This window comes from Panicum virgatum, chromosome 2K (assembly GCF_016808335.1).
Source record: "Panicum virgatum strain AP13 chromosome 2K, P.virgatum_v5, whole genome shotgun sequence".
In the NCBI taxonomy this organism is placed as follows: domain Eukaryota; kingdom Viridiplantae; phylum Streptophyta; class Magnoliopsida; order Poales; family Poaceae; genus Panicum; species Panicum virgatum.
The window spans coordinates 13,267,218-13,329,623 of record NC_053137.1 but is presented as its reverse complement, the minus strand read 5'-3'; the positions used below and the strand labels follow the sequence as shown (position 1 = coordinate 13,329,623).

At 47.7% G+C, this 62,406-nt stretch overlaps 5 protein-coding genes and 2 non-coding genes across 8 annotated transcripts in view; 5 read left to right on the top strand and 2 right to left on the bottom strand.

Moving 5' to 3' along the window:
- The first annotated feature begins 6,632 nt into the window (after positions 1-6,632).
- Positions 6,633-8,743, top strand: LOC120667558 (chloroplast stem-loop binding protein of 41 kDa a, chloroplastic-like). Its single transcript, XM_039947614.1, has 6 exons — positions 6,633-7,196; positions 7,269-7,390; positions 7,485-7,587; positions 7,670-7,811; positions 7,903-8,183; positions 8,259-8,743. The coding sequence occupies exons 1-6, from the start codon at positions 6,711-6,713 to the stop codon at positions 8,457-8,459; spliced, it is 1,335 nt and encodes a 444-aa protein (XP_039803548.1). The 5' UTR covers positions 6,633-6,710; the 3' UTR covers positions 8,460-8,743.
- On the top strand, positions 8,486-8,574 carry TRNAM-CAU. Its single transcript is given in 2 exon segments — positions 8,486-8,523; positions 8,539-8,574. It is a non-coding gene; the product is annotated as a tRNA-Met (tRNA).
- Positions 8,577-8,665, top strand: LOC120696373. The gene has a single exon (XR_005684148.1). It is a non-coding gene; the product is annotated as a small nucleolar RNA snoR114 (small nucleolar RNA).
- Positions 8,744-9,253: 510 nt separating the features above from the next.
- Positions 9,254-13,757, bottom strand: LOC120667568 (nudix hydrolase 16, mitochondrial-like). 2 transcript variants are annotated; one of them, XR_005672201.1, is made up of 5 exons: positions 13,441-13,757; positions 12,069-12,171; positions 11,599-11,682; positions 9,882-10,198; positions 9,254-9,513 (listed from the first exon to the last, which is right to left on the bottom strand). XR_005672201.1 is itself a non-coding variant. In XM_039947624.1 (4 exons), exons 1-4 carry the CDS (start codon positions 13,509-13,511, stop codon positions 9,941-9,943), a joined length of 516 nt encoding a protein of 171 aa, XP_039803558.1. In that variant the 5' UTR covers positions 13,512-13,757; the 3' UTR covers positions 9,799-9,940. The 2 variants fall into 2 exon arrangements, 1 of the variants encoding a protein (XP_039803558.1); XM_039947624.1 differs by lacking the exon at positions 9,254-9,513 and having other exon boundaries at positions 9,799-10,198.
- A 9,736-nt stretch (positions 13,758-23,493) lies between these two features.
- Positions 23,494-25,687, top strand: LOC120667549 (putative F-box/LRR-repeat protein At5g02700). Its single transcript, XM_039947606.1, has 3 exons — positions 23,494-24,612; positions 24,733-24,867; positions 24,988-25,687. Exons 1-3 carry the CDS (start codon positions 23,536-23,538, stop codon positions 25,348-25,350), a joined length of 1,575 nt encoding a protein of 524 aa, XP_039803540.1. The 5' UTR covers positions 23,494-23,535; the 3' UTR covers positions 25,351-25,687.
- Positions 25,688-57,100: 31,413 nt separating this feature from the next.
- On the bottom strand, positions 57,101-60,080 carry LOC120667540 (zinc finger MYM-type protein 1-like). The gene is made up of 2 exons (XM_039947599.1): positions 59,902-60,080; positions 57,101-59,789 (listed from the first exon to the last, which is right to left on the bottom strand). The coding sequence occupies exon 2, from the start codon at positions 59,787-59,789 to the stop codon at positions 57,270-57,272; it is 2,520 nt and encodes an 839-aa protein (XP_039803533.1). The 5' UTR covers positions 59,902-60,080; the 3' UTR covers positions 57,101-57,269.
- Positions 60,081-61,973: 1,893 nt separating this feature from the next.
- Positions 61,974-62,406, top strand: part of LOC120667523 (putative F-box/LRR-repeat protein At5g02700) — a 3,948-nt gene continuing 3,515 nt past the window's right edge. The window contains exon 1 of the mRNA XM_039947592.1: positions 61,974-62,216. Within this exon, the coding sequence (XP_039803526.1) occupies positions 62,036-62,216 (181 nt within the window). The 5' untranslated portion in view covers positions 61,974-62,035. The remainder of the gene's footprint in view (positions 62,217-62,406) is intronic.

Below are 62,406 nucleotides of genomic sequence, written 5' to 3'. Positions count from 1 at the left end.
TCGTGCTCATATCTGGTCTGGTGGTTATCCAAGGAAATGGCAAAATAACTACTAATTCTGTTTTAATGTATACCTATCAACAAACAAGAGTACTCCATCTAGTACAACAGGCTTTCAAAAATGAACTTTTGTTGACGTCATTTATTTGCAGAATAGGAATAGAAGATAGGTACCTTCATATAAAGGATATGCTACGCTTAACTTAAACTTGCTGTACGTATGGGAGCTTGTAATTTATGGAGTGCAGTGGCAGCATATTTGTGATTATCAGATGGTACTGTAAATCGAGTTAGAATTGGTTGGGCATTTTGTCGAACACTTAGCAGGCAGTGGAGGCAGGGTCGGATACAGCCACTGTAACCTTGGAGGGGGATCGCGCAGGAACAGGAGGCCGTGGCTGGAGCTGCTGTCTGTGCCACTGACATTGCGGCGCCCATCCATTGCTAAGTCCACTCCGCCTCGTCGTCCCGGATCCACCAAGGTAGCAACCGGTTGTTGGTCAGGAGTATGGCGGCGGCGATAGTGTCCCAGGACGGCGGCGCCGAGGTGTGGGGCAGCGGGGATGACGGCAGCTCACTCTTCGAGGGCATGGTCCTCTCTGCGGCAGAGCCCGTATTGCCGTTCCGCCCCTGTCCCCGTCCCAGCTCCCAGTCCCCGATCCCGATCCCGCGTCACGACCCGACTCTGACGCTGGCGCAGCCTCCTCCTCCTCGGCGCTACCGTCGCTTGACGAGGGTCACTTCTGTGATCTCACCATCCACGCTCCGCAGGAGCCACGCAGGGCGAGGATCGGGGCCACGCGGCGGGCTCGCCTCGGCATCGGCACCGTCGCAGTCGCTTGCCTCCGCTGCTACCGCGGTCATCCTCGCCGCCGGAACCCCTCGCCTGGAACTCCCGCCCACATCCGCTGCCCCTTCGCCAGTCGCCGAGCCTCTGCCTCCGCCGTGCAGGTCCGCCTCTGGCGCCGCCGCGCAGGGCCAGGTCCGCTGCCGCGCCGTCGAGGCCGCCGGATGGAGCTGCAGCTCGCCGCCCCGCCGCCCGCCGCTAGACAGAGAGGGAGGGAGGGAGAGAGAGAGGGGACCGAGCCGCCGCGTCTGCCACGCGCCGGCCGCAGCGCACCGGCCGCCCGATGGGCGGCTGCTCGCCCGCGGCGCGCTCGGCGGCCCTCGCTCGTCGCGCGAGGGCCTCTGCCGCCGCGCCATCGTGGCCCCGCCGTCGCCGAGCTCGAGGCCGCACAGGCCGGCTCGAGGCCATGCCGCCGCCCGCGCAAGGCCCCGCGCCGTCGTCAGCCCTTGCTCCGCCCGCCTCACCTCAGCCGTGAGCTGGCCGCAGCGACGGCCGTCCGCGCCGCACTGCTCCACGGCTCCGGGGAGAGAGGAGGGGAGGGGCGTCGTGGCCGGGGCGGCGCGGCATGGGGGGGGGGGGAGCGGAGGGGTGGCACGGCCGGGGAGGGAGGAGGGCGAGTGGTAGCGCGGCGGCGTCACCTTCCTGCTTTGGCTAGGGCCTGTGCTGCTTACGTGTCCGCTTGGCGAAAACGGTCCGATCAAAATCCGATGGCCATGAAAACTAGATGACGCGGCCCAATGAGGGCTCGAAAATCTCACCAACTTTAGATCTATAGAGATTGTGCACCCTTGGGCCTGAGCTCGTACGTACGTGGTCGTGGCCCGTGGGCCTAGTGCTGTCTTGTCTGCACACTGATTGTACACACGTTTCGGAGAAATTTTGCAGGGGATCGGAACTACTCATGCAAAGTTAGAACATTTCTCGTAGATTACTTATAACTTATCTTTTATATATTTTTTCTGGTCATCACCATTAATACTTTGCTTTTTATATTTTTTATAATATTTTATAGCAAATGTTGTAGCAGATTACTCAAAGAATAGGATGGAGGGAGGAACCTCTACATTTGAGCAAGAGGGATGTATGTTTTGGCGACTATAAAATTTTTTTTTGATACTGGCGATAGGATTGGTAGTCTATTAGAGCACCTCCCATTACCAAAAATACAAGTTTTGGGTATTGGAAAGAGAGAGATAATATGCCGGAGATGCTTTAAGGGACGAGACTCCTTACTCCTCTAAGCTATTGTGTGTAAGAAAAATGGTTGGTAAGCTATTATTTGTGAGTTTGATGATTGAATAACAACATAATGATTGTGACTACTGTTTTGTCCAGATATATTATGAAGGTGTTTGTTAGTTCCAAGGATATAATGGAAGCTATGATCAAGTATGAAAAGATAGAAAAAAAAACAAAGCAAAACAAGCACGAAACATTTACCGAAGCAATCGAGCAAGTTTGACCGATTGATTCGGTCAGGCTCATAAGGAGCACCGAATCAGTTCAGTGTTGCTGTGAGGTAAGAAGAACGAGATTGACCGATCCATTCGGTCAAATCCATGAGAGCAGAGAGCAAGATTAAATCGGTCGCCCATGCTTGTGGGCTCGGGATTCAGCCGCCACCTTACACAGTAGGACCAATTCATTCGGTCAGTATATAGTGAGGTGACCGAATCGGAGATTTTCCGCCCGTTGGAGCAACAGCTAGATCCTTAGGTTGGGGCTAGGGATGCAAAAAGGTTCACTTAACACTATCTCCAACGGCCCATCTATCATGAGACCCAAACCCATATATAAATCATGCACAGTGAATTTAGGGGAAAAATAGGCCTCCAACTGATGACCCAAACTAAAGACTTATTTTGGGTCCGATGGTGTTCGCAACCTAAAAATAGCTCTCTCCTCGACCTATCTTCTGTGCCAACCGCTTCACGGAGAGGAGAAAAAAGGGACCGCCGCTGCCGCTGCTCGGCCGCCGCTCGGCCGCCGCCGCCGTCGCTCGTCCACGCCCCGACGAGAAGCTTTGCCGGCGGTGAGATCTGGATCGAAAGCTTTGCTAGGTATGGATTCACTGATTTTAGTCTGTCAATCGACCGAAAGCTTTGCTGCTTGTCTGTTAGCTTTTTAATTATCATTCACCTCTTGCTTGTCCGTGAAGACAAATGGATTTGCCTGATCCGTAGCCTTGTGCTGAATACTTTCTAGCAAACAATCATATGACGTCCGGGCCGCACAAAGCATGCATGGATGTAGTCTGTTGAACAGTTTTGACATCACATTAGTATTTGTGTGTGTCAAGAGGATAAATTATCTAATGGATCCATTATTTCTGATATAGATAGTCTCTAATGGATCAGGAAGATACAAGCACCCTAGTATCAGTTTGTTGAACAGTTCGGATTAACCTGCACATCTGTTCCAACAGATACCTGCTCATCCCTTTTTAATTACGATCCTACTACTTGCAAGAGTCATTCATCGTTGATAATCTTCACAGAGGTTTGCAATGTATTTGCTCTTGTGCTTCAGTAGTGGAACATATGAAACAAACTGACGACACTAATGATCACTAGCTAGGAGGCAAGGCATAAGTTGCCGGTCACAAGATCAAAACGAATGTGCTAATGATGAATGAGTGAAAAATAATTCTGCTACAGCTTCAGTTGTAGGACATCCAAATTGTTATTCAGAATTCGATTCATGTCACGCGTATGATTGTTTGCCATGCTTAATTGATTCTTTGTTGTATTTAGGACGATGGATACCAATTTCAATGGCTCGAGTGGTCTCCCTGTTCAATCTGAAGAATTATTTGGGGAAGATCAGTGGGCTTTTGGTTATTCTGCTGCTATGGGATCTTTGGATGTTCCTCCAAACACCCAGGTTTATTGCAACCATGCATCTGATTGTTTGTTTTATGTACATATCAATACATCGATGATTAATAATTCTTTTCGTCACTAGTTCAATATGGTTGGCTCCTCCCAGATGTCGTGCCCACCACATATGAATGGGCAACCTAGTCAGGGATTGTCCATTGACAACAACCAATGCAATCAGGACTCTACATCATTGAAATCAAATAGGGCTGCAAAGAAGAGAAATGTGGCCAGAAGAGGATCTTCATTCACCAAAGAGGAGGACTTGGTGGTGTGTTCGGCATTTCTGAATATTAGCAAAGATCCAATAACTGGTAATAGTTGGCAACATCTTTTAAGAAATCTTTGACCCTTTGATGCCCAAATAACATGGTGGCATAACATGCTGTAGCGAAAATGGCCTCTCATGCCATATTTCAATATAATGTTTTGGTGATTGATATAGACAACACAACACTTGGACTAATGTGAGTGTTAAGATGATCATTCTCAGGCTTTTAGGTTCAAGTGATGACAAAGAGAAGATAGACATAGCTAGGCCCGAAGGGCCGCCCCTACGGGGGTCGGTTAGCGGACGGGGGTCGAGGGGGAGCCGCCCCTCGCGGGTCTCAGGGCAGCGCCCTGAAACCTCTTCGATCCAAAGGACAAGAATCGAAGAGACTGTGAAGAAATTCAATACACCGGTTGAACCGATGTTAAGGAAAAGACACACGCCGGTGTAATTGTCCAGAAGCTGGAAACTGAAGATACACTCACCGGATTAACCGACGTTGAAGAAAATGCATACGTCGGTGCATTGCCAAACGAAGACCGATGAAAATACATACACCGGTTGAACCGACGATGCATCGGTCAATTGCATCGGTTCAGTTGTCCAGAGAGGTGGTTTTTGGAGGAACGTGAAGAAGTTACAATCACCGGTTAAACCGATGCTAATTTTACATACACCGGTTGATTGCATCGGTTAAACCGGCGATACACCGGTTATTTGCTAACGGCTAGTTTTTTAAGTAGCAGTTTACATACACCGGTTGAACCGATGATGGCTTTTGGGGTACGTCGGATTAACCGGCGTTAAGCACATTTCTGGCAGCTTTTCTCCAACGGCTATATTTGCTTATGCTGCCTATATATACCCCCAAGGCCGGGTCATTTGGTAGTGCTGGAGTTCAAGGAAGTATACAAGAGCTAAAGATCATCTCCAACCACCATAGAGCTTCATTGTACATCATATAGGCTTAAGCACACTTGTTAGAGTGCTTAGTGCTTGTTTAGGCTTAGTTCTTGAGAGAACTAGCTTGAGAGAAAGCCTTGCTGCGGCAAGCACCTTGTGTACTCGTCGTGTGACCCTCCGACTTGGTGTGGAGTGGCAACGACACTTTGTGCGGGGAAGGAGGCCCCTACTTGGTGTTAAAGCTCCAAGATAGTGAAGACGGTGCCGTGGTGACGCTTCGAGATAGACGGTGGCGGTGACCTCGTCTTTGTGACTTGGCGTCACTTAGCCTTTGCTTGTCGGGAGCCTTGGAGGCGTGGCAAGACGGTGATCAAGCGAAGAGACTCGGCATCACACTTGTTCGTGTTGGACAAGTGGTCGTGGACGTAGGGAGGGACTTTGGTGTCCTAACCGAACCACGTTAAATCGTGTGTCTTGGTGTCTTCACGGGAGTTTGCATATCCTCTCCCTTACCGCTTTACTTACCGCATTACGTTTCCGCATTTACTCTTTCTTGCTTACCTTTACTTTCCTAGTTAGTTTGATTAGGATTGGCTATAGGTTGCAAGTCTTTTGAGGTAAGTAGAGGGTAGCATAGATAAATCTTAGTCATAACTAGCATGTGTAGGACGTGTTAGGTTTATCTTATGCAATTAGATTGAGCCCTAGGTTAAAAAGCGATTAGCGACCCTATTCACCCCCTCCCCCTCTAGGGTCAGACACCCCGGTGATCCTTACACATGCAGTTGTGAATCAACCTTTAGGTGGTTATTACAAGAGGATGCATGATTATTTCAATGAGCATAAGCCTGAAGGGTCCAACCGGAGCCAGATTGCAGTTCAGCATAGGTGGGCATTGATTCAGAAAGCGATGAACAAGTTCTGTTCGCATAAAGCAGCTGTTGATAGGATGAATGAGAGTGGAAAAAATGAGCAAGATCGGGTATACTTTCACTCATGCTGTTTAGGTGCGTGACCTATATTTTTCACCGTGACCCAAACCTCATATATGTCTCATATTATAGGTTCTATTGTTGGAGATAGTCTAAGGGTATCCACCGCTACTCTTTAATTCAAAAGTTTGTACTAGTTTCTCAAAGTGGGGGCTCGTTGTGAGAAACTAGTACAAATTTTTGAATTAAAGAGAGGCGGTGGATATCTAAGGAGCATCCATTTGCACCTCTAGTTGGGGCTATAAATACCTAGGAGTTTGCATTCTCTACCCTCTTTACATTCCGCATTACTCCATGCATTTACATTCCGCGTTTATATTTTCTAGAATTGCAGAACTTTTGTACGGTACAGATAGAAACATAGATAGAAACATATAGAAAATCTAGTGTATATTTAGATAGAAGTTGGAATAGATTTTTATATGTGCTTACAGTCTTAGTCTTTTAAACACCTAATTCTCTCTTAAGACGTTGCGGACCCGACCTAGCTGTTGAGAGTAGTAGTATGTCAGAGAAATCTTATCACAAAATTAGACGTACAGTATAAAATTTGAAAAGAGTATATAATTGAAGGTATTTGAAAACTTATATGCTATAAAGTTTACCTAAAGTTTATAACTCTCACGTCAGGCTAGCTATAGTAGGGACTCAACCTCCCATCATGTGCAACGAGGCATTGCAAGTGATGATGAGTGTTCTCTGCTTCCGGGACAGAGGTTGAAGATGACAGGCTATGTTGTTGCAGTGTCTAACCACTACAGTATTGCGTCAACAGTCAACAGATGTTGTTGTGCCACTACACTACAATGGCTCGCTGCCATGGCAACCAAGCTAGGCTCCTCCTTTCTTCTTTCTAGCCTCACAGCACCTCCCAAATCCCCTCGATCCCGTGTCCACCACTCATCGCCTCACCCGCCCTCATCTCTGATCTTCTCCTCCCGGCCACCGATGGCTTTCGCCGCCGCCGCGGCCTCCACGGCCACCGCGCTCGCGTCCGGCCGCCTCTCGGCCTCGTCCGCGCAGCAGCGACGGCCCTCCTCGCGGGCGTCGTTCTCCCCGGGAGCGTCACCGCGCGCGGTGGCCGCGAGGCGGCGCGCGGCGCCGGCTGCCCGGGCGGCCGTCTCGGTGCGCGCGGAGGCCGGGAAGAAGCGCGTGCTGGTCGTCAACACCAACAGCGGCGGGCACGCCGTCATCGGGTTCTACTTCGCCAAGGAGCTGCTCGCCGCCGGGCACGCCGTCACCGTGCTCACCGTCGGGGACGAGGCCTCCGACAAGATGAAGAAGCCGCCCTTCTCCCGCTTCTCGGTATAGACTCCTGCTGCATTGGGCGCCGGTGATTTGGGCGCTGAATTTTGATGGATATCCTTATTGGGGCAGGAGCTGACGAGCGCCGGCGGGAAGACGGTGTGGGGCGACCCGGCGGACGTCGGCGCGGCCGTCGGCGGCGCGTCGTTCGACGTCGTGCTCGACAACAACGGCAAGGACCTCGACGCCGTCAAGTGAGCACGCACGACTAGACCCTCTGCTCCTCCGCTGCGCTGTTGACGACCCGCACATGGCACACTGACACGCCTCCACGGTGACCGTCCGCAGGCCGGTGGTGGACTGGGCCAAGTCGTCCGGCGTGGGGCAGTTCCTGTTCATCAGCAGCGCCGGCATCTACAGGCCGACCGAGGAGCCGCCGCACGTCGAGGGGGTGGGTAATTAATACTGAGCCTCGATCGATCAGTCCATGGACATTGTGAGTGACTGATGATAACAATGGCGGCGGCGCGCAGGACGCGGTGAAGGAGAGCGCGGGGCACGTGGGCGTGGAGAAGTACCTCGCGGAGCAGTTCGCCGGCGGTTGGGCGTCGTTCCGGCCGCAGTACATGATCGGCTCCGGCAACAACAAGGACTGCGAGGAGTGGTTCTTCGACAGTAAGCGCAGCAATCGATCCCCTCCACTAGCTGTCTATATCTTCTCCGGCGACCGCCGGCGACCTCACAGCCACTCTGATCTCCGCCGCAGGGATCGTGCGGGGGCGGCCGGTGCCGATCCCGGGCAACGGGATGCAGCTGACCAACATCACGCACGTCCGGGACCTCGCCAGCATGCTGGCGCTCGCCGTGGGGAGCCCCGGCGCGGCGGCGGGGCGGGTCTTCAACTGCGTCTCCGACCGCGCCGTCACGCTGGACGGCATGGCGAGGCTGTGCGCGGCGGCGGCCGGCGCCGCTGCCGTGGAGATCGTCCACTACGACCCCGCCGCCGCCGGCGTCGACGCCAAGAAGGCCTTCCCCTTCCGCAACATGGTAAGGCCAACTGCCAGGTGTGGACAGTGGCGGCCGCGGCCGGCGGTGCTGACGTGGCCGTCTGAATGATCGCAGCATTTCTACGCGGAGCCCCGGGCGGCGAAGGAGGCGCTGGGGTGGGCGAGCACGACGAACCTGCCGGAGGACCTCAAGGAGCGCTACGCCGAGTACGCCGCCAGCGGCCGCGGCGGCAAGGCCATGGCCTTCGACATCGACGACAAGATCCTCGCCGCCGTCGGGAAGGCGCCGCCGTGTAGGGATCGGACTTCTAAATAGGGGACGATGCGATCGAGGGCAGCAACGGGGTGGTGGCGCAGTTGGCTAGCGCGTAGGTCTCATAGCTGAATTGCGAGTGATCCTGAGGTCGAGAGTTCGAGCCTCTCTCACCCCACGGAGCGATGACAGGATATGTGTGCGCCCGTGATTGGTTGGGGTCCATCACAGCCGTCTGATTCCAGACGACGAGACGCACATCTGAGCTCTCCTTTTCTTTTTTTGGTTTTGTTCTGTTCAAAATTTTTGCTTGCTAAATAAATCCGCTGTGTTCTGAAGAGCTCTTACACCTCTTTTCTTTTCCTCTTTTTAAGAAAAAAATCAAATTTACCAGAAAATGTAGAAGCATATTTTTTTAATCGAAATTTAATAGTGACTTCTGAAGATACACGCCCTCTCCGTTGGTGCAATTTTACAGCTCAAGTCAATCCCACATAAAACGTCCAGCAAAATACATCCGCACTCCAGGAGCGCACAGAACAGCAATTCCTTTCTCATTCACTTTGTTCTGCTAGCTTGTTAGCCAACCAACCAACAGTACTTTTCTCTTGCACCGAATCAGCACCAACCATCAGCCAATCAGCAGTATTTTTTATTTTTTTCTCACAGCAATTCAGCACCAGCTACCAGCCACAGCCAGCCGAACAGAGTGAATTGTAAACCATCCCCATCTCATATTGAACCTTTGAACATGGTAATATTCCTACAATTTTCACATTTCTCATACTTGTGTATTTGCGCATGACACGCTCCCAAGAATACAACCACCTTTCTGAGGGTAAGCAGGGAAAGAGCAATTGACCAACAAGGCAATCCATAACTTTTACTATTGTCGTTACAAACGCACTTCCATAACAAGTTGCAACACAGTATTTGCTGTTAAAATGTTAAGTCAGGAGTAAAATAGCTGGTGACCGCGAGAATCAGCAACTTACAATTCTGACAATTCTCGGGTCGGTTGATGACACAGAATAGAATGTGTCCTGAAATGATGGGTGAACAAACAAACTACTGAGCATCAGAGAGCCCTCAGGTATGTCAGGTTCTGGAAGTTTAGGCCGTATTTAGTTCGGTAGGGTGTAAACGCAAAAAAAATTTGCGTTTCGAATCTTCCTAATTTGAAGCACTAAATGAAGTCTATTTACAAAACTTTTTGCACAGATGGGTTGTAAATCGCGAGACGAATCTAATGATGCTAATTAATCCATGATTAATCAATAATTAGCGGATGAGTATTGTAGCATTACTGTTGCAAATCATGGATTAAGTAGGCTTATTAGATTCGTCTCACGATTTACAGCCCATCTATGCAAAAAGTTTTATAAATAGACTTCATTTAGTACTTTAAATTAGCAAGATTCCTTTTCACTTTAATGCGTTTACGGCTTTTTTGCGTTTACGGGGTGGAACTAAACACACCCTTAGTCCAAGCAAGGTGAAAGGGGGAGAGAAAAAGCAGATGCCCCCTGATGCTTTAGGTGTCGTCATCTTTCGCTTCGATTCACACAGCCACCACCATCGCTCCAGTTCTCAAGCCAGGCAGAGAAGCCTGTAACAAGGGCTTCTTGCATCCACGGATGACGACTCCGCTCTGCTGCCTCAGGAACTGTGAGCCAACTCCTCTGCCGGGTGCTCTGTTCAGGCCAGGAGGCCAGCTCTTCCTTCACATGCAGCGCAAAGACAGCAGCTCTGCACATACCTTCAGGTTGCTTGGTCTTGAAATCATAGAAGCCCAACAGTTTCTTATGCACATAACAAGTAGCATGATCAGTAAGATGTGTTGGCAGGATATACTGAAGCAAATAAGAACTGTTTAGCAAGAGCATAGAAATATGACAGAGAGTCAAAAGCCAAGCAGAACAAATGAACAGGGTCCATTTATATATCTGCAGTGAATATCTAATAACTTGATGCAGACACAAAGTTTGCCTAGACTTACTAGGATGCATACATGTAAAATGAACATGGATGAATTGAAAATTTCAACTCTTTAACCTAGCTTGCATTTCTACACAAAAGTTCGTAAGTGCTAAATAAATCCATCCGTGACATACTTTTATTTTATATTACTCATGTTTTATTGGTTGCAGTGTGTTTGTGTACAAATACTTGCATTCTTTTATACACCAAACTATCAATAGCACCAACATATGGAACTAACATAACCAGATCCAAATTACGAGCAAAATAAATGTGATATAGTAGTAGACGATAGGATGTGATAGGAAGCATGGCTTAGGTCTAGATTATGTTAACTGCAAAAGAATCCTACCTTAACCCACCAGTTAACTCCCATAATTGATGGTTACAGAAGTGCAATAACACTACTACCTCTAGCCAAATCAGATTTCATTGTACAATCTTACAGCAAAACTTTAAAACGTTTATCACTGCTATACGTCAGAGTATTCAGATTTCACATTAGAATGATGTTAATATAATTACTCAAAGCTACATATATATCACAATAACTTCATTTATTTTAGTGTCCTAGGCAACAAAAGATCAGATAAGTGTACATACAGTAATAAGCAAAACTATGGATGATGAGGGTAAACTATCCTTTTAGACAAATGGCACAGTTCTTAAGGTCAAATGATCCTAGTTCTAGAAAGTGTCAAGTTACCAACTAACGAACAAGTGGATGCTAGCACCGTCAAATGGGAGACCAAAATGGACACATAGTTCCAGCTACCCATTGAAAATTCATAGAGAATCCCTAAGACTTGATAGAGATTGATGCTTACAATTAGCATGTTAGTGCTCTAGTGTCAATAAAATTTTGTACTATGAAGAAAATTCCAACAAATTAATAGTGTCAGAGCTGCAAGTTAAGACATCTGACTAATTTCAAAGTTCCAGACTAAGTCCAAATTTCTAGATTCCAGACTAAGTTCATGGACCAAATAAGGGTAAGGCATAGAGTACATGAATGTCTACAAATCTGGTGCTCCAAAAAGCGTCTTGAGCATGCATTGCGATAAAACAGGAATATGTCATATATCATAAAAAACACATTTTGCCATTTATGCCTTAGAAGGGACGGGAATTTTTCCAGGATACAATTATTTCATGTTTAACACAAAAGCTATGATAAAAGTGAGCTTTTTTTTGTGTGAGTGTGTGTGTTTTGAAATCTCACCACTAAATCTCCTCGAACTCCAGCTTCTTCGATAGCTTCTCGTGCAGCTGCCTCTTCAACAGTTTCATCATTCTCCCATCCTCCCTGAAGCAAATGTATCAACCAAAAAGGCCTTATGAATTTATGATGATAATGCGTCAGAGAACTCTTTGCTATATATGTGACAAATAAGTAAATCTAGGTGACCGCTGCTTGGCCCCTGTTTTCTTAGTGTCTAGTTAATCACATTAATACCTATCTTATACAAGCCATAGCACACAATGCACTTAGCAGAAGTTAATATATCAATGTAGAAATCACACCAGAAAAAGAAATCAACAGATGTGGCAAAAAAAAAACTCTATGGCCTAACTAATTTCCTATAAGCTATTTTCATAAATCAATCACACAAAAAATGCACTCATATTTCTATACACCATACTATGACAGTTATGTGAATCTCTGAAATAGTTGTTTATATGTCACATTACCTTTGGAAATAGAAGACCTGGTCCACTTTGGGAGTTGATCATGAGAACTTCAACAAGTTTCTTTTGTTCATCTTTAATGTCTCTATATCTAAATGGTATGCACCTACATATACAAGGAAGAAGTATGAGCCAAATAAAATACATTGCAACATCCACACTCTTAAAAGAAATTGGGCCTACAACCACAAGACTCGAGATTACAGATTTATGCAAATTATAGTAAACTTTAAATGTAAGCACAGGCATATGCTTTCTATATACTGTAGAGATGCTGCCATTGATTACTGCATATTTTTGTATCAAGGAGTAAAATGAGAAGAAATTTCAGTACAAGCAGAATCAATTAATTGATGTTTTTCAAGTTGGCTTCGTGGCATCAAACTAATGCTGCAAGCGATTTACACTTTAAATGTAACCACTTGAAAGACATAAAGTATGAAACGATGAACATCCATATCATCAGCAGGGAGCACTTATGTAGTAAACAACAATGACATTTTGAGCACACCAGACACCACTGATGGCCAGAAAGCAGTGAAGCAACAAGAAGAAAGATCAGCTAGCTACTATTTCTTCATTGGAGAATATGAAAAAGCATGAACTTCCTTCACAAAATTTACAGCAGAAGAGAGCGATTCTGCAAGGATCTCTAATAAAGCCCCACCAAGCAGGACTCTCAACATACAAGACTGAGCTTTATACCATAGCTTAAAGCTGAACTGACTGAACCTGGAACAAGCATCCCCAAGTGGAAGCAGATGCCTATGCTAGCCAATGAACCCTTCCATCCTCTTCTCCACTTCCCATAATTGGCCCACAACCTTTGTTGCTCTAGTACCAAACCAAAATTCATGGTGGGATTCCGTCCCGACAGGCGCAATTTTGGGCCAAACAGAGATATGCCAACCCGCTTCCCCTGTCAACTAAGCTCACACTACCTTGTGATGTAGGCAGAAGAACAAAAGGGTACACGAGCGATAAATGGGTGGACAACGCCAGGTGCCATGAAAGCAATGCAACGACACGCACAAGACCTATTGCTCATTGATTAAGGCAAACCTAGCATGATTAATCGGCCAGAGAGACCGACCCTACTCCCAGCAATAATTGCAGGTTGCAGCCGAACAAGACCACACATGTATCCAATCTACTCCAACTAAGAACCATCCAAGCCTAGCTAACCTCACAGCTGCCTAACCAAGCAACTGCAGCTTCCGGACTAACCCAATCGGATCGGATCGAAGGCCGAGAAACGATTCGCTCCTTTGGTGGTGGGGATGCGAGAAGGCAGAAGAGGGGGGTAGAGTGGTGGTGGGGGAGGGAGGGAGGGGGGGGGGGGGGGGGGGGGGGGGGCTCCCCCCTACGGACGCACCCGGCCACAAGGCGACGGCCGTCCTCGTAGCGCTGCAGGTGCCGGCCCGTGCGGGCCACCAGATCGCACATGCCCGCGCGCCCGGCCGCCTCCGCCTCTTCCTCCCTCCTCCGATCCCGCGGCGAGGCGCAGGCTGCCCCGAGCCAGGGCCCCCGCTGCTCTGAGGCCTCTTCCCTCTCGCGTCGGGACGGCGGATGCCGGCCCAGCGGCGCGGGGCAATGCGGCGGGGGCGGGGCCGTCCGGCCGTGGGTGGCGGAGGCCGAGATGCTAGCCTGCGCCTCCGCCTCGCTGCGCCGTGGGGCTTGCTCGTTCAGTCGTTCCCCCTCCCACCCTCTCTCCCCTCCTTTGCTTTCTTTTTTATATATTATTATCTAATTTATTTCCTTGTGAGGAATTTTTTTAATTTGCCTTCTTTGTCTTCAAAATTTAAATTTTATTTTAAATAAATTCTTTTGAGTTGCATCTAGCAAATCCATTCTACTGATTGTTTTTTTTTAAAGAAAAACTAGGATGTAGGTAAGAGAATTAGAGTTTGGAGGTAGGATTTGTATGTTTGATTATGGGGTACAAGAAGATTGGGCACGAGAACGAATAACTTGATAAAAGCGGTGGATGATCATGCCTGCTGTATTTACCTTGTTTACCTTTACCATGATTATCAACGGTAATGGAAGGTGACACGGTGTCGCTACCTTTGTAGCTGATGGCGACTGCGGCAGAGGCAAATGGATCGGATAAACTTTGAAAATTTTGGTAGGAGTCTCGGAGAGGAAGGAATGTTGCTGTTGTTTGGGTGGGGTTCCAGGCGTGGCGCTGCTTTTGTGGACGTAAAAAAAATTAAAATGAATCATTTTTTCATAGGAAAAAATATTGAATGGTCCTGAATTTTCTAACCCGACGGAGTTACTTACGGATCTAGACATCAATTTACGAAAAAAATGTTGCGTTTTTAGTTGAACTTACCTGCAAAATTCAGTTTCTCTTGACATCGGGGATGGAGCCACGTTTAGTGATGTATGAGCTCAATTATGAAAAATATACATGAGCCCAGAACCAGTTCACAATTTTCACACTATAGCGTACTTTGTATAAATATCCGATCCAGATACCAGTCCATAGAGTGGATCTAAACTTTGATATGATCCGGTTCTACGCCTAATGGTCAGTGTCCAAGGACGACTTTAGCGCACCAGGGTTGTCCGCATCTATATATGGAAGTAGTTGCTCCATCTAGCGTATAGTGAAAAATGTGAAAGCGGACTGGTCAGTTTCTATCTACGTAGTATGCAAAATCTTCTACACAAACTGGACAACTTCTCCACTCGTATGGTGGACATGTCAGTGGAGGCTGCATCAACCCGTAAGCTAGCATATAGTAGACACTCCATTTGCTTTCCCCCAATATTCCATTCAGTCAAAAACTTTGGTCTAATTTCTTCTGCAATTGCTAATATCTCTGCCCAAGTAGGAGACTGCAATGTGTGCTCCGGACTTCCGCTTTTATTTATAGGGGTGGTTCACTTCTCAGGCTAGTAGATCCGATCCCTCAGCATCAGGTAACTGAGGTCATGTGACATCTGATTAGCGTGCTGCTCATGCCATTTTTCTGTTGCGCCGTTTGTGGTGTTCATGCTTGTTTAGCATCCTTGATGAGCTATCTCAGCTCCATCATATTAATGTACACCACAATCACCAAACGCACACGCACCTGAGCCCAAACAGATTTTACTTGCTCTCGGCCCATATTCCACCCGTGCACTTCTCTGGCCCAGTGTGGGTGAAATCTATTGTGCGGTGGTCTCAAAGCCCGAAGTTGGTCATTCCTATTGCCTGACTTGATTGTGTACCAATTCAATATTAAATTAATCCGTTTTCCTCAAAAAGAAAAATCACCCGAAGCTAAGCTCTATTAGCCTTTTATCTCCCATTCTTCAACTCAGATCAGGGGTAGAGAGATTCTTGGTTTTGTGTTTTAATTTTGAATGTTTGTACACATGCACACAGGTAGGTACCAGCTTGTTTTCCAAAGCCGCCACAGAAGATCATATTTGGTACTTTTAAAATGCGAGTTTAGCAACACACAAAGTCCTCCACGTCCTCCATGGATGAGAGCAGTCCCTCCATCTAGTGGCCAGCACACATAGAAGTGGTAAGTGCATGGGCCAGTTAAGCAAAACCTTTTGCACAAATGAGGTGGCTACTAAGAGCATATGCAGAGAGGTACGACAGCGGAGAATATGCAGAGGTACGGCATATAATTGGCATGGGCGGCAAGGTTCTTTGTGTGGAGTGGAGCAAGGAGTAGTGCTGCCAAACGGCGTTTCAGTGGCGTCCGCGCCTCAATTCCCGTGGTAGCATATGTTGCAGGCTCCATTTGTTTTTCCCCCAACGTCCCATTTGGACAAACTTTGGTTTCTTCGAATAGTAATGCTTATCTTGCTTATCTTTTCGGATCAAACACCAAGCTTAAAGTGTGCTTAGGCGATTCACTTCTCGGCTATAGATCCCTTAGCATTAGCAGACATCAAAGTGTGATCTGACTATTGTGCCGTTCATGCCATTTGAGTGTTGCGCCGTGTTGTGCTGTCCATGCCTGTAGCATGCTACCAAAGCTCCTCTAGTCTAGTTGGTTAGAGGAGCTGAGGTATGGTCCCCACGAGGTCGCGAGTTCAAATCCCAGGTGGGACGAATTTTTTGCCCGTGGGTAAAAAAAAATCCCCTCGCTGTGCTCGCCGCAAGGCTTGGCTCTCTCGGGCATGCGCCAGGGTTCGGGGGTTTTTCCGCAGCCGGGAGAAGCCGTGTTGCTTCCTCTTAATGAAAAACGGTGGGGTCCGTTCACCCCACCCCCTCGGGGCCGCGTTTTTTATGCCTGTAGCATGCTGGGATGAACCATTTTGTTTTCACCATGTTATTTTTTAGGAAACGTTTTCATCATATTAATTAATGTGAATATATCACCAAATGCATAACGTTGATGCAGAAGCACCAGGGTCCAAACAGATTTTATTTTATATACCCAACCACCATGGGCTGGTTGTTGATGATCAAAATTGGCACGGCTGTGCAGACCAAGATTGGTCTAGGTGACTTTTTAAAAATGCAGATTTGACTTCACCATTGCTTAGCTCTCGTCGAGACGATCAAAATGCATATATAGAACATCCGATTTAGACTTCGGATGAGAGAGTTATGATTTCAGGAAGACTCGACCCATACCTGGATCGGTCAGACCGGTTGGCTGGGGCAGTCAGATCAGTCCAGACAGCCCAGTTCGAGTAAGGATTATATTTTGACACGAAATTAATTATAGTTTTAACTCCTAATGGGGCAAGACCTCCCATCCCTATAAATATAAAGGGCAACGGCCGATTAAAATTATCCAATCGATCAAAATATATCAATCTATTACTTTTCATTATTTTGCATTACTTTTTGTCTTCTCCAAACCTTAGCTCTTGCAACCGCCGTATCTGTTTGTATAGATTGAAGTATGTAGTATGCAAAACCTTCTATCCAAACTGGACAACTTCTCCCGTCGTATGGTGGACATGTCAGTGGAGGGTGCCTCAATCCGTAAGCTAGCATATAGCAGACGCTCCATTTGTTTCCCCCAATATCCCATTCAGGTGAACTTTGGTCTAATTTCTTCTGCAATTGATAATATCTCTGCCCAAGCAGGAGACTACAATGTGTGCTCCGGACTTCTCCGCTTTTATTTATAGGGGCGGTTCACTTCTCAGGCTAGCAGATCCCTGATCAGCATCAGCAAATTGAGTTCACGTGTCATCTGATTAGCGTGTCACTTCTCACGCTTTTATTTATAGTTCATTTTTCTGTTGCGGCGTTTGTGGTGTTCATGCTTGTTTAGCATCCTGGATGAACCATGCATGTGCGCACACAATCTGGAAAATGAAACAATAGAACATCTATTCTTTTAATGCCCCATGGCCAGATTTACCCGGGGGATCGTTGGCTACTGCTTTGGGGCTAACAATGTACCCAAAAACCTACAGCAGTACAAAATCTGGATAGCCAAGTGGTTGCCTGGGGAAACCAAATGTATACCAGTGGGTGTGCATCGATATGTTGGGCGATTTGGAAATGCAGAAACAAAGCTTGCTTTGATAAGAAAGACCTGAGCAACCCAATCAAAATCATAATTTGTGCTAGCTCTTTCCTCACTTATTGGGCAGGTCTGTATGATGAAGCGACGCAGGTGAGGATCCCGGACGGTGTGCAACAACTGCTGGCGTGCGCACACAAGGTGTTGGCGACTCATCCTGGGAACTCATCGACCGTGCGACTGCTTCCCCCACCCTCTGATGAGGCACAAGATGATGACGGCTCCAACTGATGAAGAGTGGATTGGATCACGAAGCCCGGTCCCCTTTTGTCTTAGACTTTATATCTCCCCCTGTTTGAACTTCTTAAAACTGTAAACTCTGTAATAACTGCGGATGGTAACCTGGGAAGCCTGGGTTAATACTGCCGAGCTCTAGTCTGAAGCAGGCTAGTGGCTCGACCCCCCTCGACCCCTCTCCTCTTCTCCCCCCTCTTACTCCTCTCTCCTGGTTTCTGCGAATCTTAAACTCTGTATTTCCGTTACTGTAATGGAAATGGGTGGTGCCCGCATAAAAAAATGTGCGCACACAATCACCAAAAAGCACACGCACTTGCTCTCAGCTCACATATTATTCCACCCTTGCTCGGTGCACTCACCCTGGGGCACAGCGTGTGAACCCATGATAATGATATGGTCTCAAAACCAGAACTTGACGAGAGAGAGAGCCAGACAGACACACAGAGACGTGGATAAAGAAAAAAAAAGTTGCAGTTGATCTGGCTGGTTGCATGCTGATGTTTAGCATCCTGGACGAATTACGTACACAGTTTTATACAGTGTATGAGTGAAAAGAAAGCCAGCAAGTGTCCCAATGTCCCACTAACCCACTACCAAAGTCCGGCCAGTGACGGCAGTGAATTAAGAGGCTGATTTTCTTCTTCCTTCCTCTTTCTTTCTTCTTCCTCCCATTCCCCCTCCTCTTTTCTCCTCAAAAATGAAGGGGGCTCAATGGAGGGGGCTCCATTGTTTGTGGGAGTCTAGGGGGCTGGAACCCTCTAGACCCACTGCTGGATCCGCCCCTTGCCCGACCAACCGCATGCATCAATGTGTTATGGTAGTTAGGACGTGAAATGGTGGGAGGTCCAGAAGTAAGTACACGCCGTGTGACATTTATCCAATTATCCTTTCCCCTCTTAATGTCACTTCATTCTTTACTGGTCATCAACCCCTACATTTGTATGGGCCGGGCTAGGCACAAAATTTTTAGTTCATATCTAATAATATTTCGTGGGAAACGGTGACCCATGAGAGACGGAGCAGCACTGGCGCGACGGTTCTTAAAAATCGACAAAATCACCACATATGTCTCTTTCTCTTTTATGAAAACTCACGCACTTCTAGAAAATTAACATTGTTAATAACTCTTGGATGAAATCCATAAAAAAATATGAGCCTCCGATCCTTACCTAGTCAATAACTCAAAACCGGGTGGGTAATAATTTTCAAGCAGAAGATATATATCTTATCAACTGACATAAGTCTGTTTATATATGGCTAACAATTGTATGAATAACAATACGGTGGTTCATTTCAATTGAAGCCACAAAATATTTAACATGGAGAATTACGCAACACCGTGTGCTTCATCAAAATCCATAGACTAATACCAAGTTTAGCACAATGGATGCACGATGAAATATAACACACGTTCCTTGTATTGATCTAATGAAGTTTGGGAATGTTTTGGAACCCTGTTGTGACACCAAACAAATAGGCTTGCTCGGCTTGCTCACATAGGATGGCTCTTCTTAGAGGGTGATGTGGTTTAAGGCTTGGCAGCAGCACCGAAAGCGACAGTTATGGATTTTCGTTGTGATGCATGACCATCTTATAGTGCTGACGAGAAGCTTGGTGGCCTCACCAAACAGTGCATTCAGCATTGATCTTGGCACACAAGAACCACAATCTTATTTGACCTTGTAGAGTGGGTCGGTCAGTTCCTCCAATGTAAACTCAAACCTCCTGCACAAAGAAGCTGATTTGGATTTCTTCTCCTATTGCTTCTTTTTTGCTGCTCAAACAGGGAGCTATACTGTGCTCAGAACTTCCACTTATATTTATAGGTTGTACACTTCTCAGTTATTTCTAGATTCCGCATCATTAGCTAACGCCATGTGTCATCTGATTAGTGTGTGCCTTTCATGCCATTTGACTGTTGCGCTTCTGTGTTGTTCATGCTTGTTTAGCCTGCTGGATGAGTCGTTTCACTTTTCATCTTATTAATGTGCATATATGAGTATATCAGATTATTCAAAAGCACAAAATTAAAGCACCTGGACCGGTATTAAGTTTTTAGGGCCCGGGGCGAAACAAAAGGTTGGGGCCCTATATAGGCTATATATGATGACACCAGCAAACACGGCTGCGGACCGTGGAGCAAGGGCAACATGAACCAGCCATCCAGGGAGCCTCCTTTGTTGAAGAGATGAGGGGTAAGAATGTCCTTTCTTATGGCTGTGTAGGGAAAATAAAATTAGAATGGACTGAGAAAAGCAAAAAGGTATAGAAAACAAGATTGCGATGTTATTGATGGTAAATCGGCGAAGTAATTGTTGGGTGGTAAATCGGCGAGGCCATATGTTTGAAGTTGTAAATTGGCAAAAAGCTCCTTAAAAACGGATGCTCCAAGCCTTCACCAGTTCAACTGTGTGGGTTGCTGCGAGGGTTCCTATCTTCTGAAAGATAGATAAGCCATTTATCTTTAAAGTTTATTTTGGTCTAATTATTTACTGTAAACATGTTCAACATTTAGATATGATTAACTCAATATTTTGTTAAAAATGTTCAATATTTAGCTTCCAAAATGTTGACACTCTAAAAATGTTGAAATTAGAAACATAAAATATTGAAAATACTAAAATAGAAATGTTAAACAGTGTTTCTTCTCCGACGAGAAGGGCGCTTCTTCTCTGAAGGCGGCATGCGTGGGCGCGACGGTGCGCGGCGCGAAGCTGTGGGGCGCAGCGGCGCGCAGCAGAAGCTGCGGGGCGCGGTTGGCAGGCTAGGCCCTGTGCGGGGCGGCGACACAGCGGGTAGAGCTCGGCTCAAGGGGCAGCTGCGGCACACGGTAAGAAAGAGGCAGGAGGAGGTAGAAGGTTAAAGTTGACAAGATTCAACGTATGTGCGGGGCGGCGACACAGCGGGTAGAGCTCGGCTCAAGGGGCAGCTGCGGCGCACGGTAAGAAAGAGGCAGGAGGAGGTAGAAGGTTAAAGTTGACAAGATTCAACGTATGGGATGATGATTTGTAGGGATCTCAAACACTTAAACGCTTAAACATGGAGAAGAAAATTTGCTACTGGGACTTGGGCTGGTCTGGGACGGCATACTATTGGGCAGCCCGACCATCTCTCACACGGATGCTCCACCCAGGCTAGGGTTGCGGCGGCGCCGCCACCCGCCGCCCACCCGCACCCCATGGACCCAAGCCGCCGAGCGCCGGCCGTGAAGATGGAGCCGCCGGGTCCCATTTCTAAAAGGAGGCAGACGGATTCAGGGGAGCTAGAGGTCGGCGCCGGAGCTGGGTGGAGGTACCGAATCCCCAGCCTCCAGCGCCGCCATCTCCACCAAGCGATGAAGGCGGCGGCGTCGACGGCGTCGACAAGGGCCCAACAGCCTCCTATGCCTACTTTTGGTTATTATTATTTGTCAATTGCGAACCTGGATGGAACTTGTATGTGGCTCATTTTGGTTACTATAATGTGTGGAACTTTATGCGTGCTGGTGGTGGCTAGGCTAACTGCCTGGTGACATTTGACAAGTGAATGTTTGAACTTGGTAGTTCTAGTGTTTGGTAATGTATTTCACTTTGTGTATGAACTAATGCCAATGTCAAGTACTTCTGTCTTTGTGTCCTACCTATCAGTTGTTGTTTCTGTTATTTGCGTCATTATATATATGAGTAAATTCCCTGTATGCCATTGGAAAATGTAACCCATCCCTTCTATGCCATTGAAAATTACCTCATCCCTTCAATGCCATTGTTTTTAATTTTCCATTCCCTCTATGCCATTGGTGTCAAAAATACTAACGGAGCAGTTAAACTGAAAGACAAAAAGACAATAATACCCCTGGCTCCTATTCCTTGCCCTCTCTCTACTACCACTGACGTGTGGGACCCACACATCAGATTAATCTTCAACCTTGAACCCATCGGATCCACGATGGCGACGGAGGGCCCGGCGCGCGCGGCGGAGGCCCGTGCTGCCCCTCCGACGCGGCCGCCGTCGCGCGAGCCGCCGCACGCGTCGCGCCCTCCGTCGGGCCCCTGCCGCGGCCGCCGTCAAGCGGGCCACCACGCGCGCCGCGTCCTTCGCCACCGACCGCACCCTCCGCCGCATCCCTGCTCCGGCGCCGTCACGCGCTGCGTCCTCTGCCGCGGGCCACGCCGCGTCCTCCGCCGCGGGCCGCGCGCGCCCGGTCCTGCTCGCCGCGATGGGAAGAGGCGGAGGACCCGGCACCGCGCCCTGCCCCTCCGCATGCACGCCGAGCTCCGGCCGCCGGCAGAGGAAGCAGGGACCGCAGCCGCCGTGCGAGCCCGCCGTGCGAGCCCGCCGTAGCTCGCCATGGCCGGCGCGAGCGGAGGGAGGGAGGGAGGAGGGGGCGCGCGCGGCCGGCCAGCGGGAGGGAGCAAAGAAGGGGAGGCCGTCCGCCGCCGTCCCGCTAACCGCCGCCACAGCGGCCCCATGCCGCGGCCGGGGGAGGGGAGGCGAATAGCCGGGGGCAGGCGTGCTCGCGCAGGCCGGCAGCGCTCCGAGGAGGACGGCAGCGCGCCGGCGGGAGGCGTGGCCGGACCAGCCATGGCCACGCGTGGCTCTGGCCGCCGCCGCCATCCCCGCAGCTCGCCATGGCCACGCGCGGCTCCGTCCCCGAGCAGGGGAGGGGGCGGCACGCGGGTCCGCGGCTCTCCGAGAGGCCAGGCAGGGGAGGGAGAACGGAGAGGGAGAGAAGAGGCGGAGGGGAGGGAGGAGCAGCATCGCCTCCTCCCTTGCCGCCGGGCGGGCGAGTGCGGCCCTCCTCCCTCGCCGCTGGGCGAGCTCCACGCCGCCGCGCGGGCGGGCGAGCTGTGGGCCGGGCAAGCGCGCCCCTCCTCCCTCGCCGTTGGGCGAGCTCGCGCTGCCGCCCCTCCTTGTCTTCCTCCCTACCCGCGGGGGACCCCGGCGGCGGCGAGCTCCGCCGAGCTCCTTGAGCCTGCGCGCGCCTCGCCATGGCCGCAGATCCGCGCGGCGGCGGAGCTCGATGGCCGCTACCTCCCCTGCGGCCGGCGGCGGCCTCATGCGCAGTGAATCGAGGCGGCGAGCACGCGCGGGCGCAGCCGTGGGCGTGCACGAGCGGCGAGCGGAAGGCGGCCCGCGTGCGTGCGCGGCGGAAGGCGGCGGGGGGAGCGCGTCGAGGCGTGGCGGGATGGCGGCCGGGTGAACTGCGTCGAGGGGCGGGGCGCTCGGGGAAAAAATTGTGGTGAGGAAACGGAGGGGTATTATTGTCTTTTCCCCTGTACCTTTTAACGGATCTGTTAGAGAAATTAACGGCAATGGCATGGAAGGGATGTAAAATTATAAATGATGGCATAGAAGGGATGAGGTAATTTTCAATGGCATAGAAGGGATGGGTTATATTTTTAAATGGCATACAGGGAATTTACTCTATATATATTCACTACTGAACTCGTGCTGCATTGTTGCTTTATTGGCATAGTTCAGACATTCATGTGAATGTCCTTTATTGTGCTTGTTAACGGGCACGGGCAACCCATGGGCGACCCAATACCCGGCGGGCACGGGTCTGGGCTTAAAAATACGTGATGGCCATGGGTATTTTTGCGGGTTTGATTCCTGCCTCGCGGACACGAGTTTGGATTGGCAAAATCCGACGGGCGTGTGCCCGTTGCGAACCCTGATTCCTGGGTTGCTGCTACTGGGACTTGGGCTGGTCTGGGCCGGCATACTATTGGGCAGCCCGACCATCTCTCACACGGATGCTCCACCCAGGCCAGGCTAGGGTTGCGGCGGCGCCGCCACCAGCCGCCCACCCGCATCCCATGGACCCAAGCCGCCGAGCGCCGGCCGTGAAGATGGAGCCGCCGGGTCCCATTTCTAAAAGGAGGCGGACGGATTCGGGGGAGCTAGAGGCCGGCGAGTCCCCGCCGGTGGCGGCAGAAGCCTCGGAGGTACCGAATCCCCAGCCTACAGCGCCGCCATCTCCACCAAGCGATGAAGGCGGCGGCGGCGGCGACGGCGTTGACTACATCAGCGGCCTCCCCGACACCATCCTCGGCGAAATCATCGCGCTCCTCTCCACCAGGGACGCCGCCCGCGTCCAGACCCTCGCCTCCCGGTGGCGCCACATCTGGCGCGCCGCCCCTCTCAACCTCGACGGCGGCGAGCTCCCCGACGCCGACGAGGCCCTCGCCGGGGCCGTCTCCCGCATCCTCGCCGACCACCCCGGCCCCGGCCTCCGCTTCTGCATCCCGTCGCACCTCGTCGTCAACCACCCCGCTACTGTGGACGCCTGGCTGCGCTCCCCGGCGCTCGACGGCCTCCAGGAGCTTGACTTCAGTTGGAGCCGGTTTGAATGGTCGCGCCGAGAGCCGCCGCCGTCTACTTTCCGCTTCGCGGCCACCCTCCGTGAGGCTACCTTTTGCCAGCTCGACCTCCCGGATGCCACGGTTGATGCGCTTCACTTCCCCCGGCTCACGCACCTCGCACTTCGACATTCCAGCATGTCCAAGCGCTCCCTGCACACCATGATTTCCAGTTCCACCTGCCCTGTCCTGGAATGCTTGCTGCTCGAAGACTGCTACGGGTGCCGCCGGCTCCGGGTTACCTCAAACAGCCTCAGAAGCATTGCCGTCAGTGCTCAATGCCATGCCGGCAAGCCCCGGTTAAAGGAAGTCATCCTTGTCAACGCCCCTTCCCTTGAAAGGTTCCTCTATATTAGCATAAACGAGGCAATCAATGTGTCTGTAATTATTGCGCCGAAACTGGAGACCTTAGGCTGTCTTGATGATGAGCTCGATTCCTCCAGACTCGTGTTTGGCACCACGGTTCTTCAGGTAGCTACTGCATTCTAGTTTCTTCCCAACTAAAGGCGGCTATGTATTGTTTTGGTTACAGAGAAATTTCATATCATCTGCATATGGCCTGATGGTATGTTCTTTTTATGCTTGATTTAGGGATTCCTTGTTGTGAGCTTGACTACGGTGGTGCGCAGTGTCAAGATTCTTGCTCTCAAATCACTTTATATTAAACTTGATACGATTATTGACTTGATGAAATGTTTTCCATGTTTAGAGAAGTTGTACATCAAGGTTAGTTTCACAGTTCTCGAGTTCATCCCTGTTCTTTTCATTGGCTTGTTGCTAGATATGCCAATCCTTGTACCAGCAATGTGGTTTGAGTTTCCCCATTTTAATCTGTCTGCTTTGTAGTCTTGTGTTTCAGGCCAAGAAATGAATCGCTGGCGTCGTAAACATAAGGATTTCATTAAATGCTCTGATATCCGTCTCAAGACAATAGTGTTGGAGCAGTATCAAGGCATTAGATCACAAGTCAACTTTGCCTCATTCTTTCTATTGAATGCGAGAGAGCTAGAGTTAATGACACTTGAGGTTGAAAGCGAAGATTACAATGAGGAGTTTTTTGCAGAACAACATAGGATGCTTCAGATGGAGAAAAAGGCTTCAAAAGGTGCTCGGTTACATTTTACGGCAAATGGATGTCAGCGTTTTCTTATGCACGTTGACCATATCCGTGATTTGTCTATAACCGATCCCTTTGAATGTAGATGTTAAAATTAGCCTTGGTCGTGACCCTTTTATGATTTTTCCTTTGCACTCTCATTTGGTACTTTATTTAAACAACTGTGTCATGACTGTAGCAGGCTGGCAATTAGATGCTATCTTTTCAATGTATTGTAGCAACTAAGGTTACCAAGTGGTGATATTCATTTCTTCTACTTCCGCATCATTGTGACAGGCCAGCTGCACAATTATTCTCAATTTTTCATTTGGAGCTTGTCTACTGTAGTTTTGTAATGGATTAATGAGCTAGGATTGCATTGAATTACTCCTAAGGCAAACCCTTGGAAAACTTTGGGAGGATTCACTTTTGGTTTGAGTGTGAATTTTGGAGGATATATGTCACCTTCTATTTGATGGATAATAAGATGGTTTCAATAATTTCAGACTCATTTCTTAAAATGTCCTGCCTACTTAGCGGCCGACCATTTTGCTTAATAATCTCGTTAATTTTGTTACTGCTGCCTGACCTTTGGATGCCTTTCTGGACTCTGTTAAACTTTTTCTTTTGATCAGGATTAGTTATTCTGGGCTGATTTTTTCATTTAACCAAATCCATTGGTAGAAAAATAATGGATACTACTGATTGTCTTTGGTGCCATTTAGTATTGGCTGGTGGCTTCAGCGGGTACTAAGTTGCCACTCACTCCTTGCCTTGCGGTGGTGCACTTTAGTGCCAGCTAGTGGCTCTAGCCAATACTAAATATCTCCCAGGGGTACTATAGCTTCGGTCTGGTACTAAATGGGCACGTTAGTACCGGACCAAAGCTATGACTGGTACTAACGGCTGCGGACGAATGAGCTATTTTCGGGCAGTGCCTGCAAAACAAGTTTGGCGGGAGTGAGGTGTACAAACAAGGTCGGCGTGTTTTCATCTAATTTCTGAGCAATTTGTTTTTGTCTACATCGCGTGAGGAGAGGACAACATACTCCTACAGTATATAGGAAAGTAAATGGCTGGGACAGTTTGTTGTGATCTGCTAAGAGCTCCACCGTGAAGCATGCCGTAGAGTCGAATTGCAAGAAGTAAGTCAGTTGATCTTTGCACTAATGATTTAACTTATCTTTAGCAGCAAGTCATACCACAGCAGCCACTACCGGAAACCCCACCTTTGCCGAGTGCCTAGTGGCATGGTTTTTATGGCGTCGCCTAGGCGATGCCTAGTCGTCTAGGCGTTTTTTGAATTGGGGCGTCTCCCTCGCCACGCCTTTGGTGCGTATGGCGTCGCCTCGCCCGCCAAGGCGTCGGGGGGACGCCACACGAGCGGAAGGCGGACGCGTGCGCGGGAAAAAAACGCGCCATCCCCTTGCGCGCGCAGGGGAAAAGGCGGGAAATCGCCTGCCTATACTCCCGCGCGCGGGCCGCCGCATCGCTGCAACGTGGGAAAGGAGAGAGAGGTGGAAAGAGAGAAGAGGGGGGAGGGGGGAGAGAACAGGGCGGCGACCTGGAATCCGACGGCGCGCGCTTGCTTCACCCGTTCGCCGATTCAGCTGCTCCACGAGTCCACGGCCTCTGCTCCGCCCATCTGCCGGCTGGACCACGGGCTACGGACTCTGTTCCGCCCATCCGCCGGCAGGACCACGGCCTGCGGCCTCTGCTCCACCCGTCCACCGACCGTCCACCCATCTGCGATTGAAGCCCGAGCCGACCTGTGCTCAGCCCGTCGTCCTGTCCGCCGATTGACGCCTGCAGACCGGCGCCCGCGCCCCGCGTCTCCAGCCTCTGCTACCGATTGAAGCCTCCGCCTGCAGATCGACGCCTCCAACCTCTGGAGCTCTGCCCCCATCGATTTGTGGCTGATTCCTTCCTCTGCTCCGCCTCTGCCAGAGCCCAGAGGTATGTCTCTCCCTTCCGGCCCTCCCCCCTCTGTTCTCCCTTCACGCCCTTGGGTGCTTGGACTAGGATATACTCTGGTAGTGCTCCTGTGTGCCTATATGCTACTTGTTGATGGCTGCAATGTGCTCTGCTCTATGCTCTGTTCTGCTATCTAGATTAAGGTATGTGTATGGCGTCGCCTCGCCGCACGCCATACTCGCCTAGGCGTCTGGAAGGGGGTGAGTCGCCTCGCCTCGCCTTATCGCCGTAAAAACCATGCCTAGTGGTTTGCCCGTAGCGACTACAATCGGAGAAGATAAAACTATGTAGGGGTCTTTTGCAAATGTTTGCTAATGCGGCACCACGTGGCATGCCACTTCGGCGTCAGAAGCTGGTGTGGCACGTTTGGGACCTTGAATGAACCACTTAACATGGTTTAGAGATTCAGATGAATGATTTGAGAGTTTAGGGTCCTAGATGAAACTTCGGAACAAAGTTTGGAGCGTGGAGTGTAATTTACTCCTGCATTTATATGCACGTGTACCAATATATGCATCATATGTGTGTGTATGAATCGATGTATGTATGTATTTATATGTGTGCAACACATATGTCACACCCGGTTTTAAAAGAAAACCGAATGTATAACTATATGTATGCCAGGATCAAGTTTCATACATATAGTGACGTCATAATGGCACAATGAGCAACAATGTCACGTAAAAGAGACTTACAACGATAAAAAGGTCTATCAGAGATCCACAGCTTCAACTGGAAACAACAGCTCCACACTTCACAGGCAATGTTGCGTACGTCTAGAACTCAGCAACATCTTCAACATACTTCAAGCAACTTTCTCTTCTCTGAGCAGTGTGGTTATAGTAAGGGTGAGCACATGTCGTACTCAGCAAGTATATTGGAAAATAAATGACATGCAAGGCTAAATCAAGGAATAAGGCTGGCTGAATAAGCGGTAAGCATTTTAATAACAATTGAGTATTAAGAACCTATTTACTAGCATGTGTGAAACCATCCCACATTTATGAAAAAGATATTGATAACCAAATGAATCTTGGAACAATTTACAACTGAATTAACACAATGATTTCAATTAAATAGACATGTGAGGGTCCGAGCCGCTCTTGACCGTGAGCACGGCTGATATACCAGTTTTTACTCTGCAGAGGTTGCACACTTTACCCACAAGTCGCGTAAAAGTTCAAAAGAACTTTGGACCCAACCATGTTGTGCTAGCTAGGCACAATACCACACTTTCTTAGGTGTGATTGCATAGGGACGCTACAAGGCCTTTACAAAGACTCCCTAACCAGTAGTAGCCCGCTAAGATTCCAGCAGCTGCGTGAGTGAACCTCCCTGAAGCGTCCCCTCATAAGAGAAGACTTAAATGTGATACAAAGCACCAGTCCCAGGAGGCTGATGCCACATTTATTACATCAGATGGTTCAAAACCGTACAAACCTTGGAGGACACTCGATACAGATGATGATAATTATTAACCAAGCTACAACATAACACCAGACCGCAAACCACATAGGGTCTACTACGGGCTCAGAGTACTGCGACAGCGGAGGCATCTCAACGGGGCCGGTTCCACAGGCAAGGTTGGGTGTAGAACGATAACCCTACTCGGCGTCGTCTGGAACGAAGTCCGGGTCTTCTTCTGTAAAAAGTGAGAATGGGGTGAGTACGAACGTACTCAGCAAGTCCAACCACACCCACGGAGGGGTTACCACAGAATAATATGCATAGGTAAATCAAGGATAAGGTTACGGTTTAATTTGCAGAAAAACGACATTTTATGCAGGGGTTCATTTTACGGAAAACCTTTTAGAAAATCAGTTTTTGCAGTAACACAGAGTTCAGGTTTTAAAACTGCTACCGGACTCCCCGTCCGTCGTAGCACACGGCACAACTGCCGGAACCAATTCCAAAAACAACTCACACCAGCCCATCCCAAAGAAACACTAGTTATGTGACCACACCGTAACTCGCCCAATACCGTGGGCACGGACTATTCGAATAGGTTCTTAACTCTGCAGAGGTGTGCAACTTTACCCACAAGTAGGATACCACAACTCGAACACCGTCGTGTCGGTGTAGATCCCAACATAGCCATTACCCACCATAGCTAAGCCTGACTAGCCATCACGGGATGTACCAAGGGGTCATCGACCGTTCACTTAGGTATAACCGGGCATAAGTCACTCGGGGCTTATCCCTTTTCCTTAGTCACCCGTTGCTCTCAGCTCTCCTGATGGCTACCACACCAACTAGTGGGATTTATGCTACGCCGTTGCCCATTCAACGGTCGAGTGGTTTGCACGAAAGTGGAGTTAGGTGAGATGACACACCAACTCGGTCCTTAGACACGACAAGATGGATATCTCCCTTCATTGCCCTGCCACATTGGCACGAGCACACCAAATGGCAAATCCGTGGATATGCCACCCATCCCGTCTACACTTTCTTTACAAAAACACCACATTTATCCCATCCCACACGCACACATTTTCTTTATAAAACAAATCGTATTATGAGTAAAGTCCTAAGCATTCTAATATCGATTAACGTCCAAGCAAAATCGGACGTTAATCTAGGTGGTCAAGGAATGGTCATCACAAATCAAGGGGTGGCTATCCAACCGTGTTTTCATGCAAGCAAAACATATGCAATTTTATTAAAACAGGCCATTTGGTTGTGTTCATAAAAACTAGGACAGAAACATGCATCAAAGGATGGGATTGAACTTGCCGTCTTCGTAGCCTTCGGGGAAGTCCTGTCCTTCGGGCTCGGGGTCGCGGAACTGGTCCTCGTTCTCCTGCTCACAGTACTGCTCGTTGACGGGCTCTCCTTCGTGCACTCCGCGGTCTACAGCACACACAAACAAGCTTCCAATCAATACAAGATCTACCGTTGAGCTCGAATCGGAATCGCATAAAATATAGAGATAGAAGTGACATCTTCGAGTGGTTTGGTAATAGCGCGGCCCGAAACTATAATAGAAGTGACATGATAAAGTTTGGGGTCAATCGGAGTTGTTTCGGCGCATGAAAATAACAGGTTTTGTAAGGGCTCAGGGCTAGATTAGGAAGCGGGGGCCTACTTGTAATTATTTTCTTGAGAAGGGAGGGGTCTGATTGCAATTTCCAGAAATATTTGGGTTAAACTGGAATGGTCAAGGGCATACTTAGAATTATGTTTTTAAGTGAAAGGGTTTTCTTGAAAATAAAACAAAGGACCGGGTCCTTTTTGAAAAGGAAGATTATAAGGACAAGGGTCCTTTAATAGAATGGGAGGAGAGGGGGGGCCTAAATGCAAAACGGCCATTCATCCCCTTCCTCCCATCGCAAAACAGGGGAGGGGGCGCCGGCTTGCCGGCGGCGGCCATCCCGGCCGCTCCAGGCTCCGGGGGTGGCCATGGACCGGGGAACAAGAGAGAGGGGGGTTCGGGAATCGATCCCCGGCCTCACCTCGGGCTAGGGTGGCGTGTAGAGGCGGGGCGACGGGAGCAGGCGGCGGCGGGCTGGAGTAGCTGCGGCGGCGGCGCTGCGGGCTGAAAGAGGAGGCTAGGGTCGGCGGTGAGGTGGCGTGGATGGCCGTGGAGCTCGGGGGGGGGTCCTTTTATAGCCCAGCGAAGGCGGTGCGGCGGCGTGAGTAGGTGTGGCCGGTGAGGTGGCCCGGCGAGCGGCGCGGGGCGGAGTAAAGGCGCGCGGCCGTCCGCGTGCGTCGTGACGCGGCGTGCGGCGGGGGCGGCGAGGCCGTCGTCGAGCACGTGGGGCGGCGCTGTTCAGCACAGTGATGGCGCGAGCGGCGAGGCAAGGCACGGCGAGCGGCGCTGCGGGCGCACGTGGGCGCGTGCGGGCCGAGCAGGGCACCAGCAGCGGGTGTCGCGGCGCCGAGCGGGGCGGGGGCAGTGGCGTGTGCACGGACGCCACGGCGCGAGCAGCGCGCGCGTGTGCGGGGCCAGGGCAGCGCCAGCGGCGGGCGGCGCGCGGCGTGGCCAGGCGCGCGACAGGGGAGGGAGGAGAGGAGAGAGGGGAGGAAGGGAGAAAAAAGAAAGAAAAGAGAAAAAAGGGTGAAGGGAAAAAGGAAAAGAAAATAGGAAAAAGAATTAAAGAAAAAGGAAATGGGGAAAAGGGAGGGAGAGAAAGGAAAAAGGAGGGGGAGGGGCGGTGCGCGCCAGCGGCGACCGCGGCCGCGGTCGGCCACGCGTGGCGTGCGGGCCGCGGGAGGTGGGGCACGCGGTCGGAGGGGAGAGAGGAAAAAGGAGGGGGCGGGATTCGCGGCGGCTGGTCACGACGCGTCGCGTCGGATGGAAAGGAGACGAGACGTGGATTGAATTCGGGTGTCGGATCAGATCTCCGTGGATCGGGAGATCGGAGCAGGAGGGTTTCCGGGAAGTTAGGGTTAGGGTTCGAGTCGAGCTCAACAACAAAAACAAATTTAGTGCATGATTTATTTTGGTGAGTTTTCGGGATGTCACAAACCTACCCCACTTAAAATGAATTTCGTCCTCGAGATTCGGCTGGGTCCTAAACAGGTGGGGAAACTCCTTCTTCAGAGCGTCTTCTCGTTCCCACGTCGCTTCTTCTACTCCGTGTCTGCTCCACTGGACTCTGCATATCCGTACTTCAGAGTTTCTGGTCCTCCTGGTGACCGTGTCGAGAATCTTGACCGGTACTTCTTGATATCGTAGGTCTGGCTGTAGGTCTATCGTTTCTACTGGCACGTGCTCTGCCTCGGGTACTCTCAAACATCTTCTTAGCTGTGAGACGTGGAACACCGGATGTATATCTGACATTTCTTCTGGCAGTTCCAAACGGTATGCTACTGCTCCAACTTTCTTCAGAACTCGATATGGTCCAATGTACCGAGGGGCCAATTTTCCTTGTACCTGAAATCTTCGGGTTCCTCGAATGGGTGATACCTTGAGATACACAAAATCCCCTGGACTGAAACTTATTTCCCGCCTTTTCTTGTCAGCGTAACTCTTCTGTCGGGACTGGGCTGCTTTCAGCTTTTCTCTAATCTCGGCCACCCTTTCTTCTGCTTCCTTTATGAAGGCGGGACCGACTAGAGCACGTTCCCCAACTTCTGACCACATCAGAGGGGTTCTGCACTTCCTTCCGTAAAGAGCCTCGAACGGCGACATGCCCAAGCTTGCTTGATACCCGTTGTTGTATGAGAACTCGGCATAGGGTAAACTCTGTTCCCAATCTTTGCCGTAGGTGAGAACACATGCTCTCAGCATATCTTCCATAATCTGATTCACCCTTTCTGTCTGACCATCTGTCTGTGGGTGATAAGCGGAGCTAAAGTCTAGTTTGGTGCCCATGGCTTTATGCAAGCTTCTCCAAAATCTAGAGGTGAACTGGGTCCCTCTATCCGAAACAATTCGACTAGGCACGCCATGCAACTTTACTATATTCTCCACGTAGAGCTTGGCTAGCTTTTCTCCGCCATAGTTGGTCCGTACGGGTATGAAGTGAGCCGCTTTAGTGAGTCGGTCCACTATTACCCATATGGAATCATGTCCTTTCTGGGTTCTGGGCAAGCCTACTACAAAATCCATCCCTATCTCATCCCATTTCCAAACTGGAATGGGTAGGGGTTGCAACAATCCTGCCGGCTTCTGGTGTTCAGCTTTGATCCTCTGGCAAGTATCGCAATGGGCGACGAATCGTGCAATATCTGCCTTCATCCCATTCCACCAATATTTCTGTTTTAAATCCATATACATTTTGGTGGATCCTGGGTGAATAGAGTAGGCTGAGTTGTGGGCTTCATCCATGATTATTTGCCTGAAATCTCCTTTCTGGGGCACACAAATTCTATCTTTATACCACAACGTTCCCTGATTATCCACTCTAAAGTCTGGTGCCTTATTTTCTCCGGTCTGTCTCCGGATTTCCATCAGTCCCTTGTCCGATCTCTGGGCTTTCCTGATTCTTTCTTCTAGAACGGATTGAACGTTCAGCACTTGGCTGGAGCCTCGAGGGACAATGTGCACATTCAATCGTGCCATTTCCTCTTGTAAATGGTCGTTCTTGGGCCCGTAGGATTTCCGACTTAGGGCATCGGCTACTACATTTGCTTTACCAGGGTGATAGTGAATTTCCAAATTATAGTCTTTGACCAATTCCAGCCATCTTCTTTGTCTCAAGTTCAAGTCTGGCTGGGTGAAGATATACTTCAGACTCTTATGGTCGGTAAAGATTTCGCACTTATTTCCAATTAAATAATGCCTCCAAATCTTAAGTGCGTGCACTACGGCTGCAAGCTCCAAATCATGGGTCGGGTAGTTTTGCTCATGGGTCCTGAGCTGACGGGAAGCGTATGCAACGACTTTCCCATCTTGCATCAGCACACAACCCAATCCTTGTCGGGACGCATCACAATAGATGACAAAATCCCGATGAATATCCGGCAGGGTTAGCACTGGGGCTGTCGTCAATCTTCGCTTCAACTCCTGGAAGCTCCTCTCACACGACTCCGTCCAGGTGAACTTCTTTTCTTTCTTGAGCAGCTCTGTCATGGGCCGGGCTATCTTAGAAAATCCCTCTATAAATCTTCGATAATACCCCGCTAATCCGAGAAAACTTCTGATCTCACCGACATTGGTGGGTTGCTGCCAGTTGGATACTGCTTCGACCTTCTCGGGGTCCACTGCTACTCCTTCCGCGGTCAGAATGTGACCAAGGAAAGCTACTTTCTCCAGCCAGAACTCACACTTGCTGAATTTGGCATATAGCCTATGCATTCTTAGCTTTTCCAAAACTACCCTCAGGTGCTGCTCGTGTTCCTGAATACTCTTTGAGTAAATAAGTATGTCGTCAATGAAGACTACGACAAACTTATCTAGCTCGTCCATAAACACCTTGTTCATGAGGTTCATGAAATAGGCAGGTGCATTTGTCAGTCCAAAAGACATTACTGTGAACTCAAACTGTCCGTATCGGGTGACAAAGGCTGTCTTCGGAATGTCGCTTTCCTTAATCTTGAGCTGAAAATATTCGGACCTTAGGTCAATCTTGGAAAAGTACTTGGCTCCTTTTAATTGATCGAAAAGATCATCGATCCTGGGAAGGGGGTACTTATTCTTGATAGTGACCTCGTTTAGTGCCCGGTAATCTACACATAGCCTCATACTTCCATCCTTCTTCTTGACAAATAGAACCGGGGCTCCCCAAGGAGACGAACTTGGCCTGATGAAGCCAATTCGTTGCAGTTCCTCTAATTGTTTCTTTAATTCTGCCAACTCGGTGGCTGCCATCCTATAAGGTCTCTTGGCTATAGGGGCAGTTCCAGGAACAAGATCAATGACAAATTCTATGTCCCTATCTGGTGGCATACCGGGAAGTTCTTCGGGGAAGACATCGGGATATTCATTCACTACTGGGACTTCTTCCAAGGACTTGGCTTCCATGCTGAATACCATCGGGTTTGCTCCACATTCCCGGGTATGACAGGTCACTCGGACTCCCTCTGGGTTTGTTAGATGCACTACCTTGTCCGAACAACCTATGAGGCCATTGTGTTTGCTTAGCCAGTCCATTCCGAGGATCACATCTATCCCCTCTGACTTAAGTACTACTAGGTCTGCTAAGAACTCTACCCCACTTAAATTGATCCTTACCCGTAGACAACCCAGTTGACACCTGATGTCTCCTCCGGGCGTCCGGGTTAATAGGGGTGTTTTTAGTAGTACTGTAGGTATTTTATGTTTCTCCACAAAACTCGAGGATATAAATGAGTGTGATGCTCCAGAGTCAAACAGTACTGTTGCAAGAGTTGAGCTGACAAGGTACTCACCGAGTACAACGCCCTGGGCTCCTTGAGCTTCCTGTGCGTCGATGTGGTTGACGCGGGCTCGTCCAAAAGACTGCTGGGGTTGCCTCTGCTGGTTGTTGTTGTTGCTGCTGTTGCCGCGGAGGGGCACTCGGTTGGCACCGGTCAGAACTGGTTTGGGTCCGTTCACTGTATTGGAGAAGGCTGAAGTAGCCGGCTTGTTCTTCGCATAGGGGCAGTCGGCAATGAAGTGACCCGTCTCACGGCAGTTGAAACAGGCCCTCACATTGCTGTTGTTGTTGGTGACTTGGCTCGCATTACTCTGTGGGGCCCTCATGGTGTTCTGGCTTCTGGGCTGTGTGTTAGGGGCCCGTGGTCCTGTCGCTTGGGACTGGGTTCTGTACTGCATTGGGGCTTGGGTCCTTGGTGCATTGTAGCTGAAACTTCTGGCCTTCTGGGAACGATCCTGCTGGCGGGCTTTACTCTCCAGGAACTTGCGCTTGTTATCCTTTCTTTCATCACTCTTGGCCTTCTCAGTGAGGATTGCCTTGTTCATCAAGGTGTTGAAGTCAGGATAGATCTGAGGGGTGAGCAGGGTCCTGAGTTCTGGATTTAGTCCCTTCTTGAACATATCCTGCTTCTTCTCGTCGTCGTTCACCTCTTCTGGTGCATAGCGAGCCAATTCCATAAACTGGTGTGTATACTCCTCTACCGTCATATTCCCCTGCTGAAGTGCGCGGAATTCATCTGCCTTGCGCTTCATGGTAGCTGAGGGGATGTGATAGCGGCAGAACTCTCTCACGAATTCATTCCAGGTGATGGTGGAGGCATCTCTGGCAGCAGCGCAGTAATTTTCCCACCAGGCTAAGGCAGTCCCGGTGAGTTGATGTGCTGCCAGGAGGACTTTATCTCGATCCTGGCACCCAAACGGCTCGAGCTTCCTCTGGATCACGCGGAGCCAATCATCTGCATCCAAGGGGTTGCTGGATCCGGCAAAAGTAGGTGGCTTAGCCCTCAGAAAAGCTGTAAGCTTGTCGTTGAAGGTCTGCTCTCGTGGCTGCCTGTTCATTAGAGCATTGGCCAGTGTCTCCAGTATGAGAGTCTGGTTATGGATCACTTGTGCCAGGTCCACGAAGGGTGGTGGTGGTGGTAGCTGTGCATCCTGATTTTCTCCTCTGCCCTGACTCACTTCTTGTTCTTCCTGAGGATGGTTTTGCCCGTTAAGGCGTACTCCTGCATCAGCGGCTGCAGGGTCCCTGACACGGGAGGCCCTCGTGACGCTTCGGGAAACCATCTGCAGATTTGGTAGGGTTTTTGTGAGATTAGGATTAGGTGATGTTTAAGTTATTTAATTCGTATTTTTGAAAAAGGCAGAATTAACCTTCTGCCGAAGGGCACACACACAACAAGCACACAACAAGCAACTTTCAATAAAGCGAGGCAGGGTACAACACGGGGACACGACTAGAACGCGTACTACACGTCCGGGTACAGGTTCAAACTAAGGGTACAACCTAAACCGAAAGGGCTAGAAGGGTACAACAACAAGATAGGGTTGGACACTCTACTCGCGGGGCGAGTCTTCTTCTGGGGTGGTACGTGCTTCCGGGGAAACAAACGGCTCGTCGTCCTCCGGGTTCCCGTTCTCTTGGGGCTGAGCAGCCACTTCTCTTTCTCTGACAGCAGTAGACCCTTCGGGGTTCTCGGGTGGAGCTCGAGGGCTTCCAAAGAGTGTTCCCCATCCTATGACGGGTGTCCCAAATAGAACATGGTCTTCTCCGATGGCCGGAACTGGGGTCCCACTCCTGGTCCATTCTTGCATGCGCCGGTTTCGGGCCTGTCTGAGGCTCTCTTGTGCAACCGCTTCACTGCTGATCGCGGCTGCGGCTCTTGCCTTGGCTTGGGCTGCTCAGACTTGTTGGAGCCTCATCGCGAGTTCAGCTTGCTCAGCGCGATGGGTCTGCTCCCTCAGCAGGTGGGCTTGTTCATCGAAGAGCTGATCCAAAGCGGCTAGGTAGTTAGCCACTTGGTACAGAGGGTCCTCTTCATGGCGGCGTCGTTCCAGGCTTCTCATGCGGGCTTCCCAAACAGGGGTCCTGATGGCCGGCGGAAAGAACCTCATTGGCGTGGGTGCTAGGTGTTCTTCGAAAATCCGGCATAGGTACCGAAGTGCCTTTCTGACAGCCAAGGGATAGGTGTCTTGGTGCCTGAATCCCGTAGCGGTCACTCGCCACGACTGGATGTTGGGGTGGCGCTCACTTCTGGCGATGACAATGATCACCCTGCAGCGGAGAGTGCCATGATGCTCGTACTCTCTGCTGTAGTACCTTGGGCGTTCCGTAACGCCAAGGCTTTCCAGGGCGTTGATCAACAGGCTGGGGAAGCCAGGTGCAGCTTGGCAGTCGCCCTGGGTCCAACCTTCCTCAGCCATCTGAAAACAAAGATAGGGTGAAGATCTTGCACGAATATTTGCGGTACACAAAGGGGTAGATGGTTTTTATTTATGGCATCATGGTGGGGTACAACTTCATGGGTACATGATTATTAGAGCAAAGGTTCTAGCTTAGAGACTACTCCTATCATGGGGATTCTTCCTCACTTCTAAAGGAGCGCTTCTTCAGTGGAAGGTACTGATCCATCACATCATCCTCGGTCTGAGTTCCTTTATCCCAGTGGGTTTGTTCGGGTTCTTCTTCTTCAGTCTGAGTGCCAACGTCCCAATGGGTTTCCATGGGTTCTTCCTCTTCTTCGTCTTCCTCTATCCATCCACCTATTCCCCAGCGAGCCTCGTACCTCCGCATCTGAGCTTGGAGAGCGGCTAGCGAGTTCTCGGCACGTGCGGCCCTTGTCCGCTGCTCTTCCAGTTCTGCCTCTTTTTCATCCATTTGGACTTGGAGCGCAGCCAGGGAATACTCGGCGTGGAAAGTCCTCGACCGTTGTTCCTCCATCTCCTGGGTTGCTTTTTCTGCTCTGTGGACCTGCTGTTTCAGTTGTGCTGCTTGCTCGCGATAGAGCTCATCCAGGCCGGTGAGATAGATGGATAGGTGAGAGACCGTGTCTTCTAGGTCTTCTTCTTCTCTTCCAAGTCCTCTCATCCTAGCAATCCATGTGCGTCCTCTTCCTTCAGTCGGCGGGAAAAATCCCATAGGAGTCCGCTGAAGGTGATGCTTGTAGATCACTCGGAGCCGTCGCAGGGCTTTACGGGCGGCTTTCCGATAGGTATCCGGGAAACGAAATACAGTGGTGGAGATGAACCAAGGGTCCACATCAGGATAGCGGGTGCTTCTTGCTATGAAGATCATCAGGTCACACCGAAGAGTACCCTTGGAGTCGTATTCCCGATAGAGAAACTCTGGTGGATCCACAACTCCGATGCGTTCCAGGCTGAGTATCAACAACTTGGGAAGGCCGGGCTCTGCGAAACAGATTCCGCCAATCCATCCATTGTCAGCCATCTGGAACAGGGCAAGAACCAAAGGTAAGTGTTTGTGTGAGGAAAGGATTAAGGATAGAAAAGTCCTAAGGTAAAGGGTCTAAAAACGGGTTTCGCTCCTAGGGTCACGTCCTACGGCCAACCTACGGCTCTGATACCACCTGAAGCGTCCCCTCATAAGAGAAGACTTAAATGTGATACAAAGCACCAGTCCCAGGAGGCTGATGCCACATTTATTACATCAGATGGTTCAAAACCGTACAAACCTTGGAGGACACTCGATACAGATGATGATAATTATTAACCAAGCTACAACATAACACCAGACCGCAAACCACATAGGGTCTACTACGGGCTCAGAGTACTGCGACAGCGGAGGCATCTCAACGGGGCCGGTTCCACAGGCAAGGTTGGGTGTAGAACGATAACCCTACTCGGCGTCGTCTGGAACGAAGTCCGGGTCTTCTTCTGTAAAAAGTGAGAATGGGGTGAGTACGAACGTACTCAGCAAGTCCAACCACACCCACGGAGGGGTTACCACAGAATAATATGCATAGGTAAATCAAGGATAAGGTTATGGTTTAATTTGCAGAAAAACGACATTTTATGCAGGGGTTCATTTTACGGAAAACCTTTTAGAAAATCAGTTTTTGCAGTAACACAGAGTTCAGGTTTTAAAACTGCTACCGGACTCCCCGTCCGTCGTAGCACACGGCACAACTGCCGGAACCAATTCCAAAAACAACTCACACCAGCCCATCCCAAAGAAACACTAGTTATGTGACCACACCGTAACTCGCCCAATACCGTGGGCACGGACTATTCGAATAGGTTCTTAACTCTGCAGAGGTGTGCAACTTTACCCACAAGTAGGATACCACAACTCGAACACCGTCGTGTCGGTGTAGATCCCAACATAGCCATTACCCACCATAGCTAAGCCTGACTAGCCATCACGGGATGTACCAAGGGGTCATCGACCGTTCACTTAGGTATAACCGGGCATAAGTCACTCGGGGCTTATCCCTTTTCCTTAGTCACCCGTTGCTCTCAGCTCTCCTGATGGCTACCACACCAACTAGTGGGATTTATGCTACGCCGTTGCCCATTCAACGGTCGAGTGGTTTGCACGAAAGTGGAGTTAGGTGAGATGACACACCAACTCGGTCCTTAGACACGACAAGATGGATATCTCCCTTCATTGCCCTGCCACATTGGCACGAGCACACCAAATGGCAAATCCGTGGATATGCCACCCATCCCGTCTACACTTTCTTTACAAAAACACCACATTTATCCCATCCCACACGCACACATTTTCTTTATAAAACAAATCGTATTATGAGTAAAGTCCTAAGCATTCTAATATCGATTAACGTCCAAGCAAAATCGGACGTTAATCTAGGTGGTCAAGGAATGGTCATCACAAATCAAGGGGTGGCTATCCAACCGTGTTTTCATGCAAGCAAAACATATGCAATTTTATTAAAACAGGCCATTTGGTTGTGTTCATAAAAACTAGGACAGAAACATGCATCAAAGGATGGGATTGAACTTGCCGTCTTCGTAGCCTTCGGGGAAGTCCTGTCCTTCGGGCTCGGGGTCGCGGAACTGGTCCTCGTTCTCCTGCTCACAGTACTGCTCGTTGACGGGCTCTCCTTCGTGCACTCCGCGGTCTACAGCACACACAAACAAGCTTCCAATCAATACAAGATCTACCGTTGAGCTCGAATCGGAATCGCATAAAATATAGAGATAGAAGTGACATCTTCGAGTGGTTTGGTAATAGCGCGGCCCGAAACTATAATAGAAGTGACATGATAAAGTTTGGGGTCAATCGGAGTTGTTTCGGCGCATGAAAATAACAGGTTTTGTAAGGGCTCAGGGCTAGATTAGGAAGCGGGGGCCTACTTGTAATTATTTTCTTGAGAAGGGAGGGGTCTGATTGCAATTTCCAGAAATATTTGGGTTAAACTGGAATGGTCAAGGGCATACTTAGAATTATGTTTTTAAGTGAAAGGGTTTTCTTGAAAATAAAACAAAGGACCGGGTCCTTTTTGAAAAGGAAGATTATAAGGACAAGGGTCCTTTAATAGAATGGGAGGAGAGGGGGGGCCTAAATGCAAAACGGCCATTCATCCCCTTCCTCCCATCGCAAAACAGGGGAGGGGGCGCCGGCTTGCCGGCGGCGGCCATCCCGGCCGCTCCAGGCTCCGGGGGTGGCCATGGACCGGGGAACAAGAGAGAGGGGGGTTCGGGGAATCGATCCCCGGCCTCACCTCGGGCTAGGGTGGCGTGTAGAGGCGGGGCGACGGGAGCAGGCGGCGGCGGGCTGGAGTAGCTGCGGCGGCGGCGCTGCGGGCTGAAAGAGGAGGCTAGGGTCGGCGGTGAGGTGGCGTGGATGGCCGTGGAGCTCGGGGGGGGGGGGGGGGGGGGGGGGTCCTTTTATAGCCCAGCGAAGGCGGTGCGGCGGTGTGAGTAGGTGTGGCCGGTGAGGTGGCCCGGCGAGCGGCGCGGGGCGGAGTAAAGGCGCGCGGCCGTCCGCGTGCGTCGTGACGCGGCGTGCGGCGGGGGCGGCGAGGCCGTCGTCGAGCACGTGGGGCGGCGCTGTTCAGCACAGTGATGGCGCGAGCGGCGAGGCAAGGCACGGCGAGCGGCGCTGCGGGCGCACGTGGGCGCGTGCGGGCCGAGCAGGGCGCCAGCAGCGGGTGTCGCGGCGCCGAGCGGGGCGGGGGCAGTGGCGTGTGCACGGACGCCACGGCGCGAGCAGCACGCGCGTGTGCGGGGCCAGGGCAGCGCCAGCGGCGGGCGGCGCGCGGCGTGGCCAGGCGCGCGACAGGGGAGGGAGGAGAGGAGAGAGGGGAGGAAGGGAGAAAAAAGAAAGAAAAGAGAAAAAAGGGTGAAGGGAAAAAGGAAAAGAAAATAGGAAAAAGAATTAAAGAAAAAGGAAATGGGGAAAAGGGAGGGAGAGAAAGGAAAAAGGAGGGGGAGGGGCGGTGCGCGCCAGCGGCGACCGCGGCCGCGGTCGGCCACGCGTGGCGTGCGGGCCGCGGGAGGTGGGGCACGCGGTCGGAGGGGAGAGAGGAAAAAGGAGGGGGCGGGATTCGCGGCGGCTGGTCACGACGCGTCGCGTCGGATGGAAAGGAGACGAGACGTGGATTGAATTCGGGTGTCGGATCAGATCTCCGTGGATCGGGAGATCGGAGCAGGAGGGTTTCCGGGAAGTTAGGGTTAGGGTTCGAGTCGAGCTCAACAACAAAAACAAATTTAGCGCATGATTTATTTTGGTGAGTTTTCGGGATGTCACACTCCCCCAAGGCGTGACCAAAACCAAACAAAATGCACCCTTGGCAGGCAGCGAACACCTCATCACAGGCCCCCCTCATGCGCCTTTCGGTCAGCTACTAACAAGCTAGAGACATCTAATTAATCAGCCAAGACCAGAGCCATGTAGTCCTTGTGGTTGCGCTGTTTTCCCGGGTGGTCGCTCCATGGTTGATTTTAATCAAGTTCACGAATTCACAATATTGTTCCAAAAGTTATATCCGTTAAAGTCTCAAGTCTCAAGTAGCATTATTGTTGTAAACCACCCATAACCATTGTTGAGCAGCTAAGCAAACTACCCAAAAGATTTTAATAAAAGAAACCAGGCTATTCAAGGACATGGATAAACAATAAGGATAATAGGTACCCATCAAAATTAATGCATGCAAGCGTAAAATAAATGTTATTAGGACAAAGCATGATCAAGGAATATACTTGCCTTAACTCTAAATAATAACTGCTCAGAGTCTTCAACTCTTGCTCTTGAAACTCGATCTTCAAAGCTCTTGAACTGCGTTTCTTTCTACTTGCAACAAGCATCATGGCACATATAAGAAATAAGCCAAACAAGCACACCTAAGAACACATCACTAGACAAAAGGAAAGCATTAAAAGATCACACTAAATGACAGGGCTCGAAGCTACGATCACAAGAACGTAAGAGACATTAAATTCAGATTTAAAATGAGGAAAATAGGCTTAAGTAAATCTCATCGGACAAGGATAATGCTTTAGATATTGCACGTGAGATGATCATACAAGGATAAATCCACATCAGAAAGTAGTATATCACTTTAATAATTTAATTTCATACTGCGGTACAATGTCATAGTAATAATTTGGTAATTAAATACTATACCATGGAAGCAATACGAAGCTAATTATTAATATATGATATCACAATCTGCAGTGGTATGAATCAGAACTGATGGACTCGTGCTGAAGCTGAATGAAAAGAAAGCAAATTGATTAAATAAATGAATATGGTCCAACGTATCAAATATTGGTGGAAGTAATGAAGTCGATGTGAATAATTCTGGCCGGCTGTCCAGGTTAGGCATGTTCATCGTGCGAGTAGTTTTGCTTGCCTGTATGAGCATGCATGGCGCTATACTGTTGTGCCTGGTGTGCGTGATGGCCGGCATGGCTTATAAAAGCATGTCGACCACAAGTTATTAGCATGCTGTGGCGGTGGCAACAGAATAGCAACGGTGGCTGCGGCGATATATCGGCAGGGGGCGTCCAAAGCAGATGGGCCACCCAGCAAACCACAGGCACGGCTACAACCGCGAACTTGGAGAGAGGAAGTAGAGGGAAAGACATGGAGGGATTCTCACCGAGATGTTACCGAAAAAGACGAGTCGAAGCGATGGTCACGATGGAGCGGATTAGCAGCAACAACTCCATGGACGGCGGCATCCGGCGATGAAGGAGCGATGAAGACTGGCGAAACGGGTTTGCCTCGACGAGGGAGTCGTCATGGTGGTGCTAGATTGGTCTGGCGGCCAACGGATGCGGCGAATCAGTGACTAGCACCGGTCGGCAGTACGTGCACAGCCGGGGAGGGTCGCGGGGAGACCTGGGCGCACGGCCCTTGGTGCATCACACGAGCAGGATTGGGGAGGGATGGCGCTGCATCCTGGCATGCTGCACGAGAGACGACAGGGATGAGAGAGGCCCAGAAAAGCGAGAAAGAGGGCGACGATGGAGAAACTCACACGTGATAGATTAGTTGATGCAGTACTAGCAGGTTGAACCAATGACGGCAACCAAGGATGAGCCTTCCTGTGTGCCCGTGAGTCTACGGAGGATCAATCACCGGTAGAAAAAGTCAAAGGTCCACTCTAAAAGTATCGGTATGAAAATGAACCGGTACCTATACTAGCATAGGTACCGGTTCATCTTCATACCGGTACTTTTGGGGTTGATGGAATCTATGGATGAGCCTTACGTACTGGTTGGTAACACCAACCGGTACCTAAGGCTCACCATAGGTACCGAGTGGTAACTTTTATATTAGTACCGGGTGGTACCATCAACCGGTACCTATGGATGAGCCTTAGGTACCGGTTGGTAACACCAACCGGTACCTTAAGAGGCTTAGGTACCGGTTGGTGTTACCAACCGGTACCTAAAGCTCATCTAAGGGTTACTTCAAAAGGAAAATATCTCTCTTCCCATCACAAGTAATGTGTAGGTGAGATGGTAAGAAAGGTGCACGTGACGCAAGAAGTCACAAGTTTGAATCCCAGCCACCACCGCATGCATATTTTTGACAAAAATGAATGCCATTGGTACCGGTTGTGTTACCCGGTGCTAAAGCCAAGAGCCTTTGGTCTCGGTTGCGGGGTACCGGTTGGAAAAACCGGTACCTAATGCCCTATTCAACCGGTGACTAAGGGCATTTTTCCAGTAGTGAATGTACGTAGGGCAGCATGGAGAAGGAAAACCTACTGCGGTGGCGGCGAGGTACTTCGTTGGCCTCGCGAGGGCCATGCTTGCAGGGGCACGGCGCCACGGCCGCACGGGGAGGCAAGGCATGCCACGCAGGGGGGTCGTCGGGGATTCCTGAAGCAGCTGACGATGATAGCTTTTCTGCTCGGCTTCTGCGGCATCGATCTGTTCAAGGCTGGACCATGGGCGGTGGGAGCGCACCGGCGGATGAGGAGGCGAGGAGGGGCACGCAGGGGCGATGGCCTCCTGGCGGCGGTGCTGGGTAGGGTAAGGGGTGCGTGCGAGCACAGGGGCGTGAGCGCGCAATGCAAGGCTGGGCGCTTGACCCTTTTTGCACGCGTGGCAGGGACCTTGTGTAGGCCTGGGCCGGCGGAGCAAACAGCAGGCAGCTTACCCGGCTGGGACTCGGACTCGGACTCGGCCTTGAGTCCAGGTTGGTCACGGGGAAAATAGATGTGGGGCTGGTCAGCAGGTCCCACGATTCATTAGCAAGAGAAAGAGAGGAAGGTAGATACATGAAGGTGCTCCCCCACGTTCTAGTCTTCATGATAACGGAGCTTCTCAGCAACGAATCGAGAGCTGCGACCAATGGCGAGGCTGCGGCACGTCGCGATGATACTAGGGGAAGTCTTGGAATTGGCATGCGGGCGGAGGAGTCGGCAAATCGGACTGCCAACAGCCGGCGGCGCTCGGCCTCAGCAGGCTATGGTGGCTGAGGGGAATCGAGATGGAACTAGTATTTCAAAGCAACGGTGCTGCTCATCGAAACTGACGGTGATGACAACAAAATATCGTCGGAAAACGCCAAAATCGAGATAAGACTCTGTTTCGAGCGTGATTTGATCAAGATGAAAGATTAGAGAATTGAAAACTCGATGGGCAAACCAAGTTGAATACAGTCCGGATATAAAAGATAAAAGAATTTCGATCGCTCAGAATATATTTTCAGGCTTAAAATAAATCTAAAAAAAATCTAGATAAATCTGTTGATCCATGAAAAATATATCCTAAAAATCCCAAAAAAATGCCAAGAATAATCCTGGAGATATTTTGGGACACGAGGAGTCCAAATAAAATATTTGAATCTCGTGACAAGGATTCTAGAACATTCCATCGAATGGATTTAGCTCTATAGAAATATGACAATAATTTCCAGAAAAGTCTGGAAAATTCTCAAAATATGCAGAAGATGGATAATTTTATTTAGAAAGATATTCACAACCCAAAATAGAAATTTTGGGGTGTGACAACATATATTATTGATACATGTGTTTATACACAATGCACACGTGCGCGCACGCAACCACATATGTGTGTTTAAAGCAAAGAAATCTGATGTTTTGCAACATGCCACAACCAAAACAAGTTGACCAACCTATCACATTGTCAAAACACAGTGACAACTTCAATTGTGCAACCCTTATAGTCGCTGCAAACAGGCAAACCATCCTGTGGTCACCGGCTTAAATGTTCTCTTGTATAAAAAAAACATTAATGTGGCGTCCAAAAGCTTGGTAACCTATTACATCACAAGCATACACTGTGTTCGGCTGGCTGGTGCTGGTGGCTGGTGCTGATTTTTTTTAGAGAAAAGTACTGCTGGCTGGCTAGTGCTGGTGGTTGGTGCTGGTTTTGTGTGTGAGAGAAACACTTGCCCCTAGTAGCCTTGAGTTCTTCATTTAGAAAACAGCACATTGATTATGCTACAAAGAGCATGCACGCACCACATGTTACAAACAGTAAGTAAATGTTCCTTTTAGTCTGAGTGATTCTGTTACAAGAAAAAAAAATGTTTACCTTGCAAAAGATTCAGTAAATCTACCGGCCCTCTTATAATGTTGATTCCTTGCTGCAGTCTGCCTCAGATATTCTCATTCCTATCACTAATTGTAGTAAAATCATCTGGTGTTAGTTTCACACATTTCTGTCTTCTTGCCAAACTTGTCCGATGATTGATCCATTTTCTAACTGACATCATGATTTTCATTTCTATTCCAGTCAAATGATGATGTCCCTTTGGCCACTCCAAGTCTATAGGTAGCAGACTGTCCCACACACACACAGTTCTTAGACAAGTTTGCAATTTCCTGTTGCAGCAAGGAACCAAACACACCAACTCTAGGATGAGGTCGGAAAGGTCTACACACATCCCGCTGGACATTATTATGGCATGATAATTCTTCCAGTGTCAATGGAACCTCTTCAATTAGATGACTTCCATATGATGTGCCGAGTGATGTTCGGCACTGGCTATGTGCATACTGGGAACCCATCCAGTTTGTACTAGGTACTTCATAATTTAGAAAGCCCAATGCACTTGATGAATCCAGTCTAGGAAGATGCATCTCAAGCATGGTTTCTTCTGGATACAAGTCTGACTGTCCATGGTTATTAGCTCCCATGGTTGGTTCCGTACTAAGAAAACATATCGGGGACACTTCAGCAATATTCCGATGATGTGAAAATGTGGATGAGCCACATGCAATTGTCACTTCTTGTTCCATGTGTGAATGTGATTGTTCTTCCTCGGGGCGGCACTTCATAAGGTTAGGAATATCTAATGTCGCCGGGTGCACATCGATAGCGCATGTGACGAATGCAGTCTGGACCTGTAATAATGAGTTCTGCATCTGCGATGTGGGAGGACAGCTCTCAATGTTCTCATCGCCATTCTGGGCACTGGCACTTGGTTGTAATTTTCCCTTTATGAAAATAGTTGATTCACCCTTTGACAAGAACATCTGTTTGGAGTTCCCAGTAACATTGTTGCACTGATCATCATCCTTCATACTTTCTTCCAGGTTATTATTCTGCATGCTTTCGTAAGCATTGTTGGCACTAGTAGTCGACGCCAGTTTCTTCTGGTTCAAATTCCCAAATGAGGATGCAAACTCTTGATGCACATCTTTATTGATAGGACACTCTACCTGGTCGTTGTCTGTATAATCTCTAATAATAGCCTCTTTTTCCCTGACCTCCTCTGATAAACCTTGAGATGTGAAATATCTTTTCTTTTTGAGGATGCTTCATGTTGAACCCTATTGTGGACTTGATTGCCACTGTGAACGTTGGAGTGCCTCAATATCGGTTTAGGGACACCTAACACATTGCATTCACTATTCACATCACGATTACTGGATGATGCTTGTAAATCTGGAGATATAATTAACATCAAAATCTCAAATGATTAGGTTATTGTACACAAATAAAAGTTATGTACATAGAAAATGTAGAAAACACTTAATAACTTTTGGCTAAAGTAGCTATATATGTATCTTCTAATCCAGCAAGTTCATAATACCTTTCATGATCGGATAAACATTTTCCTCAATAACTCCTTTGTCGCCGGACGAAGGTGAGATGCATTTTAAATCCCTTTCTTGAGAACACTTCAAAGGAGACCCACCAACACTACTAGGCATAAATGACCGAATAAATGAAATAGAGCAACCATCCTGATCCACAGAAATAGTTCTAGATTTTGTTCCATGATCTGCATATTGAACTTTCTTCAAACAATTTGAGCAGTTCCATCGCCGAAACTGTCCTCCTGAAGTCGGGCACAGATATTTGCATTTTTCTTCGTCGTGCTTCTCGCCATAAAATATCCGAGACAACTTTGGATCCTTTTGTTGAAGCAAAGTGACACAACTTCTGTAAGGAGCAAAATGTTTGCACCAATGAGAATATATTGAAGGGCTACAAAATCAACACTATATCAAACCATTTTTGATACTAATACATAGAAATATTATTTTAGAGATAAAAGCGCAGAGAACTATGTGGACAACACACACACACACACAGAGAGAGAGAGAGAGAGAGAGAGAGTTTGCGAACTAGGACTGAAACACTAGGTTTATCATGAGAATGAAAAAATATCCTTTTGTGAGCAAAATTATGAGTGAGTTATACTGTAGTAGCCGAATATTAACCGGGCAACATGTGACATATTGACAACAGCAGATTAGACTGATGAAGGAGTTTTAAGAAACAAAATGTGACAACTAATTTGCCAAAAAAGGAAATAGGGGTACTATCAGAATGGAAGTATTCAATAAAAAATCATGCAAACATGGAGAGAAAAACTGTTCTAGTTAACCACCTCCTTATATGTATGGGAAAATGGTAGTAAAATTTTAGGCGATACTATAGATATGTGAACAAATATATGGAGTTTTTTTACAGCAAGGAGACCCATACTAATTTATATAGATTTTAAGTGTGTGTGTGTGTGCGCAAGTTACGAGGCCCCTAGGCCAGAAAGGCAAAGGCAAAAGGGCAATCAATGAAACTTACAAAACCAAGTTTCTAAATCTGCTTTCAAAGAGGGCTATGCCATGTAAAGGATCAAAGAAAATTCCTCTTTGAACAGGGCCTTCCAATGCCTAAGGGAAAGCAAACCACCATAAGAAACAATCTTATTGTTATGTATCTTGAAATATAGGAAGAAAAGATGCATACACACCAAACTGAAATAGATATGCATCCATATATATTGGCCTAAGGATTAGGAGTTCTCTAGATTACAACGAATTCAAAGTGCACAAAGTTGAAGAAGAATCACATCAAACAAAAAATGCAAAAGATGCCGATTAAGAGGAACATAAGTTAAACAAAGCTCATGACTACAACTTCAAAAGGATATTTAAGATAATTTTTTCATACTTCCATCTGCACATATTGAAAAGATGTTACCTTATGGAGAAATGATCACACTGCTACTCTGCTGGTCTGTCATCAGGTTCAGTGTTTGTACTTGGACACCTTGATTCCTCCGGTGCTCTTGTTCTTCTAGATGCACCCTTTTCCATTGGTACAAACAAATCAGAAAATAGAATGGAATTCCTCTAGCCTCCCTATACATAAGGAATATATGTTATAACATAGAGTGGATATTGATATGTGCTTTAATTTGCAAGAGACTGTAAAGGTTGATTTCATAATAACAGAACTAAAACTTTGCATGGAATGACTCCTATGGGGATGGGAGTGTGCTTGAAACTGGGCAACTTGGTCCTATTGAAGTGGAGTATGAAGAAAAAAAATTCAAGCATCAATATTCCCAATAGATGTGTCACTCCTTTTAGTGGGAGGCTAGCTCAGCGTAGAATGAATGAAATACACATTTCTACTGAAACTTTTTATATAAGAAATCTTCAGAACTGAGGACCCCTTTTATTGGGTGGAGACAGTACTACAAAAACTACCTCTAACGTAGATTCGGAACTATTTTATCATCATTAGTACCTAACCCAACTGTAACCACACGTCTACGAAAATATGCACTATCACAATTGGTTTGGGACAATGGAAAAATTGATTTTCAAAGTTATTTCTATCCATGAACCAGCTTTAATGTTATTTTATTTAAAAAGATTTTTTGTTCAAGAAAAATAGAAAAGTTAACTCTATACACTAGAAGGCTACTAACTGGCCACCCATCACCACTCACCTAGTGAGACCATTTTATGAATAAAATGGATTGAAATGATCAAACTCACAATTTTATGCTTTGCAATGCCCCCCAAAAAAATCCACATATGCTTTGTATGCATTTCATATGCAATTTGTTAATCATTGTTTAACCCAATAGGTGTGGAATAGAACTCCACAAAATGGATTTACACTAAGAATAAATCTCAGCCAAACCAGCTGAGAAAACCGGCCCAACCCCAGACACACCCTACAAGTCTGGACCCTTAACTAGGCTGGCGACCACTACCACACTACCCTCTTGTAGGACCATAGTGTTACCATAGCAGGCTGGCACCCTAGCAATAGTTTTTGGGGAGGTCCAGTGAGGGATTCATTTGAATTTTTAAAGTGGAGCTACAAATTTGGACCAGGATGATGACACTTCTCAACATATCCTTACCTCTTGTGTTTTCGCCCGTCAGATCTGGTTCTCTATTCTGCAGACCCTAAACTTAGCCCATCTGACACCCAACAGCAGCATTGGCTCTTTCACAAAATGGTGGAGAAGGGCTCGGAAGAAAGTACAGAAGTAGCATAGGAAGAGCTTTAACTCTCCGTGTATTCTGGATCTTGGACTCTATGGAAACATAGGAATGCATGTGTCTTTGATGGGGTGGCCCCAAATCTGCAGCGCGCACTTCAGGTTCTCAAGGATGAATCTCTCCTATGGTAGTTCTCTAGGGCTAAGGGGCTTGCTGCCTTGAACCCAGGCAGGGTTGTAGCACAAGCTTAGGCTAGCAGGTTGTTGTGTGCTTAGGTCCTAGGTTTCACCTTTTTTTTGAAACTGTAGGTTTCACCTTTTTATGTCAGCCCACACTCGATCTGGTCAAAGGTGTGGTGCTGTCCACTGTAATTGCACCACTCCTTTTTTTCACTTAATACAAAGATACACAGCTCTCCTGCATGTTCATGAAAAAATTAAACCAAATCTATCCTAAAACGAATAGTTCTTGGGCTAGAATAATTGATTGTAAAAATAAGTGATTGTCAAATTGATAGTGCCTCGAACATCTTTTGGTCTTCTAGAGATGACTGAATAGTAGGAACTAGTGGATCTATTGCCAACAGTGGAGTTCCCTGAAGAAATGGATACATTGAGCTGGGTTCAGGAAAGATTAGAGAATTTTCTATCACTTTTTAGTATTGATAGTAGAATCCTTAGAGTATGGAAATCTAAAGTACCATTAAATTTAAAGTGTTTTGTGGCAAGTATATAAGGATAGGACTCAGTGTGCCAAGCAGGTGTCGAAGAAAAATTGGTCTTGAACTTCAGAGGTCCAGAAACCAACTGATCATACAATGTTTAGGTGCACCATTGATGTTTTTGAACTATCTGGTGTGAGAACAGAGATATTTTCAAATGGCAACTGAATCTACGGTACAACAAACAAATAAAGCATAATCTTATTTTCATGCAACCATGTGAACATTGGACTAGGAGTATGCATCTGAGCTCATCTTGTAAAACTGGTGCCTCTATGTAATATTTTGCTATCTATAAAAGTTGGACCAAAACCCTTTTATCCAACGATAAATTATTTTATGTCATGGAAGTCCATGCCATAAATTAACATTGTTCCCCAGATCAATGTATATTGGAATAAAAATAATTATTTACCCGCACGACAATGCTAAGGATAGAAATGTTTCAAGAAAATCAAAAATTAAAATATACAAATCAAGATATTTCATCCTTTTGTTTCAATCACTGGATGGCTGGCTGGCGGCGCCACAAAAAAGAAGCAAAATCATGCCAAATGTCACGCATCAGATGCATGTTTCCACACCGCGTCGTCAAAAAGAAATAGAAACCTTTGAATGCCGAACCATCGAGACACAAGATGTGAGATAATCGCCACTTCTCCACCACACGCTTTGTGAGAAAAGCTACCACCAGCCGCAAAATAAGCAAACTCCTAGCCAAGATTGAATCTACTTCTATAGATTCAATTTTGTTCACTCTAAACATACATATCGGCATGTAAAGTTTTCTTCGCACCACGATTATACAAGCCAAGAGTGCTAAACAAAGCTAATTCTCTCTGTGTTGATACAAAATTTTTATCTAGATCTATGAATCCATTAATAGTTACATACCAGAAACTTTGCGGTTCGAGATGTCGCTACCGTCGACTGCTAGACCGCGACGAGGTTAGGTGCCTGCAAAGAGATGTGACAGCGCTATCTAGAATAATTCGGGGGTGGATGGGAGTGGAGATGAGGGATGCTTTAGGGTTGAGAGAGAGAGAGAGAGAGAGAGAGAGAGAGAGAGAGAGAGAGAGAGAGAGAGAGAGAGAGAGAGAGAGAGAAGGGGGATTGATAGTGTGGGGGGGAGGGGAATGGGTAGGTGGGTTGTGATGAAAAAAAAGGAAATAATATTGGTGGGGTCAAGTGCCTAAGTAGGCCACCTACTACAACAGTACCACTGTGTTAGTACCTTCCCACACCATAGGGTTAAAAAAGATCCTTACCATATATCTGTGATTTTACAACCTTGCAAGATTTACTAATGTAAAATATAATCATGTATTGATAAAGTTTGTGTAGTTAGATGGCCAAAGAGACTTATTTTTGTCCGAGTGCTACCCAACCAAATAGGAGACTCTAAGGAGGTCAAGATGTACTTCCTTGGCTTGGAGATTTAAACCTGAGAATCGGATAGCATTCCACGCATCCTTAGGGTGGCACCTGGGCTCACCAATTAGGCATGCATGGTATTTAAAAGAATTATACCATTTTGGTTCTCATCCGTACATTTGTACAACTAACCTTGTTTGAGACATTTTGACTGGCACAATGCTAATTGCTAAAGCCTTTAGATCCTCCTAGCAACTGTTATGTTTATTTTGACTATGATATGTGTCATATGGATCTCAAAATGGCTTTCCTAATGGAGACATAAGTGAGGATGTGTACACACGACATAACATGATGGTTTTGTTGGCCTAAAAAATGCTGGAAAAATATGCAAACTTTATAAATCTATTTATAGAATGAAGTAAGCATCTCAGAGCTGAAATCTCTATTTTCCTGAAGTTTGCTACAGAGGGTTTGGTTTCATCAAGGTTGATGAAAAGCCTTGCATTTATAAGAAGGATAGTGGGAGCATCCTTGCATTTGTAATCTTATATACAGATGACATATTGTTGTTATGAATGATATTGCAATGAAGAAGTTATTCAGTCTTCTTTAAGAGACAATTTATCAATCAAAGATTTAGAGAGGTAGCTTACATGTTGGGCATAATAAAGATCCATAAAAGATAGATCGAAGAGGCTAATTAGATTAAGCTAAAGCTATAGATTGAAAAGTGACCAAAATAGCACAATATGTAGAATTATAAGAATGGTTTCTCAGTTGTAGATGACACGAATCTTAAAGGGATCAATGGCCCTCAACAATGAAGAGTAGGGCAAGATGATGTTCCACCATACACTTTGTCTATATGATCCATAATGTATGCATGCTTTGTACATTCCCAGAAGTCTCCTATGCTCTAATTTTTATGACAAGGTACCAATCAAGCCCCCATGACCCTCGTAGATTGCTTTATAGAACATCCTCAAGTGATTTACAAGAACTAAGGATATGTTTGTGGTTTGAAAAAGTAAGAAAAAAGAGCTTGAGCTCATTAATTTGGTCAGTTTGATGGGTTCGCAAAGCATCTACAAAGCTGGGGGAACTCTGCCAAAAGATATTTTATACAGAGAAGTGATTCTCGGCTTGAAATGAAATGAACTAAAGGGCTTAGAGCTGACAAACTAACTTCTCCTAATTCACTTTCTGCACAAAATCACTTCTCTGAGATATTCTCTTGCCATAGAGAGAATCATGAAATGCTCTAACTAATTGGTCCTCAATAGCTACGCTGACACTAGCTTCCAAAACTAACATAAATTATCAAAGATTATTGAAGCTTGGTATTGTGTTGGCTCAATGGAGACCCAAAGAAATCAATTCCAAGATAGAGGCTAAGTATACATCATAGCATCTAAAGCTGCAAAGTAGGTAGCTTGAATAAAAAAGTTTGATTTTGAGTTTTGTGTGATCCCTAGGGCATTGGAAACTCTAGTCAGAGAAACTTTGGCATCTAAAATGATCATTTTGAAAATATCTCATACATGGATCAAGTGAGCTAGGAAAATACAGCATCGAATCTCCATCTATGAGGATGATGTGGTTTTATTCCTCCTACCTGTTGCTAAGGACATTAATGTAACCATGGATATTCTCCATTTGTTTGGAGAGGCAACAGGGCTCGAGACTAATCTGCAAAAAAGTAATGTGCTACCCATCAGATGTGAGGAAAATGAACTAGCAACTGTGCAGTCCCTATTGCCATGTGGAGTTGCAGAGTTTCCCTGCAAATATTTAGGTCTGCCCCTCACTCTGAAGAAACTCACCAAGGAACAAGTGCAGCCCATTATTGACAGGATTGCAGATCAGTTACCAGGGTGGAAAGCAGAACTGATGACTAAGGCCGGAAAAATGGTCCAGGTACAATTTGTGCTTACAGGGATGCTCATCTACATGTTAATGGCTGTTGACTTTCCATCATGGGCCATCAAAGCAGTTGATGATCAAAATTGGCACGGCTGTGCAGACCAAGATTGGTCTAGATGACTTTTTAAAAATGCAGATTTGACTTCACCATTGCTTAGCTCTCGTCGAGACGATCGAAATGCATATATAGAACATCCGATTTAGACTTCGGATGAGAGAGTTATGATTTCAGGAAGACTCGACCCATACCTGGATCGGTCAGACCGGTTGGCTGGGGTAGTCAGACCGGTCCAGACAGCCCAGTTCGAGTAAGGATTATATTTTGACATGAAATTAATTATAGTTTTAACTCCTAATGGGGCAAGACCTCCCATCCCTATAAATATAAAGGGCAACGGCCGATTAAAATTATCCAATCGATCAAAATATATCAATCTATTACTTTTCATTATTTTGCATTACTTTTTGTCTTCTCCAAATCTTAGCTCTTGCAACCGTCGTATCTGTTTGTATAGATTGAAGTATGTAGTATGCAAAACCTTCTATCCAAACTGGACAACTTCTCCCGTCGTATCGTGGACATGTCAGTGGAGGGTGCCTCAATTCGTAAGCTAGCATATAGCAGACGCTCCATTTGTTTCCCCCAATATCCCATTCAGGCGAACTTTGGTCTAATTTCTTCTGCAATTGATAATATCTCTGCCCAAGCAGGAGACTACAATGTGTGCTCCGGACTTCTCTGCTTTTATTTATAGGGGCGGTTCACTTCTCTGATTAGCGTGTCACTTCTCACGCTTTTATTTATAGTTCATTTTTCTGTTGCGGCGTTTGTGGTGTTCATGCTTGTTTAGCATCCTGGATGAACCATGCATGTGCGCACACAATCTGGAAAATGAAACAATAGAACATCTATTCTTTTAATGCCCCATGGCCAGATTTACCCGGGGGATCGTTGGCTACTGCTTTGGGGCTAACAATGTACCCAAAAACCTACAGCAGTACAAAATCTGGATAGCCAAGTGGTTGCCTGGGGAAACCAAATGTATACCAGTGGGTGTGCATCGATATGCTGGGCGATTTGGAAATGCAGAAACAAAGCTTGCTTTGATAAGAAAAACCGGAGCAACCCAATCAAAATCATAATTTGTGCTTGCTCTTTCCTGACTTATTGGGCAGGTCTGTACGATGAAGCGACGCAGGTGAGGATCCTGGACGGTGTGCAACAACTGCTGGCGTGCGCACACAAGGTGTTGGCGACTCATCCTGGGAACTCATCGACGGTGCGACTGCTTCCCCCACCCTCTGATGAGGCACAAGATGATGACGGCTCCAACTGATGAAGAGTGGATTGGATGACGAAGCCGGGTCCCCTTTTGTCTTAGACTTTATATCTCCCCCTGTTTGAACTTCTTAAAACTGTAAACTCTGTAATAACTGCGGACGGTAACCTGGGAAGCCTGGGTTAATACTGACGAGCTCTAGTCTGAAGCAGGCTAGTGGCTCGACCCCCCTCCACACCTCTCCTCTTCTCCCCCCTCTTACCCCTCTCTCCTGGTTTCTGCGAATCTTAAACTCTGTATTTCCGTTACTGTAATGGAAATGAGTGGTGCCCGCATCAAAAAATGTGCGCACACAATCACCAAAAAGCACACGCACTTGCTCTCAGCTCACATATTATTCCACCCTTGCTCGGTGCACTCACCCTGGGGCACAGCGTGTGAACCCATGATAATGATATGGTCTCAAAACCAGAACTTGACGAGAGAGAGAGCCAGACAGACACACAGAGACGTGGATAAAGAAAAAAAAAGTTGCAGTTGATCTGGCTGGTTGCATGCTGATGTTTAGCATCCCGGACGAATTACGTACACAGTTTTATACAGTGTATGAGTGAAAAGAAAGCCAGCAAGTGTGCCAATGTCCCACTAACCCACTACCAAAGTCCGGCCAGGGACGGCAGTGAATTAAGAGGCTGATTTTCTTCGTCCTTCCTCTTTCTTTCTTCTTCCTCCCATTCCCCCTCCTCTTTTCTCCTCAAAAATGAAGGGGCTCAATGGAGGGGGCTCCATTGTTTGTGGAAGTCTAGGGGGCTGGAACCCTCTAGACCCACTGCTGGATCTGCCCCTTGCCCGACCAACCGCATGCATCAATGTGTTATGGTAGTTAGGACGTGAAATGGTGGGAGGTCCAGAAGTAAGTACACGCCGTGTGACATTTATCCAATTATCCTTTCCCCTCTTAATGTCACTTCATTCTTTACTGGTCATCAACCCCTACATTTGTATGGGCTAGGCACAAAATTTTTAGTTCATATCTAACAATATTTTGTGGGAAACGGTGACCCATGAGAGACAGAGCAACACTGGCGCGACACGGTTCTTAAAAATTGACAAAGTCACCACATGTCTCTTTCTCTTTTATGAAAACTCACGCACTTCTAGAAAATTAACATTGTTAATAACTCTTGGATGAAATCCATAAAAAATATGAGCCTCCGATCCTTACCTAGTCAATAACTCAAAACCGGGTGGGTAATAATTTTCAAGCAGAAGATATCTTATCAACTGACATAAGTCTGTTTATATATGGCTAACAATTGTATGAATAACAATACGGTGGTTCATTTCAATTGAAGCCACAAAATATTTAACATGGAGAATTACGCAACACCGTGTGCTTCATCAAAATCCATAGACTAATACCAAGTTTAGCACAATGGATGCACGATGAAATATAACACACGTTCCTTGTATTGATCTAATGAAGTTTGGGAATGTTTTGGAACCCTGTTGTGACACCCCACAAATAGGCTTGCTCGGCTTGCTCACATAGGATGGCTCTTCTTAGAGGGTGATGTGGTTTAAGGCTTGGCAGCAGCACCGAAAGCGACAGTTATGGATTTTCGTTGTGATGCATGACCACAGTGGCGGAGCCAGGAATTTGCGGATGGGTATGCCAAATATATAAAAACAATCACAGCTAATACGCAACATAATGAACAATAAGTTATAACGGTCATAGCAAATCCATAATAATAAGCAAAGTACAAGTTTTGAACATGGATAATTTAAAAATATTACAAAACAGTAAATGATACTACAATATAACCCTACGATCCCCTTGTTGGAAGAGATTGATGATATCCTGATCTTTCACTTGACTAAAGAATTCTCTCTCGATAAAAGTAACCAAGCAATTGTTCAAATATTGATCACCCATTTTGTTCCTTTGCTTATTCTTCACAAAATTCATCGTGGAAAACACTCTTTCAACACTAGCGGTGGCTACGGGAAGAATTAGCACCAACTTAAGAAGCTTGTAAACAACATGATATTGATCATCTTTTTCTGTCTCCACAAGCTTAACTGAAAGCTCACATAGGTTCTTCAAATTTTTAAACCTTTCATCTCTACGAACATGAGAAATGTACATAGTAAGCTGCCATGGAAGTTTCGATAATTCCTCGGTTGTGAAATCCTTAGGATAAAACTTTGTAGCAAGTGTAACCAACTTGACTTGATCATAAGCAGCAAATGAATTAAGTGGACTAAATGCTGCCATGCAAGAAAGTAGTTCTGTGTTTACCTCATCAAATCTGTCATTCAGTTCTCGAAGTTGCCTATCAATGACACTCACAAACATATCAACATGGAAGCGATGATAGTTCATTGCACCATTATAGAACCCTCTTTTAGGTCTACCAACAGGATAATAAGGACCCTCCATGTCAACAACTTTAATATTGTACTTCACACAAAAAGAAGTGACCCTCTCAAGAAAACCATTCCATCCTTCCTCTTCCCGCAAGCATTGCAAATGAAACTTTGTAAGATCAACAAGCTCCATAGCATTCACAATATCTTGATCTTTCTTTTGCAAAGCTCTACTCAAGTCCTCGGTATAACCAAATATTTCTTGCATCAAGTGTGCCATGAATACAAACTCAAATGACCGAAACGATGTCAACATAGTCATAGCTGCTTGGGCCTCCGCTGTAGTATACTCTTTTCCAATTTTCACTAGAACACGTCGGATTGCAGGATACATAGAGATAACATGCATCACAGTTTTGTAGTGAGAGCCCCAACGAGTATCACATGGCCTTCCCAAACCCATTTCTTGATTCAAACCCCTCCCAGTTTCTACTTCCTCCAACTCTAATGCATCAATTAGTTCCTCAGCCTGAGCCATTCGAAGCATTCTCATCTTTTTACAAGAATTGCTAAGAACATTTAACAAGATACCAAGCTGTCCAAAAAACCATGTGCAATCCCCACTCTCCTTAGCAACAGCAACCATAGTTAATTGCAGCTGATGAGCAAAGCAATGAACATAATAAGCATATGGAGACTCATCCATAATTAGTTTCTTCAGCCCATTAGCATTACCTTTCATATTGCTAGCTCCATCGTATCCTTGCCCACGAACCATCGCCAAGGTCAAATTATACTTCATAAGCATATGCTCCACTGCAGCCTTAAGTGTCAGAGCACTAGTATCTTCAACATGGGCAATACCAAGAAACCTGACAACTGCTCGTCCTTTTTTATCAACATAACGCAAGCAAACAGCTAGCTGCTCATTCTGGTACACATCAGCAGACTCATCAGCAAGTATTGCAAAATGTTGACCACCAAGTTCTTCAATTACTAGCTTAGTAGTTTCTTGGGCACAACACTTAATGAGCTCATGTTGTATTTCATGGCATGTCATCTTACAATTTTGTGGAGCATTCCTTAGAACCACCTTGTCAACCTCATCAAAATTTCCTGCAAGCCAATTTAAGAGCTCAAGAAAATTTCCTTTGTTCAGTGACTGTTCACTTTCATCATGCCCTCTAAATGCCAAGCCTTGGCGCAACAAAAATCTCAAGCACTTTAGTGTCCATGTCAAACGGAGTACATATAAAGCTTTGTACTCGGTGGTGTTAGAAGCAAAAGATTCCCGAATTGATGTTCTTGGTGTAGTGAACCTATCATATTTTTCTTGCGCTTCAGCATGAGCACTAGTGACACCACCAATATGTTTTTTCAATCTTGATTTTAGGTTCCAGTTCCTCCATCCACCATTCACAAATGTATCTCCACCAGGACATTTTATTCTATCCTTGAATAAATAGCAAATAAAGCAAAAGGCAGCACCTTTTTCTACACTATACTCAAGCCATTTATTCTCCTTAAACCAAACAGGGCAAAAGCGACGTGGATGACCACCTATATCTCTGTATTTGAAATCATGATTTTTTGGTTGACATGGCCCTAACTCAATATATCTCCTTCTAACACTATCTCGGTCATTGACATCATACCTTGAGATGGGAATCCGCTTCCCAGGATCATGCTCAAGCGCTTCCAAATCTACTCTAATTTCAGACATCTCAACCTCTTCATCACTTGCAGTTTCTTCTACAATTGGAGTTGGGGAGCCTCTGTCCGGCTGGGGAGCTTCACCATTTTTTTCACCATCATTCTGCGCTGGCAGTGGCACAAGTGCTAACTGCACATTGCTCTCATTACTCTCAATCTCAACAGCATTTGGTGTGGATGTGGATGCTGTTTTTTTGGCCTTTGCAGCTTTCTCCCACAATGCAACTATGCTAACATGCTTCTTCTTCATCTACATTACAAAAATTAAGAACACAATCGAAAGAATTAGAAAAAAAAATCTTGTATAGTTCACTGATGAGTGGATCGATCTGGATCTAGGGTGCTCATCACTTTCATCTTACCTTGCTCGCTGGGCTGCTGGCTTGCTTGAATTGAAGGCAGTACTCGGCGCGCCGCTGGCTGCCGGCCTGCCACCCGCTGCGGGCTCCGCTAGAGCCTTGAAGCTCTCTGAAGTCTGAACATCGTTGGGACCTTTCCTTCAGAAGAACATCGTTTGCACTTGAGGAGGAAATATCCGATGCAATTGTTCAAAAAAAAATCCGATGCAACAACGAACCTGGCTGCGGCTGTGCGGCACTGGCCTCCAGTCCTCTCACTCTGGCCGCTGGCTGCCCCCAGCCCCCTGCGGCACTGCCAGCTGCGGGCTGCCCCCTGCGGCACTGGTGTAGCCGTGCAGGGGCCAGGGGGCAGGGGCGGTCCGGATCCGCGCTCGCCGCTCCTGCCGGCTGGATGGCCCGCCCTGCTGCTTGCCTGCTGGGTGGAGGCCGGAGCCGGATCAGTCGGATGCTGGAGCTGGGGACCTGGGGCGCTGGCGGCTGGCCGGAGGCAGGGGCGGACTGGCGGAGGTTGAGGAGCGGAGCGGATGGGGCCTCGGGGGCGCACGGCGCAGAGACAGGGAGTGGTGAGCGATTCTGTTGCTGGGCTTTTCGTTGAATTAGGCCCATAAGCTGTAGATGATAGTATACATATATGAATACATACTAGTATTTTTCTCCAAATCTTGGGTATGCCTAGGCATACAGGGGCATACCCCTAGCGCCGCCCCTGCATGACCATCTTATAGTGCTGACGAGAAGCTTGGTGGCCTCACCAAACAGTGCATCCAGCATTGATCTTGGCACACAAGAACCACAATCTTATTTGAAGCTGATTTGGATTTCTTCTCCTATTGCTTCTTTTTTGCTGCTCAAACAGGGAGCTATACTGTGCTCAGAACTTCCACTTATATTTATAGGTTGTACACTTCTCAGTTATTTGTAGATTCCGCATCATTAGCTAACGCCATGTGTCATCTGATTAGTGTGTGCCTTTCATGCCATTTGACTGTTGCGCTGCTGTGTTGTTCATGCTTGTTTAGCATGCTGGATGAGTCGTTTCACTTTTCATCTTATTAATGTGCATATATGAGTATATCAGATTATTCAAAAGCACAAAATTAAAGCACCTGGACCGGTATTAAGTTTTTAGGGCCCGGGGCGAAACAAAAGGTTGGGGCCCTATATAGGCTATATATGATGACACCAGCAAACACGGCTGCGGCCCGTGGAGCAAGGGCAACATGAACCAGCCATCCAGGGAGCCTCCTTTGTTGAAGAGATGAGGGGTAAGAATGTCCTTTCTTATGGCTCTGTAGGGAAAATAAAATTAGAATGGACTGAGAAAAGTAAAAAGGTATAGAAAACAAGATTGCGATGTTATTGATGGTAAATCGGCGAAGTAATTGTTGGGTGGTAATCGGCGAGGCCATATGTTTGAAGTTGTAAATTGGCAAAAAGCTCCTTAAAAACGGATGCTCCAAGCCTTCACCAGTTCAACTCTGTGGGGTTGCTGCGAGGGTTCCTATCTTCTGAAAGATAGATAAGTCATTTATCTTTAAAGTTTATTTTGGTCTAATTATTTACTGTAAACATGTTCAACATTTAGATATGATTAACTCAATATTTTGTTAAAAATGTTCAATATTTAGCTTCCAAAATGTTGACACTCTAAAAATGTTGAAATTAGAAACATAAAATATTGAAAATACTAAAATAGAAATGTTAAACAGTGTTTCTTCTCCGACGAGAAGGGCGCTTCTTCTCTGAAGGCGGCATGCGCGGGCGCGGCAGTGCGCGGCGCGAAGCTGTGGGGCGCAGCGGCGCGCAGCAGAAGCTGCGGGGCGCGGTTGGCAGGCTAGGCCCTGTGCGGGGCGGCGACACAGCGGGTAGAGCTCGGCTCAAGGGGCAGCTGCGGCGCACGGTAAGAAAGAGGCAGGAGGAGGTAGAAGGTTAAAGTTGACAAGATTCAACGTATGGGATGATGATTTGTAGGGATCTCAAACACTTAAACGCTTAAACATGGAGAAGAAAATTTGCTACTGGGACTTGGGCTGGTCTGGGCCGGCATACTATTGGGCAGCCCGACCATCTCCCACACGGATGCTCCACCCAGGCTAGGGTTGCGGCGGCGCCGCCACCAGCCGCCCACCCGCACCCCATGGACCCAAGCCGCCGAGCGCCGGCCGTGAAGATGGAGCCGCCGGGTCCCATTTCTAAAAGGAGGCGGACGGATTCAGGGGAGCTAGAGGCCGGCGAGTCCCCGCTGGATCCGGTGGAGGTACCGAATCCCCAGCCTCCAGCGCCGCCATCTCCACCAAGCGATGAAGGCGGCGGCGGCGGCGACGGCGTCGACAAGGGCCCAACAGCCTCCTATGCCTACTTTTGGTTATTATTATTTGTCAATTGCGAACCTGGATGGAACTTGTATGTGGCTCATTTTGGTTACTATGATGTGTGGAACTTTATGCGCGCTGGTGGTGGCTAGGCTAACTGCCTGGTGACATTTGACAAGTGAATGTTTGAACTTGG

Coding starts and splice junctions, on each gene's coding strand:
- LOC120667558 (XM_039947614.1), top strand. CDS start 6,711: ATGGCAACCAAGCTAGGCTCCTCCTTTCTTCTTTCTAGCCTCACAGCA. Junction 7,197..7,268: donor CGCCCTTCTCCCGCTTCTCG/GTATAGACTCCT, acceptor TTATTGGGGCAG/GAGCTGACGAGCGCCGGCGG. Junction 8,184..8,258: donor CCTTCCCCTTCCGCAACATG/GTAAGGCCAACT, acceptor GAATGATCGCAG/CATTTCTACGCGGAGCCCCG.
- LOC120667568 (XM_039947624.1), bottom strand. CDS start 13,511: ATGTGCGATCTGGTGGCCCGCACGGGCCGGCACCTGCAGCGCTACGAG. Junction 12,172..13,440: donor GGCCGTCGCCTTGTGGCCGG/GTGCGTCCGTAG, acceptor TTGTATATGTAG/GTGCATACCATTTAGATATA. Junction 10,199..11,598: donor GAGTTCGAGGAGATTTAGTG/GTGAGATTTCAA, acceptor TATGTGCATAAG/AAACTGTTGGGCTTCTATGA.
- LOC120667549 (XM_039947606.1), top strand. CDS start 23,536: ATGCTCCACCCAGGCCAGGCTAGGGTTGCGGCGGCGCCGCCACCAGCC. Junction 24,613..24,732: donor TTGGCACCACGGTTCTTCAG/GTAGCTACTGCA, acceptor TGCTTGATTTAG/GGATTCCTTGTTGTGAGCTT. Junction 24,868..24,987: donor TAGAGAAGTTGTACATCAAG/GTTAGTTTCACA, acceptor TCTGCTTTGTAG/TCTTGTGTTTCAGGCCAAGA.
- LOC120667540 (XM_039947599.1), bottom strand. CDS start 59,789: ATGAAGAAGAAGCATGTTAGCATAGTTGCATTGTGGGAGAAAGCTGCA.